Source organism: Delphinus delphis, chromosome 5 (assembly GCF_949987515.2).
Source record: "Delphinus delphis chromosome 5, mDelDel1.2, whole genome shotgun sequence".
NCBI classification, from domain to species: Eukaryota; Metazoa; Chordata; class Mammalia; order Artiodactyla; family Delphinidae; genus Delphinus; species Delphinus delphis.
The window spans coordinates 87,801,110-87,873,198 of record NC_082687.1 but is presented as its reverse complement, the minus strand read 5'-3'; the positions used below and the strand labels follow the sequence as shown (position 1 = coordinate 87,873,198).

Here is a 72,089-nt window from a genome sequence, read left to right as displayed (position 1 = left end):
GTATCCATATTGTTGTCTATGTTAGTATTTCCTTCCTTTTTATTGCTGAGTAGTTTTCCATGGTATGGATACACCACACTTTGTTTATCCATTCAAAGGCAATGGACATTTGAGTTATTTTCAGTTTGGGGCTATTACAAATAATGCTGCTACAACCATTCATATACATGTTTTGTCTGGACATATATTTTCATTTCTCCGGGGTGAATACCCAGAAGTAGAATTTCTGCTTGTATGGTATGGTTGTATGGTAATGAATCTTTAACTTTTTAAGATAATGCCATACTCTTTGCCAAAGTGACTATATTCCCACCAGTAATGTCTGAGAGTTCCAGGTGCACCACATCCTTGCCAACACTTGGTAGTGTCAGTCTTTTTCACTTCCTCCATTCTAGTGTATAGTGGTATCTCACTGTGATTTTTGGTTTTCTTTATTTTTATTTTTTTCTTTTTTGCGGTACACGGGCCTCTCACTGTTGTGGTCTCTCCCATTGCGGAGCACAGGCTCCGGACGCGCAGGCTCAGCAGCCATGGCTCACGGGCCCAGCCACTCCGCGGCATGTGGGATCTTCCCGGACCGGGGCACAAACCCGTGTCCCCTGCATCGGCAGGCGGACTCTAAACCACTGCGCCACCAGGGAAGCCCTCACTGTGATTTTTAATTGCTATTTCTCTGATGACCAATAAAGTTGGACACTTTTCGTGTGCTTATGAAAATGTTTAATCAAAATATCCATCAAATGAAATGCCAAAATGCAGTTATTGGAAGCAATAACTTCACGAGCACAGGAGCTACTGAGCAAATTAAACGATGAGCCCCGAAATGGTATACAATATTGATATTGAAATTCTGTAATTGCATTTTGGGATATCTCAACTTGCAGAATGAATCATTTGCTGAAGTACCTTTTTTTTTTTTTTTTTTTGGCGCTACACGGGCCTCTCACTGTTGTGGCCTCTCCTGTTGCGGAGCACAGGCTCCGGACACGCAGGCTCAGTGGCCATACCTCATGGGCCCATCATGTGGGATCTTCCCGGACCAGGGCACGAACCCGTGTCCCCTGCATCTGCAGGCGGATGCTCAACCACTGCGCCACCAGGGAAGCCCTGAAGTACCTATTTTTAATTGGGTAAATTTATGTTCTATACTGGAATGAAATGAAATTTAGGAGGCCTATAATTATGCAGAATCATAAGTAGAGACAACTTATTTGATGAGGTTTTTCTTATGAAATATTTGTTGAAGAAAGTCACTCTGAATGAAGGCAAAAAAAGTCAGCATCTGTGAAAATATTTGGGCTGAAATATTTACACATTTCAACATGCAAAAACTTAAAATTGTGAATATGCTTGTTTTAGTTTGCTAATGCTGCCATAATAAAATACCACAGACAGGGTGGCTTAACAGAAATTTATTTTCTCTCAGTTCTGGGAGCTGGAAGTCTAAGAGGAAGGTGTCGACAGGTTTATTTTCTTCTGAGGCTTCACTCCTTGGCTTACAGATGGCTGACTTCTGGCTGTGTTCTCACGTCTTTTTTGTATGTGTGCTTGTACCTCCCTGGTGTCTTTCTGTGTCTAATTTCCTTTTCTTATAAGGACACCAATAAGATTGGATTAGGGGCCATTCTAATGACCTCACCTTAACTATTTTTTAAGACCCTATGTCCAAAAATTGTCTCGGGTGTATTTGGCGCTAGGGGTCAAGGCTTCAAGATAGGAATTTTAGGGGGATATAATTCAGCCCACCACACTCTTCCATTTAGCAGACCAGTTCTGACATCCCTTTTACTTCCACATAACACAGGAAGAAACATGACCGCTGGCATCTAGTGAAGGGTATAAATGGGCCAGAGGGTAAATGCCCTCTGCCCTGTAATCTGCAGTCACCCTCGTGCTCTGTGCTTTCCACGTGTCAGCATGGACCTGCCAGGTTCCAAAGTCCACCTGTTTAGGCCAGTAATATCTACCTGACCTTCTCACACTGGCACATTTAAAAAAAATAGTTCTGTTTCTTCTGTTTGTAAAAGTAATATATGCTCATTGGGGAAAAAAAAAAGACCAAACACTGGTGAAGTATATAGAAGATAATAAGATCACCTCCAAAAATATACACCCAGAGATAGCCACTGTTAACTACATTTGTTGTATATCCATCAGAATGTTTTGTCTATGCAAGGACTTGTGTGCTTTTTAACATAAAAAGTAGAAATCATAACATATATAATTTTTCAGCTTTGTTTTTTCTACTTAATATATTCTGGACATATTTCCCTTTCTATAAACAGCTATCTTAAGACTTGTCAAAATTCAGCCTGGCCAGCTGTGCCACCACCCAGGCCTCGGTTTTACTTAGACTCTTTGGAATGAGGTAGAAGTTTCAGGGCCAAGAGAGTCAAAGACCATTCAAGGTTAAGCAAAGTGCAGCCTTTAGTCCCGTACTGTTCCAACCTTCTTCCTGAAGGTGGGATGCACAGATTACCAAGTGATGCTGGGCCCAAGTCAGGAAGGCTCGGGGAGTGATTTGGGAACTGATGACAAGGAGCCTCTGATGTCCTGCAGGCTTGAAGAGAACTGCCTTTCTAAGGTGGAAGCTGCCCTTACCTCTTTTATTAACCTTCCTCCAGGCTGAAATTGTGACCCTTAGTCACTCCCAATCACACTTCTATTCTCTCATTTGGGACACTGAGGGGCATCTTTCTTCCTCCAGTTCCCAAACAGACAACCTAGAAAGCAATTCAGCACAACCTCCAACAAACAGAAACTATCGAAAAGAAATTTACAAGTATCACACATTCTCCTCCTTTGCTTCAAATACACAGTCCATCTTCTGGGAATTGGGCCCGGAGGTGGATAAGGAATATAGATGTTTGTCCTCGTCTGTTCATTCAATCTCCACAAGAAAGAAAAAAATTACAGTGTAAGAGAGTCATCAGCCCAGCCACATACTATCCTTTTAAACAAGTGCTAGGAATTCCACTGCCTAAAAGAAACCATATCAGAACTTATTTCCTATTGATAGATATCATAGGTTATTTCCAAACTTACTAAACAATACTTCAATGAACATCTTAGATATATATTTTGTACTCTTGCCTTAATATGTTTCCTTAGAATATATTCTGAGGGGTGGAATGTATGGGTTGAAGGGTATGTATTTTTCAAGTTGTGATAACTATTTCTAATTTGCTCTCTAGAAATGTTATTGCAGTTTATATAATTTCAATTACCTTGGTTATATACCTAGGAGTGAAATTGAGTCTCATTTTGTAAACCTATGTTTAACTTTTAGAGTAACTGTCAGATGGTTTTCCAGAGCAACTGCACATTTTTATATCCCATCAACAATGTATGTGGGTCCCAGTGTCACCATATCCTCATCAACACTTGTTATTATCTGTCTTTTACTATAGCTGTACTAGTAGGTGTGATGTGGTATCTCAGTGTGGTTTTGATATGCATTTCTTTGGTGACTAATGCTGTGACTATCTTCTCATATGTTTACTGGCCATTTGTCTATCTTCTTTTAAGAAATGTCTATTCAAATCCTGTGCCCATTTTTTAAATAGGTAATTTTTCCTTTTAATGTTGAGCTATAAGTGTTCCTTACATATTCTGGATAGTACTAATTCCTTATCAGATATATGAGTTGAAAAATTTTCTCCCATTCTATGGGTTTCTTTTCACTTTCTTAATAGCGTCCTTTGAAGCCCAAAAGTTGTAAATTTTGATGAAATCCAATTAATGTATTTTTTCATTGGTTGCTGAGCTTTAGGTTTCACGTCTAAGAAACCATTGCTTAATGCAAGGTCAGGAAGATTTACCCCTATGAGTCTTAGAGTTTAAACTCTTACATTTAGGGCTTTGGTTCATTATTAGTTCTTTTTTGTATATGGTATGAGGCAGCGGTCCAACTTCATTCTTTTGCATGTGGATATCCAGTTGGCCCAGCACTATTAGAAAAGACTAATCTTGGGACTTCCCTGGTGGTCCAGTGGTTAGGACTCCACACTTTCACTGCAGGGGGCATGGGTTCGATCTCTGGCCAGGGAACTAAGCTCCCTCATGCTGGAGGGTGCGGCCAAAAAAAAAAAAGAAAACAAGATGAATCTTTCCCCCACTGAATTGTTCTTGGCACCCTTGTCAAAAATTAATTGACCATAAATTGGTTTATTCTTAATTCTGTTCTATTGATCTGTATTCTATCCTCATGCCAGTACCACATAGTCTTGATTAAAATAGTTTTGTAATAACTTCTGAAATCAGAAAGGGTAAGTTCTCCAAATTAGTTTTTTTTTTTTTTTCATGAGTGTTTTGGATATTCTGGGTCCCTTGCATTTCCAAACGTATTTTTCTACTATTAATTCAAAAAGTACTTTCTATGTTAAGGATAGTAACCCTTTATTTATTAAACATATTACTATTTTCCCTTGTAAATTGTTTATTTTTTCTATTTAGTAGTTTTAATGTTTAATTAGTTTATTAATCTATGACTCTTTCATTCAGTTTGGGGATTTGGCTATAGCTAACTTTTTGGAACCTCAATCTTTATTCTGCCTAAACCTACGACAGTCATTTAATCCTGCCATCACTGATCACTATGAAACTGAGACTCTACTCTCCCTGAGTCACAGTATTTGTTAGTCTCTTCTTATGTAAATCGCGTGAAAGACTGAAAATGGCCAAGAACTCTTTGACACTCCTCCCATCAAGCGATAGGGTTTGTGTCCCCTCCCCTTCAACTTAGGTGGGCTCTGTAACTGTTTTCATCAACAGAATATGGCAAAAGCTCACTCTGTGCCTGGGCTTAGGCATTAAGAGTCTGGAAGCATTCACCTCCTGTCCTTGGAACATTCTCTGGGAGCCCTAAGCTGCCATGTAAGTCTGACCGCCCTGAGACCACCATGCTGGAGAAGCCCTGTGTGGGAGCATCCCACAGCCGAGGGTCCCAGCTAAGCCCAGCCTTTCAGTCATCCCTTCCAAGAAACTGTACAAGCCAGTGAAGCCTTTCAGAGCAGTCATCCACAAGCTAAACACCATCAGATGACCCCAGTTTATACTCACGATGGAGAATTATCACCCAACTAAGCCTGCCTGAATTCATGACCCAAAAAATCATGAGATAGAATTCAATGGTTGTTGTTTTAATTGTGGCAGTAATTTGTTACAAAGCAATAGATAATCAGAAATTAAACTGGGCTAATAGCCACCCATGTACTGGTAAGACAGGTGGAGTAAAAAGAAGCATATAATCCTTAAAAGAAAAAAAATTTTTCCTTTTAGAAAAGAGGAGAAAAAGTAATGGTTGAAAATCAAATGTGGAAACTTTTCAAGCTCTGTCCTCTTTGCAGATTCTGGATGAGACATTAAGACTATATAGGAGCTGAGTGGTATAAAAAGATGAAGCTTTGAGGAAGTCAAATAAGGGTATGGCTTACTCCCTTATCGTGGTTGATCTCTCTGAATAGTCCTCCCCCTATATACTCGAGCAAGAAGATTCTTCTCAGTTCCCACATTTCTATGATGGAAGAGATAATAGGAAGAATAGACCATGGCTAAATTCTAAAGTGCCCCTTGTGAGCTTTCAATGCAGAATCTATTTTAAAACTGCTCCAGCTGTTGGTGAGAATATGAAATGATGCAGCTGCTATGGAAAACAGTATCGTGGTTCCTCACAAAATTAAACATGGAATTACTATATGATCCAGCAATTCTACTCCTGGATACATATCCAAAAGAATCGAAAGCAGGGTCTTAAAGAGGTGTTCGTATACCCATGTTCATAGCGGTATTCTACACAGTAGTCTAAAGGTGGAAGCAATCCAGGTGTCCATTGATAGATAAATGAATAAACAACATGTTAGGTGATTACGTAGAGAATCATTGTGACACATGCTACGACATGGATGAGCCTTAGGACATTATGCTAAGTCACATTAAGCCAGTCACAAAAAGACAAATACTATGTGATTCCACTTGTATGAGGTATCTACAGTAGTCAAATTCATAGAAACAGTAGAATGGTGGCTGAGAACCAGATAAGCTCATTAGAAGACCACCTGAGGCCAGATTAAAGGAGTGCAGGCCCTGCACACACACTGATCCTTATCAGCAACTCCACCCTTCAACCATTGCTATAAAACTCCTCACCAAATCCTCCCAGGTGGGAACACACAGTTTTCTAGGGCACAAGCTTGCTGTGTCCCCCTTAGCCTGGCAAAGCAATAAAGCTATTCTTTTCTACTTCACCCAAAACTCTGTCTCTGAGATTCAATTCAGCACCGGTACACAGAGGCCAAGTTTTCAGTATCAATACCCAGAGGTAACCAAACTAGAAAATTTGAGGGTACAGCCCCCAAGACTGTCCTCACTTCTGACATCAACTGCAAGTTCAAGGGTTCCCCAAACTACCCTCAGGTTCAATAATTCACCGAAGGACTCAGAACTCACTGAAAGCTATTGTGCTCAGAGTTACTCCTTATTACAGGAAAGGGTACAGATCAAAATCAGCTAAAGGGAGAGACACATAGGGCAGACTCTGGGAAGGTTCCAAACACAAAGCTATGCTGTCCTCAGGATGCAGTCCTCTGCCGGCGTCAGTATGTAACCATACACACGGAATATTGCTGACCAAGGCAGCTCACCTGAGCTTCTGTGTCCAGACTTTTTATGGGGTTACAGAGGCATGATTGAGGGAATGGTTATCCACACGGTTGAACTCAGTCTCCTGAGTTGAGATAACACATGACTCAAAGACACCCCCCTGAACCCCATGTGTGGTCTTTCTGGTGTGGCTAGCCCCTTCACTAAGCAAAGACACTCCTACCCAGTATGACATTGATTACCTCCTAGTAGCTGATAGCAAAGTCAGTTTTTTTCTCTATGCAAGGCCAAATTCCTTACTACATAGCATATGTCAAAACACACATTGGCTTTTAAAGCTTCTACTCAGAAGTAACACGTGGCATTTACTCTCACATCTTTGGATAAATCAAGTCCCAAGGCCAAGCTTGACTTCAAAGCGGGTGGTGAGGTACATTCTTCCCATAGCTGATTAGGTATAGGTGATTAGAAATCCTGTCTACCACGTGAGTGTTTTTATGTGTATTAATTCATTTAATTCTCTCGACAACCCCCTATTACTACCTTCATTTTCCAGATAAAGAAACTGAGCCACAGAGAGGTTCAGTGACATACCCAAAGTGGCACAGGTAGTAAGGGAAGAGCTGGGATGCCAGGTTTCAAGCCCAGGAACTCTACCTCCATAGCTCATGCTTTTTAAGACAACTAAGGGAGAAAAAATCCTATAGCTTCTTCAAGTTTCTTTTTTTCTACATTCAAATAATACTTGATGAATACTTCTGAAGTACTCCAGGCACTGGACTGTGATGTGCTGGAAATTAATGGTGAATTAGACGTTAGGCACTTGCCCTAGTGAAGCTGAAGTTTTTCTACTTTCTTCTTGGACAAAGGGATTTGTGGTGGAAAACAGGAGCTGGAATAACCAGGCAAAATGTTGGCAGCTATCTTGTCAGCACTAGAGATCAGCCTGTCTGAGAATGGAGCCACTATAGAGGAAAGCAGGCAAGCCCCAAGACATGTGAATCAAGCCTTTGACAGCATTTGAGCTCCTGGATCCAGCCATGCCTGAGGTCAAATGGCCTAGACTTTTCAGTTATGTGAGCCAATTAATTCCCTTTTTATGGCAAAGAAGTTGAGTTTCTGCTATTGAAGTCAAAGAGTCTTAATACACCTATATATTTATCCTCTTTTTAAAGTTCCAATGCCAAAGAAGCCATCATGTGCCCTTCACAGGAAGGGGAAAAGTTCGTCTTTAAGAAATGAGAATAAACCTAAGGAAGGCTGGTGCGGAAAGCTTGGCCTCTCTGCACAGGTGCCAAATTGAACCTTGGAGACAGAGTTTTAGGTGAAGTAGAAAAGAATAGCTTTATTGCTTTGCCAGGCAAAGGGGGACACAGCGGGCTCCTGCCCTCAAAAACTGTGTCCCAACGCTTGAGGATTTGATGAAGAGTTTTATAGCAATAGTTCAAGGGTGGGATTACTGACAAGGTTAGGGTGTGTGCAAGGCCTGCACTTGCTTCATGTTGGCTTAATGTCGTCTCAGCTTCTCTGGTCTCTTTAATCTTTTTTTTAAATTAATTATTTATTTATTTTGGCTGCGCCGGGTCTTAGTTGTGGCACGCGGGATCTTCATTACTGCATGTGAACTCTTAGTTGCAGCATTCATGTGGGATCTAGTTCCCTGACCGGGGATCGAACCTGGGAGCTCTGCTGGGAGCTCTGCTGGGAGAGTCTTAGCCACTAGACCGCCAGGGAAATCCCTGGTCCCTTTAACCTTGCCTCAGGTGGGAGCTTGGCTGCTCCTCCCTTGATTAGCAGCTGTTCGAATCTGCCCTTTGGAACTCAGGGAAGGTCATGAAGACTGGAGTCTTGCCTACAAGAAACGGGGGACAAAAAGGCTTCTGTGCCCAGGAGCCCCACAGGGTCCTTCTTGGTTTCAAGTTAAATGAAGCTCATGGGGGATGATACCAATTTCCTAGGTACCAACTGCTGAGACTGTCCCCCTTCTACCAATACTTATAGCCCGCAATTTCTAGGAAAGCATGAATAGCAACAGAAGGAGGAACTGGCTACCAGGATGCATGGAGAGACACCAGCAAACTGCATATCGTATCTCCACTAAAAAGATTTAGTATTAGAAAGCTACAGTGAAGTCTCATATCTCTAAAATTCATCGCAGCCATAAAAAGCACCACCATATTTTCACAAGCTATTAAAACAGTTAAAATGAAATTCCATTTGGGGTTTCCCTGGTGGCGCAGTGGTTGAGAGTCCGCCTGCCGATGCAGGAGACACGGGTTCGTGCCCCGGTCCGGGAAGATCCCACATGATGGGCCCGTGAGCCATGGCCACTGAGCCTGTGAGTCCGGAGCCTGTGCTCCGCAACAGGAGAGGCCACAACAGTGAGAGGCCCGCGTACCACAAAACAAAACCAAAAACAAAACAAAACACAATGTCTGTCTCTGAAAAGTATGATTTGGCAAGGTGGTTGTAGGAGTTGGGGTGGGGGACGGTTAGGGAGAGGACAGGAACTTTCATTTTTTACTTTATAAACTCTGTATTTGATTTTTTTTTTTTTACAGTGAAGATGCATTTTATGACAATTTTAATTCGTTAAAAACAACTGGAAGGAAATTTGTAAAATATTAACAATGGTTGTCTTTAGGTAATGGGGTTTGGGAGATTTTTTTAATGTCATCTTTCACCTTTCTAAACTTTTTTAAGATTCCTATGATGAGCATATGTTTCTTTATGCCTGAAAAAAAAAAACTTATTTCAATGAGATGATGCATTTGAAAGCACTCTGTAATCTGTGGAGCAATTCAATTATAAAAGTGATTTCATTACTACTGTAAAACGTATTAAATGCTGGCAATGCCATTTGTAAAGTCAGAGGACAGATCCACTAACCAACTACCCGAGCACTCAAGTTTTGCGCAGCTGCCGCCTTCCGGAAGGTGGGAGGGAGGCCGGACAGACCACCACCGCCCACCCAGAACAACTATAATGCTTAAGAGTTGGGGCTTCCCTTGTGGCGCAGTGGTTGAGAATCTGCAGGCTAATGCAGGGGACAATGGTTCGAGCCCTGGTCTGGGAGGATCCCACATGCCACGGAGCAACTAGACCCGTGAGCCACAACTACTGAGCCTGCGCGTCTGGAGCCTGTGCTCGGCAACAAGAGAGGCCGCGATAGTGAGAGGCCCGAGCACCGCGATGGAGTGGCCCCTGCTCGCCGCAACTAGAGAAAGCCCTCGCACAGAAACGAAGACCCAACACAGCAAAAGTAAATAAATAAATTAATAAACTCCTACCCCCAACATCTTCTTTTAAAAAAAAGAGTTTATCTGGCAAAACCGAAGGTGTTAGATTAGAAAAGCATTTCTTAGGACTGTGCTTCTCAGCCCAGGAGGCATATTAGAATGACCTGAGAGAATTTTTTAGCGCTCCACCCCCAGAGATAAGAAATCTATTGTTTAGGGTGAGGCCCGGGTGTGAGTATTTTTAATGTTTCCCAGTTAATGCTAATAAGCAGAACGGAGAGTGATAGCTTTGGGAAAACTCCCATGTAATGTGGATAAATTCTCCATGTAAAGTGCTGGGAAGAGTTCTAAAACCCCTCTGGGAACATTTAACTCTCTAACCAAAAAACTAGAAAAATATTGCTTTCTTCAAACCAACCTGAGGTTTTTGTCTTTTTTGTTTTTTTTTAAAGTAAGAATTTTAATTGCTACTTCTGTCCCTACAATTTACAAAGGTCATCATGGAGATAATCTTATTTGATAATCTCATTGAATCATGATAATGTATGTAAAGTGCTAATAGGTGTAACTCTCTAGACAATTCTGGGAGGTAAGGGAGGCAAAAACCATTATTTACATTTCGCCCAGGAGGGAACTGAGAGGAGGGCGTTCAGAAGTTTCCCAAGATCCAGCAGACTTGAACCCAAGTAACTTCCCCAATTACAACATGCTTGTTTCAAAAATTGGCTTGTATCTTTAAGTTGCCAATAACATTACACTAGAACAAAAGATTCAAAAAAAGGCTTGTCTTCCTCCTTTCCCACTGCATCCTCGGGATCTAGAGAGCAAAGTGAAAGTACAGTTGTCCCTTGGTATCCATGGGAGATTGGTTCCAGGACTCACACAGATACCAAAATCCAAGGGTGCTCAAGTCCTTTCTATAAAGTGGTGCTGTATTTGCATTTAGCCTAAGCACATCCTCCCGAATACTTTAAATCATTTCTAGATTACTTATAATACCTAATACAGTGTTAGTGCTATGTAGATAGTTGCCAGTGAGCAGCAAATTCAAGTGTTTTGGGGAACTTTCTGGATTTTCCCCCCAAATATTTTCACTCCACGGTTGGTTGATTCTGAGGATTCAGAGGCCACAGATTTGAAGGGTCGCCTGTGTTATGTGAACATATTTTACGTGAAACTGTGCCACCAATAGTACTCCTGGGAGCAGGGTCCGGACACATGAGTAAGTGTGTATTGAATGAAAGAATGAATGACTGTATCCTGGTAGATAACATTACCCCCATTTGTCTTAGTCCTTTCAGACTGCTATAACAAAATACCATAGACTGGGTGGCTTATAAACAACAAACATTTATTTCTCACAGTTCTAGAGTCTGGGAAGCTAAGATCAAGGCGCTGGTATATTCAGTGTCTGGTGAAGGCTCACTTCCTGGTTCGTAGACGGCGGTCTTCTTGATGTAACCCCACGTGGCAGACAAGATGAGGGGGATCTCGGGTATCATTTATAAGGGCACTATTCCCATTTGTGAGGGCTCTACCCTCATGACCTAATCACCTCCCAAAGGCCCCACCTCCTAATACTGTCATATTGGTGGTTAAGATTTAACAGAAGTATCTGAGGGGAAAGCCATAAACATTCAGATATATAGATAGAACCATTTTACAGGGGAGGTATCTGAAACTCCAAGAGAGAAGGTGAAACTCCAAGAGGGAAGTTGACACTCCCGAGGTAACAGAACTTATGCCAGACAGAACTGGAAAGAAAGAGAACTCGGGACAGCCAAGTCTGTATTTTTACCCACCATACTAAACTGCCAACTTTTGCTGTATTTAGAGACCAGGCCCCAAGGACAAGCCCTTAGAGGTAATTTATGTGGCAACTCTTCTCTAGATATTATACAAAGATGCTATAATAGGAGGAATATTGAATAGGAGTTGGCAGCAGTGATTTGCTATTATAGTGTTTTATTGAAAACAATTCATTTTACTGAAGACTTACTTCCAGAATCCTTAGTCTGATTAATGACAACCTTCTGGAATGATTTTTTTTAAATAAAAAAGATTTTACTTCCTTAAAAATTCACATAATATAGTATGTGACAGATCACCATAGTCATATATTTAGATCCACAATTACTAGACACAAATAAAAGAGAGCTGGAGAGAAGACATCATACATGCTTTTAATCAGGAAAGAAAAAGACCTCTCTAATCAATGTCTTGCAAAATCGTTAACCAAAGTCGTAAACTGAAGCTCAAATAATTGAAAAATGAAAATGATCCATCTACTCGTGACAGGGAGATTGCGGTCTAATAAAAAAGTTGAATGCATATATGGTTGAAAAGGATTGACACTGCCATTTGGTAATTGGCCAACAGTCATAAACAAATGGAAGAAATAACCAAGTTGAGAGCAGATGTCAGAATTTTCCCCATCATCTTTAAGAGGTCACAACACATTGATCTAGAATTTTGATGCTCAAATCATTAGTTATGTGGAATAGAACTGACAATGGTAAAAGGCATTACAATTCATCCATCCATCGTCATTCATCCATCCATCGTCCGTCTGTCCATTCATTCATCCACTCATCTACCCATCCACTAGGTTTAACAACATGAAATTGCCATTATTTGATCATTTTTGACTTACAAGAAATGCAAATTCATGTGGTTCAATATAAAATATTCAATTAATACTTATTGAACATACTGCCATGTTCAATGCACTATGTAAGGCTTGGGGAGTAAAGGTTGAATAAGAAATACTCCCCATTTCTGAAAATCTCTACTGGGAGAAACATACACCAACTACTGTTTATAAGAGAGTTACAAAGTGCTATGGGTTTATGTTGATTACTGTACATGCATAGAAAGAACATATAGCAAATTGTCAGTAGAGATGTGGTTGGTGGGAGTTTGTGAAATTCTTTTTCCTTTTGCTTATTTCTACCTTAAAACTTTTTATTCAGTGAACATGCATTATTTTCATAATCAAAAGTTTTTTGAAAATGTACCATGAAGGCTGAAAAATTGATGGATATTAATAGATATGTATAAGATAAAGGATGTAAAACTTAAAATAGATGAAGCGACCTAGGTAAATAATAAGTGAGAAACTGAATATACAAAAAGACAATGGTCAGACCATATACAAAAATAGAGCTCTGACCCACAACCTGTAGCAACCAGCCTGGGAAACCAATCTATTATTTATAGTAACCAGACTGGAAAGCCAGTCTTCTATCTATAAGTCAGACTGCTATCTCTATCAACCAGCCCAGGAAGCTAAATAATAATCGCTGTAACAGTTGGCCCCAAATCAAGCCAGGACTTGATTAATAACTGAACTTTCCTAATATTTGTCCCCACTTTGAACTTAGGACCAATCAGACACAGCCCAATATGCACCCCTAACCAATCACATAGGATGCCCCACTTCTAGTTAGCCCACCTCCAGGTTCTCCAAGCCAACAGGCTCCAATCAGGGCATACCCGAAGCCTTCGCTTTGTTTCACTATAAAACTTTCCCACTCCTCTGCCTGCCTTTCAGTCTCTGCCAAAAGTCAAGTAATGGTGGCTGACTCCCTTGCTATAGCAAACTCTAAACAAAGACAACTTGCCCCTTCTCATTTGGTTGGTCTTCATTTATTTCCACAGAAGAGAAAGAGAAATGAACTCGGGAGTGAGCTTAGCACACAGAATGCAAATGACAAAGGCATATACATTTATGAGAAATGAACATTAGAGCAACTGTCCATACCCCACTGATCACAGGGACTAGCTGGGTTCTGGTTAAGCTCCAGGAAGATGAAGTTGTTTTACTTCTTGGTATTTCCTTTTCCACACCCTCTTTCAGCATGCTTTACCCCCCACTCCTTAACCTGAAAAGGAAAATCTAGAGCTACCATATGCCTCTGATTTGGTTTGACCTTTGAAGGCTGGCTCTGAATCAGGAAGACCTTAGGAACCAGATTCTATCACTTAGAATATCAACTCCATGAGGGAAGGGAGCAAGCATATCTGTTCAGCCCACCTCCATGTGCCCAGCTGAATGATTGAAATAAACATGTGGATGCATTCAGGGTATAAGCACTATGTGGTACATGCAGGAAGACAACTCAAATGAATAGCTTGTGTCAAAAACCTATTTTGCTTCCCTGAAGTTATTGAGCCAAAGCACATTCAGAGAACACCTATGGTCCAACACACCAAATGTGGTCTAAATAGACTAGCCACACAGGAGCTGAAGATTGGGGTCATCACTGCATAGTGATTTGTCCTATGATGTTCAGTGCTTAGTTGGATACAGCTGCATTTCTAACTCTTTCTTTCGTGTTCACTGGATAGTAAACATGAATCACTATTAATAATAATTTTCCACGGCACGTCCAGAACAATCCATGCAGAGAAAATTGGAACTTCTTCTTTGCTGAGGTCCAGTCCCATCAATTTGATGCTCATTTTATAGAAAGGCCATTGAGCAAAATTAATGTACCCAAACAAATAGAGTTTGTCCTTGTAACTGATTCCGAGTATGACAGGAAACAAAAGGGCTGCCTTAATGACCTCCTCTGAGAAATTTATTTTCAGAACATTGAGTTATTTCCTTCTACTTGACCAGATTGGATTAAAATTTTTATTAAAAAAAAAGAAAAGAAAGGAAGAAAAATAAAACTTAGTTGTCTGTTTTCATAGAAATCACTTTGAGATCTAGCTTCATTTAAATTCACTTGTTATTGTCCAAATCAAATAATGTTATAATCTTCGGGTTATTTTACTTCTTTACATTTGACACTTCTTTTCCCATTTTCTTCACACTGCCCCCAGCATGTTTTACTCCCAGCCTCTTAACCTGAAAAAGAAAATCTAGAGCCACCATATGCCAGAAATGAGGGAGACTGAGCCTCTTTAAGATACTACTATACCTTGCCAGGAGATGACACTTTAGACTATTATCCAAAAACTCTGGCGATCCTTTTTCTGCAGTATTGGACAGATCAGTGAGGGTACCTGCCTCACTCTCAGTCCCTGGGGGGGAAAAAAAAAGTCCTCCCCCACAGCCTCTGGAATGTTCTTTTCCATGTGATCTGCCTGTCTCCTGACCTCCTCCATCACAACCAGTTGGACCAATTGGGAAGCTCTATCCAAACAGGAAGGGTAGGAAGAAAAGATGCCAACCAGAGTGCCTTGGTCAGAAATTAGATCTAGAAAGTATGAAGAGAGAATCAGCTGGGTTCAAGATTCTGAAAACTTGCAAAGAGAAGGCATGAGTGAGCCCATGTTACTCATAAACAGCTGCTACAAGGTCAGGAAGGTGTGGACAGATGGGAAGTTGTTTGTGGGTAGTAGTAGGAGAAGAGCCGAAGAGATGGGGCAGAGCTGAATCAGCAGAATGGCAGGGAATTGGTGACTCCTTGCTGCTGAGGTGCAAGGAGAGAAGCTAGTTCCTTATCAGGTTTCCCTCCAGTTCAGCTGGACCACAGCTTGTAAACCCAAATAACATTTCAGATTGTATTATAAGTATCATGGGAAGCCACGGAATATATAAGCAGAGGGGGAACACAACTGGAAATGCAAGTTAGGAACATCACTCTGGCTGCTCTACAGAAAAGAGATTTGGGTGGAATGCCTGGCTGATACCTTGGGTTGCTTGTCAAATACCTTTTCCTCCCTTACCTCTTGCAGACAGAATTATAATTTGGTCTGGTGTACGTCTATTCAGGGTGATTCAGGATAATGGGATCATATTCCCAACTCCAAGGGTAACTTCTGATTGGTCCAAGTCAATATGATGGTCCCATTCTCCTTGTCAGTGATTGATTCCATAGTAGACATGTGAACCAGTTCTGACTAATGAGCTTTCAGGGGAGACCTATCGTGGGAGACTTCTGGGAATGGCATCTTCATTTGTAGGAATGCACCAGGAGACAGTACCTTTCTGCTTCTGGATGTGGCTGTGTCTGGCTATGAAGCTGCTGACAACACCTGCAGTCATCATTCACCCATGAGAGTGGCAGCCTGAGAGTGAAGCCAACAAACTAAGCGTGGATGAGCTAAAGGATGGAAAGAACCTGGGTCTCTGGTGACAGTGACGAGGCCCTGAGTGAACCAGCTCCCAAACGTGCCCTCTTGTTGGCCTTTCTCCTAAGTCAGATAATGAATTTCTTTTAAACCAATTTGAGTTGGGATTTCTGTTTCTGCTGCTTATGACTTCTTAACTATTTAGGGGGCTAAAGTACAAGTGAGAGTCAAATTAGAAGATTGTTGGAGTGGTCAAGACAGAGATGATGGTGAACAAGGATGGCAGTGGTGAAGAGAGAGAGAAGCTGATGATTCAAGAGATATTTCAGAAGTAGAATCAAGAGGGTGAGGGGTGGATGAATGGAAGGATGGTTAGATTAAATCATTAGGAAAGTTCCATGCCATATCCCATGTTGCCAATGTCTGTCTTAGTCTATTTGGGATGCTATAACAGGAATACCATACGCTGGTGGCTTATAAACCATAGAAATTGATTGGAGGCTGGGAAGCCCAAGATTGTGGTGCCAGCAGATTTGGTGTCTGGTAAAAGCCTGCTTCCTGATTAATAGGTGCCCATCTTTTCACTGGGTCCTCACATGGTAGAAGAGGGCAAGAAAGCTCTCTAGGGTCTTTTTAAAGAGTATTAAATCCATTCATGAGGGTCCCACGCCCACAACCTGATCACCTCCCAAAGGCCCCACTTCCAAACACCATTGTATTAGGAATTAGATTTTAATATATGAATTTTGGGGGAAACACAATCTGTGGCAATTACTTAATAGTTTAATATGCCCTTTGAAAATTTCTCGTGGACCAGAAATGATTGCAGTTGTACTTCTGAGGTTCTTTTGCATCTCATTCATTGGCCAACAGTACCAACTCTGTGACAGAAGTTAAAAATAGTATCAGCCTATAAGTTTGTTTGTTCGTTTGTTTTTTTAACCTGTGCCAGAGTCCAGAAGTATAATTCTGGGAGTAGAAACGACTTTGCAGCCACTCTCCAGTGTTTTCTCAGAACCAAGAGTGACAAATTCCAATTGCCAGAGCTTCCTTAAACAAATAAAGATTTCCTTTATTCTGAGGTCAGCTTGACGGGAAAGCCTAGCAGAGAATCAGTCTCCAGAAACGAGTGGCCAGAGGTCATTTTGGTGTAACTGGGGCGTCTTTGTGGGTGGCTTGGACAGTTCTGGATACGGTTACATGCATGTGCCTCCTGTCATCTGACTGCATCTGGATCCTTGCAGGTGGGCCTGTCACACACCCAGTGAGGAAGGGACTGTGTGAGGAAGCTCAGAGCACATTCAAGACACCCCGAAGAGTTAATGGAACCACATTCAGCATATGGTGCTTCATAGGCAGATTTCCATCAACAAAGAGCTTTCATTGTGAGGTTTGGAATCATGGTCTTTTCATTCATGGAAAAGCATTAAATCTGGTCATGTATAGGAAGAAGTTTTCCTTATCCTTTCTTTGACCACTTCTTAGGTTTGCTCAGTGGTCTCCTTTTTTTGATAGTCATAGATTCCAGGAAAGCTATGCTAATAGACACGTTGAGGTTTTGGCTGGGGACCTTCCGTCTAATAATGACAGATGCAAGTTACTGCGATGGGGTTTTACAGTGAGTTGAATAGTGTCCCCTGTTTAAAAAAAAAAAGAAAATATCATGTCCATTCAAAACCTCAAAATGTGACCGTATTTGGAGATAGGGTCTTCGCAGATGTAATGAGTTAAGATGAGGTCATCCTAGATTAATGGAGGCCCTAAATCTAATGACTGGTGTCCTTATAAAAAGAAGAGAGGACAAGCAGAGATAAACAGAGAGGAGCAGGATATGTGATATTGGAGCAGAGATTAGAATGATGTGTCCACAAAGCCAGGGATTTCTGGGAGGTACCAGAAGCTGGAAGAAACAAGGATGGATTTTCCCCAAGAGCCTTTGGAGGGAGCATGGCTCTGCTGACACCTTGATTTCAAACTTCTTACATTCAGAACTGTGAGAGAATAAATTTCTGTTGTTTCCAGGCACCCAGTTTGTGATGGTTTGTTAGGGCAGTTCCAGGAAACTAATACAGGCTTCAAAGGCTGAGCCCCAGATCTCTTTGCAGGCCCACGCCTGCTGACCCCATTTCTTCCTCTTCACCAGGGGCTTAAGGATGACCTATTTTCCTTTTCTTTCAGCAACTGTCACCACCCGCTCGCCTCCCCTCACCCAAGCCCAGCAGCAGAGTGGTACCCAATTTTCCCAGGTCCTCCTTTTCCTGCTGACAAGCTCATAATCCTCTCTTTGCTTTCATTACTTTTTTTTTTTTTTTTACTAATTACTACAGACAGACAGGCAATCACACAAGTAAGAATGCAGGGGAAATTGCAAGGTTTATAAAACGTGTTAAACCACTGCTCTTCTGGTCTATCTTGTTCCTGGATTTATCTAGCGTCTGCAATTAAATTGGCACTTGGGTATTTTTCCTTTCTGTCTGTTAAAACAAAAAACAAACAAAAATTGAATTGTATACTTCTCTACAGTTACAACAATTTTAAAATATTTCCTAAAATTGATATAAACTGCACAAATCAGAAGTACCAATGCATTTTCATCAAGTACTTATATTTTTAACCACCACCACAGCCTTGTATGCCATGAACCCATCCCCATCTCCAACCAGGATTTTGGAAAAGAAAATCTGGCAACTTTTTGCTTAACTCTCTTCTGAGATGGCCTCTGAGGAACCAGGCTTCTGTCCTTCGTGTTCATTCTGGAGTGTGGGGCTGGCCAACCCTTTCCCTCTTTTCTTGTTGAGATATACCCTTTCCTTTGGGAGCTCTTCTCATTTGGCAGATGTGATCATCACTGAAGAAGTCGTCATGGCCCCTGACTGACATCTGGGAACTTCAGTTCCCACCATTCCTAATAAGAGTGGCTCACTATGCCTAAAATGTTTGTGCAAACAATATGGTTTATGCTGAACACGTGCTTTGTTTCTAGGGATGTGGAATTTTGGTAGATGCTAGGCAGGGGGTGCCTGCATGACTAGCCCCAATAAAAACCTCGGACACTGAGCCTCTAATGAGCTTCTCTGGTAGACAACATTTGACACGTGTTGTCCCAACTTGTAGTCTAGGGAGGTAAGAGTGTCATGTGGTGCCTCCAATGGGAGAGAGCTCTTGGAAGTAAGGACCTGGTTTTTCCCAACTTGGTCTCAGGTGCTTTTTCCCTTTGCTGATTCTGCTTTGCGTCCTTTTGCTATAATAAGTCATAGATGTAAATATGACTATATTGTGAGTCCTCTTAGTGAATCATCAAACCTGGGGATGCTCTTGGGGACCTCCCAACACAGGCTTTCTTTGTGATATTTGGGGAGCAAGTATCAATACTATCAAAGAGAAGTGGCGGGTTTATGGCTTTCACTACAAAGTTTATTTACATAACTCCTTTAAATCTAATTTTACTTATTCATTCATTTGTTCACGAATTTATGTGCTTTGTCAAGCACACATTATGTTCTAGTCACTCTCCTAGGAACTGGAGGGAGCGAGAGAGAAATACAAAGAGAACATCACATCCTTCCCTGCAAGGAGCTCACAGTTTCACAGCACCTTTGAATAGAGAAATAATTAAACTTCAGTGGGAGAGGTGCCACTAGAGGAAGTCAGAGCAAGGATTTGGGGAGAATACAGGACAGAGACATGGTGATCTCTGCTTAGGAAAGTGGGGACAGTGTTCCAAAGGAGTTGGCATTAAACTGGGATTTAGAGGTCAGGTAGAGGTTGGCCAAGTGGAGAAGAGGGTAGGGATTTCCTGTCACCAAGAATAAAGCCACAGAGGCATGAAATAACTGGTTCTAGGAATAGGGAGATGTTCAGGATGGCTGCAGCTGGGATGAGGTCAATCGTGGGGGTGATGTGAGCAGTTAAGAGCCCAGTCTGGGAGGAATTACATGCAGTGATAATTTTTTCTTTTAATAAATTTATTTATTTATTTATTTATTTTTGGCTACATTGGGTCTTTGTTGCTGCGCACAGGCTTTTCTCTAGTTGCAGCAAGCGGGGGCTACTCTTCATTGCGGTGCACGTGCGGGCTTCTCATTGCGGTGGCTTCTCTTATTGCGGAGAGTGGGCTCTAGGCGCACAGGCTTCAGCAGTTGTGGCTCATGGGCTGAGTTGCTCCGTGGCATGTGGGATCTTCCCAGAGCAGGGCTTGAACCCGTGTCCCCTGCGTTGGCAGGTGGATTGTTAACCTCTGCGCCACCAGGGAAGTCCCTGCAATGGTAAATTTTTAGGTTTGTTTTTGTTTTTGTTTTTTGGTGAGCAATGGGATAACATTAGAAGTTAGTGACTGTCCATCAACAGATGAATGGATAAAGAAGATGTGGTGTGCATATATATATAGATATAGATATAGAGATATATATCAATACAATGGAATATTACTCATCCATAAAAAAGAATGAAATAATGCCATTTGCAGCAACATGGTTGGACCTAGAATTTATCATCTTAAGTGAAGTCAGACAGAGAAAGACAAATATCACATGATATCACTTATATGTGGAATATAAAAAAAAATGATACAAATGAACTTATTTACAAAACAGAAATAGATTCAAAGACATAGAAAACAAACAAACTTATGGTTACCAAAGGGGGAAAGGAGGGGAGGGATAAATTAAGAGTTTGGAATTAACAGATACACACTACTGTATATAAAATAGGTAACCGGGCTTCCCTGGTGGCGCAGTGGGTGAGAGTCCGCCTGCCCATGCAGGGGACGCAGGTTCGTGCCCCGGTCCGGGAAGATCCCACATGCCGCGGAGCGGCTGGGCCCGTGAGCCATGGCCGCTGAGCCTGCGCGTCCGGAGCCTGTGCTCTGCAACGGGAGAGGCCACAACAGTGAGAGGCCCGCGTACTGCAAAAAAAAAAAAAAAAAAAAGGTAACCAACAAGGACCTATTGTATAGCACAGGGAATTATATTCAGTACCTTGTAATAGCCTATAATGAAAGAGAATCTGAAAAAGAATATATATATACATATATATAACTGAATCACTTTGCTGTACACCTGAAATTAACACATTTTAAATGAACTATACTTCAATAATAAAAAAAAAAACTATCTCCTAAAAACAAAGTTGTTGACAATGATCAGAACTGTGATTTAGAAAGAACCTTCCACTGGTTTCCTAAGTGAAGAGAGGCTGTATAATAGAATGGCTAAAAGGGCGCAGCCAGACCACTGGCGTTCCAACATTAACTCTGCCACTTACAGCTGGGTGATCTGGGACAAATCACTTCACCTGTATATACCTTAGTTTCCCCATGTGTAAAGAGGGGATAATAAGAACACCTGCCACAGTGAGCTGTTGTGAGGGTATATAAGCTAATAAACTCAAAGCATGTGGAACAGCATCTGGTTCTCAATAAACTGTAGCTTTCATTATCACTGCATAAAAGCAGCATTTGTTTCACAAGCATTTTATCTGCATGTAAGTTTTTGGGAACAGATTCTGCTTAAAGCAAGATCCAGTATTAGTATAAGATAAATTTGGGAAATGACAGAAAACTGAGAATCAGGATTTTCTTTAATATATCTGTATTCAAATCACAACATATACATGTAGATATTGAAGTGGAGCAGAATACAAAGATTGGAGGGTTCTTCTGAAGGATCTTTGTGTTTCTTCAAGACAATAATAATTCCCCGTGAAGTAAAAGTCCACTGGAGCTAGCTAAACAAAGCCAATATAGATTATCAACCAAGTGGCTATTATCAGATTTATAATATTATGGTATTTATAATATATCAGAAAGGCTAGTGTTCTTTCTGTTTTCCATGGTTACACATGGCATATCAGTTGAATCATAACCTTAAAAATCAACCTCATCTAATTAAGACATTCACCTAAGTCAAGTAGTCTTTGTTTCTTTTTTCTCCATTGCTATAAAAACCTTGTAATGCACTAAAATCATTTTAATGTAACTTTTCAGTAAAAAAAAAAAAAAAAAACCAAACAAACACAAAAATTAAAACAGTGCCAAAAACAGAAGTAGAAGCTCCAGAATTTTCATATAGAAGGGATTTAGAAGTAACCAGGTATTTGGAACATTCTTTTTGTTTGTTTGTTTTTTGTTTTTTTTAATTCTTTATTGGAGTATAATTGCTTTACAATGGTGTGTTAGTTTCTGCTTTATAAAAAAGTGAATCAGTTTGCAGATGACATGATACTATACATAGAGAATCCTAACGATGCTACCAGAAAACTACTAGAGCTAATCAATGAATTTGGTAAAGTAGCAGGATACAAAATTAATGCACAGAAATCTCTGGCATTCCTATACACTAATGATGAAAAATCTGAAAGTGAAATCAAGAAAACACTCCCATTTACCATTGCAACAAAAAGAATAAAATATCTAGGAATAAACCTACCTAAGGAGACAAAAGACCTGTATGCAGAAAATTATGACACGGATGAAAGAAATTAAAGATGATACAAATAGATGGAGAGATATACCATGTTCTTGGATAGGTATTTGGAACATTCTTATTCCATAGCCTAATAGCTATCACTTTCACCCTCAATTCTGTCCTTGAGCGTTTGACTATTGTATCAGTTTCTTGCCTTTGTTGGCGTTCCTTGGATTCCATGGCTTGTGGCCACATCAGTCCAATCTGTGCCTCATCTTCACATCCGCCTTTATGTGTGTCTTCTCCTCTTCTGTCTCAAACTTCCCTGTGCCTTTCTTTTATAAGGACACTTGTCATTGGATTTAGTGCCATCTGGGATGATATCATCCCCAAATCCTTAACTTAATTACATCTGCAAAACCTTTTTTTCCAAATAAGATAATATTCACAGGTTCCAGGGATTTGACAGGGACATTATCTTTAGGGGGAAATCACCATTCAACCCACTACCACCACCTTGTATGAAATAGCACCCACCCATTGTACTACCATCATTCTGTACTCCTCACCCTGCGTTATTCTTTTTCATAACGTTTGTCATAATTTCACATTCTAATATTCTCTTGGCTACTTTTTATCGTTTATCTCCCCCAGGAGAATGGAAGCCTCATGAGAGCAGAGGTGTGTTCACTCCTCTCTTCCCAGCACTACAATAGCACTTGGCACAATTTATTTGTTGAATGTATGGAGGAACTAGGAAACTTTCTTGAGTCCATGTTTCCTCAGTAAGGATCGTTTTCTACTTAGGGGTGAAAATAAAGATCACTTGGGGTACCTTGGAGGGATGAGAGTTGTTGATGGAGCCCAACCAGTACCACTAGCAAAAAGCAGCAGCTAGATTGCTGAAAAAAAATGATCAGAAATTTCAGGTGGGATTTTACTCCAGCCAAGTCTCTTCCCTGCCCCTGAATTCTCTTTCTTAACCCTTTTTCCTGATCTTGGCCCCTCTTATATGCTCTCATAGCAGCCTGTACTTCCTCCACATAGCTACAGCATACTGTATTGTAACTGCCTGTTTATTTGTTTGTAATTTCCATCTCATCATACTCTCCCTTATGGCAAAAACCTTGAGATCTTTGCTGAGTTCTGTGAGTTGTTCTGGCAAATTACAGAACCTGAGGAGGTCATGGGCCCCCCAAATTTATAGCCAGTTGGTCATAAAAGGGGGTGTCCTGGGGACCCCTGAATTGTAGCTGGCATCTGTAGTAAGGACAGTCTCATGGAGAACTGACCCCTTAATTTGTGGGACCTGTGCTAACTCTGGGTGGTTAGTGGCAGAATTGAATTGTAGTATGCCAGGTGGTGCTGGAATGCCTATCCTGAATCTTCCAAGGGCTCCTTGCTCCGGGGTGTTAAAAAGCCTGAGGCTCACAACAAGACTGGATTTGAAATACAGATGTTGACACAGCCTCCATTAACAAAAGCCCCAGCAACTAGCGGCAGCGCTCTGTGTCTTTGCTTATTAAAGGAGCATTATTTTACAGGTGACGGTGACATTGGACATGGTGCATTTAGGCCTGTGTTAGGATGTTCTAGGATGTAGTGTTAGGATGTAGAGTGATGTTGTAAGAGCGATGCCACGTTTCATTTAAAGATCTTGCATCTTCTAAACCCTGACTCTTATTGAAGAATGGACTCCTAAGGGAATATTCCATGGGAACAAAATTAAGAAATATCTGTGAGAAATACTGGAGGCAGCAGAGCCTTAGAATTCAAAACTGAGATGCTGACACAGGGATATATTTTACCACGTTTACGAGAATTGAAAACAAGTCTGCTTTGGCTGATTGATTTGGTAATAAACATTGGCTTTACAGATCAACTTTTTTTTTTTTTTTTTTTTTTGTGGTACGCGGGCCTCTCACTGTTGTGGCCTCTCCCGTTGCAGAGCACAGGCTCCGGACGCGCAGGCTCAGCGGCCATGGCTCACGGGCCCAGCCGCTCCACAGCATGTGGGATCTTCCTGGACCGGGGCACGAACCCGTGTCCCCTGCATGGGCAGGCGGACTCTCAACCACTGCGCCACCACGGAAGCCCCCGATCAACTTTTAAGTTAGATTTTTTTACATACACTGAATGAGCCAAATCTCCAAATCTGCAAAACTTTCTAAAGTTTTGGCAAAAATATACTTAAAACTCATGATAAGATAAAAGCATTTGAACAAATAATATTGTATGGCCAAAGGTCTATAGAAATGTTAATGTTCTTATTTTCTCAATTCTGAGTTAAAAAATAAAGTGCCTTGAAATGAAAGAGTTACAGTACAATTATTAATTACTGATAAGTCTTTTAAAAGACTTTTTGGTATACTTCCCAGAGATTGACAAAGTGAATAACTCAAACAAAGGAGGACCTAAATGAATTGCCTTATAATAGATCATAAAAAATAATTTTTGATGATAGAGTGCTATATGACTTTTAGCATTTGGAAGATCAAAGATCTGAGTGACATTGCTATTTCAAAGTATTCACCATAAGCATCTATTTATTTGAACATACTTTCTCAGTGTTTATATCTATAAAAACTAAAACTACGAATAGAACTGATGATGAATCCTGTCTTATCTAGCAATAAGTAATATTCCTCTACTAACATGTGAAGTATGGACAAAAAATAGCACCATTCATCTCACTAAAAGATACATTTCCATAAAAATATGTTATAGGAGATTATATCAGACTAAGCCTTTTATAGATAAAAGTTATAAACTTTGGATAAAATATAAAAACAATTGTTTGAAGACGCTGGAAAGTAACCAAAAGCTAGCAGGCAGGATTTTAAGGGATGGCTACTCTTCAAAGAATTGAAATATAATGAGTGATTTATGCTCATACATCTTTTTATCTGAGGGCACTACTCGGTCTGCACTGTGAAAAGCAGCGGGAACTCAGAAAGCCACAATCTTAATGGCTTAAGGAATTAGAGAATGGACCCTGGGGCTCCCAGAGCATCTGGAAGTTGAGGATGAAACTCCTGAAAAGGAAGGAGTAATAGAGGGAGAGAGCTCCGAAATCTACACATACACTCTGCAAGTCCTTGGTTGACTCCTGAACTCTGTGTGCATAGGATAAAAGTTAACTACCGTAAGTCCCCTACATACGAATCTTCAAGTTGCAAACTTTCAAAGATGTGAACGTGTATTCGTGTCCAATCATGTAAGTTAGTTCACGTGTCTGCTGTACATTGTCACGTGCATGCATCCTCTACAAGTGGTTGTGCTTTTGTGTATTTTACTGTACAGTACTGTATAGAGTACAGTAGTACAGTATCTTTATTTCAAGCCCAGGATGTCCGGAAGCAAGCGTAAAAGCAGTGGTGATGTAGCTGGTACTGCTAAGAAGCGCCAGGAATTGGAGGCCCAGAGAAAGGATGAAGAGAGACAAGAGGAAGAAGAAGTAACTGCAGAACCGAAGAGATTCACAATGTAGGAAATGGCAAGGGGATTTTCTTTATGTGAGGAGGCACTGTTACTTTTGGAGGCACAGGACCCGATCGTAGAACAGTACATGAAGGTTGCAGCAGCCGTTCAGAATGCAATCCAGTGCTACCGTGTCATCTACAATGAGAAAAAAATAGCTACCCAGACATCACTGGATTGTTTTTTCAAGAGGGTAGATAGAACTGAATCCAGCAAGGAACCAGAACCTGTGCCGTCAACGTCAGGCGTGAGTGAAATTGCAGCTTGCCCCCTGTCTCCTATCGCTGACGATCCTTCAGCTCTACCATCTCCCACCTCCTCTCCCTCCAGTCAGTAACTCTTCTTGCCTGTTCACTCGATGCCAGCCCTGTTGTACTGTACTACTGTACTTTTCAAGGTACTGTACTGTAAGATTAAAAATGTTTTCTTTATTTTTTGTGTTTGTTCTTCATGTATTATTTGTGTGAGAAGTATTATAAACCTATTACAGTACAGTACTATGTAGCCGATTGTGTTAGTTGGGTACCTAGGCTAACTCCGTTGGACTTACAAACAAATTGGACTTACGAATGTGCTCTCGGAACAGAACTCATTCGTATGTAGGGGACTTACTGTACCTGCAAGAATACATCAACATGTATCAGAGGAAGATAACAGAATCTAGAGGCTCTACAATGTATCACCTACAATTTCCAGTACACAATAAAAAACTAACAAGAATATAAAGGAATAGGAAAGTTTTGGGGTTTTTTTACTTAATTTTTTTGGAGTATAGTTGCTTTACAATGTTGTGTTAGTTTCTGCTGTACAGCAAAGTGAATCAGCTATACATGTACATATATCCCCTCATTTTTGGATTTCCTTCCCATTTAGGTCACCACAGATCACTGAGTAGAGTTCCCTGTGCTATACAGTAGGTTCTCACTAGTTATCTATTTTATTATTTATTTATTATTTTTATTTATTTTTTTTGCGGTACGCGTGGGCCTCTCACTGTTGTGGCCTCTCCCGTTGCGGAGCACAGGCTCCGGACGCGCAGGCTCAGCGGCCATGGCTCACGGGCCCAGGCCGCTCCGCAGCATGTGGGATCTTCCCGGACCGGGGCACGATTCCCGAACCGGGGCACGAACCCGTGTGCCCTGCATCAGCAGGCGGACTCTCAACCACTGCGCCACCAGGGAAGCTCACTAGTTATCTATTTTATACATTGTAGTGTATATATGTCAATCCCAATCTCCCAATTCATCCCATCCCTCCTTTCCCCCCTTGGTGTCCATACGCTGTTCTCTAGTTGTGTCTTTATTTCTGCTTTGCAAATACGTTCATCTGTATCATTTTTTAGATTCCACATATAAGCAATATTATACGATATTTCTTTTTCTCTTTCTGACTTTCACTCTGTATGACAGTCTCTAGGTCCACGTCTCTGTAAATGGCACAATTTCTTTCCCTTTTATGGCTGAGTAATAGTCCATTATATATATGCACCACACCTTCTTTATCCATTCCTCTGTTGATGGGCACTTAGGTTGCTTCCATGTCCTGGCAATTGTAACTAGTGCTGCAATGAACATTGGGGTGCATATATCTTTTTGAATTATGGTTTTCTCCAGGTATATGCCCAGGAATGGGATTGCCTGGTCATATGGTAGTTCTATTTTTAATTTTTTAAGGAACCTCCATACTGTTCTCCAGAGTGGCTGTATCAATTTACATTCCCACCAACAGTGCAAGAGGGTACCCTTTTCTCCACACCCTCTCCAGCATTTATTGTTTGCAGATTTTTTGATGATGGCCATTCTGACCGGTGTGAGGTGATACCTCATTGTAGTTTTGATTTGCATTTCTCTGATAATTAGTGATACTGAGCATCTTTTCATGTGTTTGTTGGCCATCTGTATGTCTTCTTTGGAGAAATATCTATTTCGGTCTTCCGCCCATTTTTTGATTGGGTTGTTTGTTTTTTTGATATTGAGCTGCATGAGCTGTTTGTATATCTTGAAGATTAACCCCTTGTCAGTTGCCTCGTTTGCAATGTTTTATCCCGTTCTGAGGGTTGTCTTTTGGTGTTGTTTATGGTTTCCTTTGCTGTGCAAAAGCTTTTAAGTTTCATTAGGTCCCATTTGTTTATTTTCATTACTCTGGGAGGTTGGTCAAAAAAGATCTTGCTGTGATTTATGTCAGAGTGTTCTGCCTATGTTTTCCTCTAAGAGTTTTATAGTGTCCAGCCTTACTTTAGGTTTTTAATCCATTTTGAGTTTATTTTTGTGTATGGTGTTAGGGAGGTTCTAATTTCATTCTTTTACATGTAGCTGTCCAGTATTGAAGAGACAGTCTTTTCTTTTGTCTGTTCTTGTCTCCTTTGTCATAGATTAGGTGACCATAGATTAGGTGCCTGGGTTTATCTCTGGGCTTTCTATCCTGCTCCATTGTTCTATATTTCTGTTTTTGTGCCAGTCCATACTGTCTTGATGACTGTTGCTTTGTCGTGTAGTCTGAAGTCAAGGAGACTGATTCCTCCAGCTCCATTTTTCTTTCTCAAGATTGCTTTGGCTATTTGGGGTCTTTTGTGTTTCCATACAAATTGTATTCTAATTCTGTGAAAAATGCCATTGGTAATTTGATAGGGATTGCACTGGATCTGTAGATTGCTTTGGGTAGTATAGTCATTTTCACAATACTGATTCTTCCAATCCAAGAACATGGTATATCTCTCCATTTCCATTTGTGTCATCTTTGATTTCTTTCATCAGTATTTATAGTTTTCTGAGTACAGGTCTTTTGCCTCCTTAGGTAGGTTTATTCCTAGGTAATTTATTCTTTTTATTGCAATGGTAAGTGGGATTGTTTCCCTAATTTCTCTTTCTGATCTTTTGTTGCTAGTGTATAGGAATGCAAGAGATTTCTGTGCATTAATTCTGTATCCTGCAACTTTACCAAATTCATTGATTAGCTCTAGTAGTTTTCTGGTGGCATCTTTAGGATTTTCTATGTATAGTATCATGTCATCTGCAAACAGTGACAGTTTTACTTCTTCTTTTCCAATTTGGAGTCCAAGGAACAGGAAAGTTTGACTCATGGTTCAGAGAAAAGGTAGTCAGTAGAAACTGACTCCAAGATGACTCAGATGTAACAATTAGCAAAGACTTTTTTTCTTAATTGAAGTACTGTTGATTTACAATGTTGTGTTATTCAGGTGTACAGTAAAGTGATATATATTCTTTTTCAGATTCTTTTCTATTATAGATTATTATAAGATATTGAATATAACTCCCTGAGCTATACTGTAAGTCCTTGTTGTTTATCTATTTTATATATAGTAGTGTGTATATGTTAATCCCAAACTCCCAGTTTATCCCACCCCCTTTCTTTCCCCTTTGGTAACCATAAGTTTGTTTTCTATGTCTGTGAGTCTATTTCTGTTTTGTAAATAAGTTCTTTGTATCATTTTTTTAAGATTCCACATATAAGTGATATCATATTATATTTGTCTTTCTCTGACTTACTCCACTTAGGATGATAAATTCTAGGTCCATCCATGTTTCTGCAAATGGCATTATTTCATTCTTTTTTATGGCTGAGTAATACTCCATCATATATATATATATATATATATATATATATATATATATATATATATACACACACACACACACATACCACATCTTCTTTATTCATTCATCTGTTGATGGACATTTAGGTTGCTTCCATGTCTTGGCTATTGTAAATAGAGCTGCTATGAACATTGGGGTGCATGTATCTTTCCAATTATGATTTTCTCTGGATATATGCTCAGGAGTTGGATCACTGAATCATATGCTAACTCTATTTTTACTTCTTTAAGAAACTTCCATACCATTCTCCATTGTGGCTAGAAAAGAGTTTTAAACAGTTATTATACATATATGCAAGGACATGAAAAAGTATATGGTCAAAATAATGAATTAACAGAAAAAGTCAGCGGAGATATAGAAATTCTAAAAAGAGAGAGAGACAAATGGAAATTCTAGAACTGAAAAGTACAAAATTTGAAATAAAAAATTCACTGGGTAGTCCTAACAGCTATTTAGAAATGGCTGAAGGGTTGGTAAACTTAAAAACAGGTTAAAAGAAATTATCCAATCTGAAAAACAGAGATAAAAACTATTAAAAAAATGGACAGAGCCCTACTAGCCTTCAAGACAATATTAAAGAGCCTAACATACATGTAATAGGAATCACAGAAAGAAAGGGAAGAGAGAATGGGGCAGAAAATTTTTTGAAAAAATAATGACAGATTTCCCCAAATTTGGTAGAATACATAACTTTAAAAATGAATAAACCCAGCAAAACCCAAGCAGGATATATAAAAAAAGAAATTCATACCACAAACATCATGGTCAAACTATTGAAAACCAGATAAAGAGAAAATCTTAAAGGCAACTAGGGAAAAATGACATAGTAGAAATTGAGTGGGTGGGTAGAGGGACAGGATTCAGAAACAACAAAAGCTAGAGGACAATGGAATCATATTTTTAAGAGTTAAACTGGGAGCAGGGGTAGGGGGCAACATCAATCCAGAATTCTATATGCAGAGAAAATATTCTTTGAAAATGATAGTGAAAGATGACTTCAGAGAAACAAAAACTTAGAAGTTATGCATTACAAGAAATGCTTTTAAAAAATTATTCAGAGGGAAGGGAAATGATATTAGATGAAAATTCAGATCTATGGGAAGAAATAAAGGGCACTGGAAATGGTAAATATGTAGGTAAATAGAAAAGAATATACATTTAAAAAATTTCTTTAAAAGACATAATTGTTTAAGGCAAAAATAGTTCACTGCATTTAAACATAGGTGGGCCTAATGTATATGAAAGCAATCATGTAAAGAATGGAGGATAAATAGAACTACACTTCTGCAAGGTTCTTACATTTTACATCAGTTACTACAATATGAGGTCAACATGCATTGAGACACTTCAAGCATGAATATGCTAGAGTAAGCACTAAAAATTAATGTAAAGAAGTTTAGTGGAAGGTCAATAAAGGAATAAAGATGAAATATAAACAAATATTGATTAACCCAAATGAAAGCAGAAAAGGAGAAACCAAAGAACAAAAAAGGGATGAAACAAATAGAATACAAATTGCAAATAATAATAGACTTAAAATCCAATGATATTAATCTTATGTTAAATGTAAATAGACTAAAAACTCCAATTAAAAGGCAGAAATTATCAGACTGGATTTTTTTTTTTAATCAAGAACCAACTACAGGACTTCCCTGGTGGCACAGTGGTTAGGCATCTGCCTGCCAATGCAGGGGACCCAGGTTTGAGCCCTGGTGCGGGAAGATCCCACATTCTGCTGAGCACCTAAGCCCGTGTGCCACAACTACAGAGCCTGTGCTCTAGAGCCCACAAGCCACAACTACTGAGCCCATGTGCTGAGACTACTGAAGCCCACATGTCTAGAGCCCGTGCTCCGCAACAAAAGAAGCCACCATGATGAGAAGCCTGCACACCACAACAGAGTAGCCCCTGCTCGCTGCAACTAGAGAAAGCCTGCTCACAGCAAGGAAGACCCAACATAGCCAAAAAAAAAAAAATAGATTGAAAAGGAAAAAGATTTACCAGGCAAACAGTAAACATAAGAAAGGTGGAGAGGTTGTATTATTATCAGACAATATAGAATTCAAGCCAGGAGTATTAAGAGAGATAAGGAGGGACAGTTCATGAAAGAAGGAAAGAGAAAGAAAGAAAGAAAGAGAGAAAGAAAGAAAGAAAGAAAGGAAGGAAGAAAGAAAGAAAGAAAGAAAGAAAGGGTTAAATCATCAGGAAGACTTGAAAGCCTAACAGAAGACATAAAAATCATATGTATATATGCACCTAATAACACTTCAAAATGCATAAAGGCAAAACTCATCAAACTAAAAGAAGAAATAGACAAATCCACATTCACAGATTGTAATAGTCTCCTTTCAGTGAGTGATAGAACAACTCAATTTAAAAATCCATAAGGATATAGTTGATCAGAATAACTCTATCGACACCAAACTGAATTAATATTTATAGAAAAAAATTGACAGTTATATAACTACTCAACTGCAGAATACACATTCTTTTTTAAAGCACACATGGGATGTTCACCAAGGGAGATAATATGGTGGGTTATGAAATGAGTCTCAATAAACTCCAGAAGGTTGAAATTTTAATGACTCTTCTCTGTCCACAACAGAATTAAATTAAAAATCAGTAATAATAACCAGGAATCATTTTGCAATATATACAAATATTGAATCATTATGTTGTATACCTGAAAGTAATATAATGTCATATGTCAACTATACTGTAATTAAAAAATAATATCTAGGGCTTCCCTGGTGGTGTAGTGATTAAGAATCTGCCTCCCAGTGCAGGGGATGCAGGTTCGAGCCCTGGTCCGGGAACATCCCACATGCTGTGGAGCAACTAGTGCACCACAACTACTGAGCCCACGTGCCACAACTACTGAAGCCTGCGCGCCTAAAGCCCATGCTCCGCAACAGGACAAGCTACCACAATGAGAAGCCCATGCACTGCAACGAAGAGTAGCCCCTGCTCACCACAACTAGAGAAAGTCCATGCGCAGCAACGAAGACCCCACGCAGCCAAAAATAAATAAATTAAAAATAGTGTATATGTGTCAATCGCAGTCTCCCTAAAAATATATCTATATAATAATTTAAAAATAGTATCTAGAAAAGCCCCTGAATATTTGGAAATTAAACAACACACTTCAAAAAAAGTGAGTCAAAGAAGAAACAATAAGGGAAATTTAAAACTACTCTGTACTGAATGAAAATGAAAGCACAACATATTAAAACTTGTGAAATGCAGATAATGCAGTGCTTAGAGGGAAATGCATAGCTTTAAATGCTTATATGAAAAAAATAGAAAAGTCCAGAATCAGTAATGTAATCTTCTACTCTAATCAGCTAGAAGAGTAAATCAAATTCCGGTTAAGTAGGAAGAAGGAAATAATAAAGAACAAAAGTCAATAAACCAGAGAATAAATAATCAATGGAACCATAGATGGCTTTTTGAAAAAATTTAAAATTTTTATAAACTTCTGTCCATATTAGTCAGTAGAAAATAAAAGAGAAAATGCAAAATACCAAAATCAGGGATGTTTGAAAAAGTGACAAGGTCCTGGCTCTCGTGGACTTCTAGTGGGGGAAACATGTTACATGGTCATACAAAGAAATATACAGGTATAGATTGTGGTAAACTCTATGAGAATTCTGCAGGGGAGGGAGAGGCCGATTGGGGCTGGAGAGGGGCACCTCTGCAGAAGTAAGTTAACTTCGACCCCTTCGCTCAATGAGGAGTAAAGTCAGCCCCTCCCGGCGTCTTCCCGGCCCCTAGTAGGCAAGTGGCGGCCCCGCCCCGCGCCCCGCGCTCCCCCCGCCCCGCCATCTCAGCCGCCCCGGCCCTTCCGCGCAGGCGCGGGACGGGCGCGAGGTGGAGCTCGGCCGGCGGCCGGGCGGGGCAACTGCCGGGCGGGCGCCGAGCGGGACCACACGCTAGAGAGGTGCTTTCGGTCAGACCCAGCGGCGCCGGTTCCCCGCGATGCCGAGGCCAGATCCGGACGCCTCGCCTCTCTGAGTCGGTCTCAGCGCGGAAGGCACAGAGGGAGGCCATGGCGGAGCCCTCCGAGCCCGGGCGGCAGGCGTCCGCGGGCGGCGGGAGCCTGGAGGAGGAGGATGAGGAGGACGAGGAGCGGGAGCCGCTGCTGCCGCGGATCGCCTGGGCCCAGCCGCAGAAGGGCGCTCCGGGGGGCGCCGTGCGGCTGGAGAAAGCTGTCGGGGAGGAGGGCGCGGCCTCCCCTAACCAGGCCAGTGACCGGGAACTGCTGCTGCTGCCCAGGGATGCGTCTTTCTTCTCTTCCCTGAGTTTGGGGTGCCTGCGGAGCTCGCCCACCAACCTGGACCGGAACCACCCCGTGGGTTCAGGTGCGATCTGGCTTTTCCCTTCCCCGGCGCCCTGCCAGTGCGCCTGTCGCCGCCGCCGCTCAACCCCCATTCAAGCCCCTCCTTGGGTCCCTACCCCCGGCTTCTTTCGCTGTCTCCCGCTAGCCCTTGCCTAGTAGGAAAGGCTCTTCGCCGGGCATGAGGTCCGGCGCACAGGCCGAGGGGTCAGCCGCTGGGCACACCTTGGACACCTCGCCTTTGTTTCCTGCTCCCCCGTTTACTCGCACCTTTTCCAGGGGCTATAGGCTGCTTCACCTGAGGCCCGGGGTTGTCATTAAACACTGATCCTTGAGGCCTCCCCTAAGAGTGAGCCTAAACTTTTGGAAAAGTTAACACTGTAAAATGACGTAAGTTGTTTGGTCAAGTTTGGACTTGAGTTTGGGGTTAAGAACCCTGAGCTACCAGGAAAGTTGGTGACCTTGCAAGGTGGATGACAGCCGAGAGATAGAGAGCAAGAATATCCGGTTGCCACTAGGACACGTTTCAAAAACTTTTGAAGTTAAATATTGTTACTGTAACATTAGCCAGAGGGCGCAGAAGCAGTTGAATTTCTGTACCTGCTCTCTCTCTTGCAAAGTTTCCTTTCTTGAGTCATTTCTATTTTTATACTTTAAAAAAAAAAGAAAAAAATTTTTCACTGTTAAGCAGACTGACAGCCTCAGGTGAAAGAGAGGATAATTGAAATAATGTTGAAAGGTATGTGACTGCAGGCATTGATATTTATTGATAAATCGAATTTTTTGCCATGATCGAGTCGAATAAGGCTAATTTGATAGTAAAATAGAATAGGCTTGTAAGAGTCCTAGGTAGAGCTGAGACAGGCTAGTTTGTAAAATGGCCATGATAACACCTACTTGCTGGTGGTAAGGATGGTTTAAATGATGAGATGTGTGCATTGTGCCTGGAGTTTCATTCCACCTGTGAGCTTAAAGAAAAGGCACAGAAAATGTAGTTTTCATTAATGCTGCTTAAGTTTTTCTGGAGTGGTTAGATTTTACATGTCCTGCTATTAGTGCAGTAATGGGGCTTCTACGATTTAAAGAATTCAGGATAGAGTAGGTTATTCTAGTTGTAGTTGAATTTATGGTCAAATATTCTAGAGTAAATAAATCAGAGCAGCCCAAGGGAAGCAGACTTTAATGAATAAAGCTTTAACACACCTGTCTAATATACAGATCGGCTAGCTACCCTTATGTTAGCTTTGGGATGCATTGACAGTACAACATTTAACAGAACAAACAAATATGCATTTGCAATCAAATCACAAATGGATCCACATTCACCCAGCTACATTGATAATATGGGTATATATTACCTAGAAACTGGTCTGTGAAGTAACTAAGATTTGTTCGGCTAGCTTGCCTTTTTCTACCCAAAGTTACCTGTGTAGCTAGATTTTAAAAGAGCCTAAAACCTTAAAAATGCATTTATTCTATGAAGGTGAGGTTTTGTAAACAAATGATATTAAGGCTAGAGAAAGTCAAAGTGGAGATAGAGTATAATATTTGAATACAAATGGATTATTAAAGAGAATTCCAACCTTTTGAATGGCAGTAACTTACTTATATCACAGTTTACAGTTTGCTAAGATCTTTTTTTTTGTATATTTCATTAATTCTCACAATATCACAGCAAGTTAGTTATTTACCCCCATCCTGAGTGTGAAGACTGAAAATGAATGAAAACTGTAATAACTAGTAGTTGATAGAACTTCAGAGGTAAGCCAAGGTCAAGGTCCAGGAAGTGGAAAAGCCAGACTGAACCTAGTTTTTTCATGTCCTACAGTTTTTCCATTTTGCTGTAGATCCCCAAGTGTTATAAAATAATTGTTAACTTTTGTTTACTTATTATGGAGGTCTTATTTTTAATGGATTTAAAAACAGTTTTGAACTGTAAAAACTATTTTTAAAATTTCAAACCATTCTTCTAGAAAGTTCATGATTAATTTAACTAGATGATTAAGTTTAGTTATTTTTTGAGTCCATTAACTTGCTTTGTCCTTTACCATCCAATTTCCATGAAGCCACCTCTCTAGTTCCAAGATATTCTTGCCTTTAGATTAGTATTAACATTTATGATGCTTAACTATTTTATGTAAGCAGGAGCTTTATGTACTTTACCCAGTGGAAGAATGTCATATGTCTGTTATCTTTACTTGAACAAGACATGTGACAAAGTCTAGAACCTGCATAAACATAGTGTGGTTGGATCAATGTCAAAAGGATTAGTGGCATTCCTTGTTCCAGTTGTCATTTTAATCAGTGAGTTGAAGAGTAGTAAAGATGATAATAGTTAATACCCACAAAACAGTTAGTACGTGCAGAGGGCATAGTTCTATGTGCTTTACATATATTAATTTATAACGAACCCTATGGATGTGAGCACTATTTTTTATTTATTTTCATTTTAAGGAAGCACAGAGAGGTGAAGTGAAGGTCCCGGTTAATATAAACCAGAGGCACTTATCAATTTTGTTGGAGAGCCTGGCAATTAGAGAATGGTGTTAGAATTCGCAAACAGCTTCTAAAGTAAAAGAAAGTGTGTGTTTAGAAGCCATTTAATGATTCATGGTGGCTTATAAATGTACGAACAAAATAAAATCATTTAAAAGTAAGGAAGAAATATGAGAATGGGAAATAAGAGCAATGAAATAAATAAGATGGGGGCCGGAATAAGAGTACACAAAATTAACATCACACACTCGATACAGGCAGCCCACAAATTTGATATTTAAGATTACCGAGCAGCCAACTTGAGAGAAACACAATCACTCTGTCCATAAAGTTAAAACAGACTAGTTATTTGAACCAAAACAAAACTGGCCAAGGATAAACTGTCATGTATTCTCTTGGAGAAGAGATTATATGCTGAGTAATATCTTGGTAATAAAAGTGATGACTTTCACAGGAGTGTTGCTTACAACTTCCCTGAAGTTCATTTCAGTAGAAGTAATTCTAGTGGGTGGTGTTATCAGTATTGCTGGGTCTAGATTCGAGATCCTGATAGTCTGGCTTAATTTAGAGGAAGGTATTAGAAGAGTGGATATCCCGTGGATCTTGACAATCCTCCAAAGCTGAACTTTTGAAAGGGAGTGAGCAGCAGTGTGTTGGAGATTATTCCTCAACCAATAATTAGAATACACTTATTCTCGTTTTCCATTTATTGCAGAGATCCATCATTCAGCAAATGTTTCAGTGTCTGTGGGGTGCCAGTGGAAATTGAGGCCTTGGGGAAACAGTGGTGGCCAGATATCAAATGGATGTCCAGTCATGAGCCTTGTCCCCATGCAACCTTATAACCTCATGAAGGAAAGAGTCAATTAAAACAAACAGTTCTAACAGAGGATATATGTGCTTGGATGGGGAAAGCCAAGGCTTCCATAGAGCCATACCCTGGATTTAGGGGCCAGGGAAGATTTAGCAGAGGAAATAGCATCCAATTTGAGACTTGAGGATGAATAGCACTGGAACCCCTGAGGGTTCCAGTTTGGGTCAGATTGCCAAACTTGTGAGCCAGCTACTTTTCTTTTTAGAAAATATTCTGGCCAATGGGTAAGATATATTCCCAACCCTTAGGTGAGGAAGAGTTCATTTTGATTTATTTATTTAAAATGAGAGCTTGATAAGTTACCATGCACACTTATATAAAACTAAATATAAGCGGTTATATAAGGGGTTCTCTTAATCCATTTTCAATTTCTGCTTATCAGAGGATCAGCTGTAACCCTTAAGTGTGGTTAAGGGTTTGTTAATAAATAATTCGCAAATTTATTGAGGGTTTACCATGTGCCAGGTACAGTTTTAAGCACTTGGCATATATCACAGGACAAAACAAAGCTCTCTGCCCTCCTGGAACATAGATCATTTTGTTATAGCATTGCAAGGTGATCAGATGAAGTTGAAGGATGGATAAGAATTAGCCATAGAAAGGAAACTTGGCATATACATCAGAACAGCATGGACAAAGGTTCGGAGGGTGGGCTGGATCCCTTGTGAAAAGTGTGGAGTTTGAATAGGACTGGAACTTGACTAGAAGGCCACTGCTTCTTGGAGGAGTGCCAAAGAGAGTATACAGAGATAGAACTCACATGCTCCTCAGAAAATTGGAATATTTTTTGATACAGGGACAAATAAATAAAAATCTCATAGTTTATTTCTTAAAAGGGAGAAAGTAATTTTAACTGAACAAAATTTAAAGAAGATATAGCTAATTAAGCCCTCAGCTATTAAAAATCAAACCAAACAATGACAACAAACCTTCAAACCAAATCTCCATGGCACATTTATCTTGAAGTGTAACTTTAGGGTGTGTTCTCCAAGTTAAACTCATTGCTAAATACACATTTAGGTAAATAAAATGAAGAAAGTTGTAGAATGTAATTGTGAGTTATGAATCAGAAAAATTACTAAAAAATAATTACTTTGATTTTTAGAATAGTTGATATATAGTCTTTTTTTTTTTTTTTTTTTTTTTTTTCTGGCAGTAGTTAGGTAGGACCAGTTGTCTTTTAAGTGCCTTTCTGGATTGTGATGGTAAATCCAGACCATTTTCAAAGAATGCCAGTTTTCATGTAGGGAGATAATCTCATTTATCCGAAAGAGTGGCTCATTAAAGGGACAAGTTAAAGAAAAAGAGATTGAGAACATCCAGGCTGATTTTTTAGGAATCGTTCTGATCTGATTTTGGTTGAAGCTGAATTATTAAGTATTCAGAGTATGATCCTGGGCTCCATGAGAGTAACAAAGGCAGGTTCTATGATGAACTCATAAAGCTTAACCCATAAAGCAATTTGATAACATCTAATAGTAATGTCAAAGTCTGCACATAGTTTCCAAAAGAATTGCTCAAGTACAGGATGGGAGAGACCAAAAGGGGTCCAAGAGTTTAGCCATTTCAACATGAATTAGTATGACAGGACTCCTAAACAACGATTGTAATACTTGAGTGCTTCTTATTTTGGTATAGTGTCAAGACTGAGAGATATCTCTATTCTCTGCAATGGGTTGCTTGATTCTGGAGACCATATTTTAAAGTGGCACATTGAAAACTGAAGCATGAAACAGGAGGGCAACTCGGATGCTGAAAAGCCTGAAAATACTTCCATATGGAAGGAGGCGGAGAATAGAGGAGACTTAGGGGAGCATGAAATGATCTTCAGCTATTTGAAGGGCTATCCCTGGGAAGAGAGGAGTAAGTAGAATTTTGTTTTGCTTCAGATGGCAGGTCTGGGACATTGGGTGAAACTACAGGAAACCTATTTCTGAAAAAGAAAGAAGTTTATATTTGTTTTCAAACAAACACAAAAAGTATGGAAAAAGGAGTGATCTGTCTTTGAAAGTGTTTAAACATTGGTCCAGAGACCACCTGCTGGTGATATATTATGGAAAGTACATCAGTACTGTGAGCAAAGTTGAAATAAATAGCTTTTCAAGTTCTTTCTTGTTAAGAGCCCTGATCTAGAAGAAATATCATTTGACTAATGATAATTATTATTGGCATATTCTGCCACACAAATAATACTTCATTTAAATGCTTATGAAGAACCCACTAAATGCCAATCCCTCTTCCAGGTGCTAGGGATGCACAGTGAACAAGAAAGACAAAGTTTCTCCCTTCATTCTTAAGAATTTTCATGGAATAGATCTGGAAATAGTATATCAATTGTATAGACATGACCAAGGTACTTGGATTATTTATTCTTTTAAGTAGGTTAAATATGCCCAAGGGCCCTTTTTGTAGTATTTTTCTCAGCATAAACTTTTAAAAATTAGTAAATAATTGTTTTATTTATGTCTGAATTAAGGAAAATTTTAAATTAAGGAAAGTTTATAGTTTGAATTTTCATAAGATTGATGTGTAATAGCACTTAAATGCCTTTCAGAGTAAAATGTGAACAATTTTTGGCTTGTCTACCACTTTAAATGATTAATTACCATTTAAATGATTAACTCTGCAAGTGTTTATTGAATGCCTTTTATGTTCCAGGAACTATAAAAGTTCTGGGTATATAGCAGTGAGAGAATCCTTGTCTTCTTGGAGCTCACAAAATAAATAAGTTATATAATATGTTAGGTGATAAGTGCTAACCAGAAAAATAAAGTGGAGGTTAGGGGAGATTGGGTAGGGTCTTGGGGGCCAATATAAGAACTTAGAGTTTTTCTTCAAGTGAGATGGAGAACCACTGGGCGGCCCTGTGAGTGAAAGTGCTGAGTCCTAACCACTGGACCACCAGGGAATTCCCTGACTTACGTTTGAAAAGGATTACCATACCTTCACTGTTGAGTGTAGAGAGATCAGTTAGGAGACTCTTGTAACAATCTAGGCTAGAGTTGATAGTGACTTGAATCACATGGAAGGAATGGAGGTGGTAAGAGGTGGTTAGGTTCTGGATATTCATTTAAGGTAGAGCTACACAGCTTGCTGCTGGCTGTGGGGGGGTGAGGGTGTGAGATCATGGATGATTCCAAGGTTTTTTGCAAGAGCACCTAGAAGATTTGGAGTTGCCAGTAACTAACACAGGGAATACTGGGAGTGAAGCAGTTGAGAGGAAATGAAGAATTGAGTTTGAGGCAGTAAAGTTTGAACTGTCTACTAAACATCCAAATGGAGAAGCTGAGTATAATAGTCTGGGGTTCAGGGCAGAAGTCCAGGCTTGAGATATAAATCAGGGAGCCATCAGTGCTGATGAGGGAGAGAAGAGGGCCATGAACTGAACCTGGGCATTCCAAAGTTAAGTGATCAGGGAGATGAAAATGAGCCCACAGAAGACTGAAAAAGAGGAACTAATGAAATGGAAGGACAACTTGGAGAAGTGGCGTCTTGGAAGCCAAGTGAAGAAAGTATTTTCAGGAGGAGGGAGTGACCGACAGGGTGAAATGATGGTGTTGGTCAAGGAAGATCAGTTCTGAGGTTGGGTTTAGCAATGTGGATGTTACTACGGACCCTGACAAAAATTATATCAATGGAGTGGTCAGGTCAGAAGCGTGATTGAAATGGGTTCAAAAGAGAGTGGGAGAAGAACAATTGGAGATGGTAACTATAATTATAGAAGTCTTCTGCTATAAAAGGGAGCAAAGAAATGAGGGGGTATCTAGGGGGACTTTGGAGGCTAAGAGAGATTTAAGATGAGAAAAATTACACCATGCTTTGTATGGTGGTAGAAATGATCCAATAGAGAGGGAAATATTGATACAGGAAAGAATTGCAGAAGAAATGTCCTGGAGTAGTCAGGAAGAGATAGGTCTAGTATACAAAGTGGAGGAGTTGATCTTAGAGCTTGGATCATCCATCTATAGTACTAGGCGGCAGGCAGAGGTTGTGGATGGGTAGATACGGTGCTGAGGGCTGATGATAGTTTTTTCTGCTTGCTTCTCTTTTCTCCTTGAAATAGGAAGATCATCTGCTGAGAGGAAAGAGGTGTTGGGAATTTGAGGAGAGGGGAGGGTATGAGATAGTTGTCCAGAAGAGTGGGAGAGTCTGTGTATTAGGGGAGTCATCCTAGTTTAGGCCGTTATAATGACATACATACCCTAGCTGGAGTGGCTTAAACAACAGATATTTATTTCTCATCGTTCTGGAGGCTGGGAAATCCAAGATCAGGGTGCCAGCATGATCAGGTTCTTGCTAAGGGCTCTCTTCTTGGCTTGCAGATGGCAACCTTCTCACTGTGTCCTCACATGGCCTAATCCCATCATGGGGTCCCCACCCTCATCTAAACCTAATTACCTACCAAAGACCCCACTCCCTGTATGATCACATTAGGGGTTAAGGCTTTGAGTGTTTTGAGGGACACAAGCATTGAGTCTTTAACAGGAATGTAGTATGCTCCCATGGCAACATGAAGGGTCCACCTGAGGACTGTGGTGATGAATTTAAGGGGAGACACCAGGCATTGTGTTTATCTAGTCAAGTTTAGCTGTCCAGGCATAGGCATAGTCATAGGCAGACAGTTGGGTTTATCCAGGATTGGGATTTTTCCAGGTAACCATGATGAGGGGTGGGAGGAGGAGAGTGATTTTTTGATGATTAACCATAATTTATGCTGGCCAAGGAGGGAAGTAGGGACACAAAGTGGGTGAAGACCCTTGAACAGTATATGGTAGATCGGTGCTTTGAACGTCCTAGTGGGATGGAAGAATTTTTGGACTCAGGGTGCCAGAGGGAGTGAACTAGGAAAAATAAAAGATGCCTAAAGTGAAAAGTAGGGAGAGATTGCAGGTATTAGTGATGACAGATCTGAGGTATGACTGCAGTCGGAGGCTGAGGTGGGATGAAGAACAAAAACACTGGGAGGGAGGAGTTCAAGTTAACACAAGGCATTAGTGTGATTATTTCAGTATAGGAGATCTTGTTTTTCACGTGTCATAGCTTGAAGTGGGGTTACAGGAAAAAAAAAAAAAGCATCAAACCAGCCCAAACAATACTTAATTGCATTTTTCTGTACCTAAATGTTTTAGTGCTAATAATCTAATCCAGTATTACAGGTCCATATTGTGAGCATTCTCAGAGCTGGTCTTTCTTCTTCTTAGCATTCTATTTAACATTGATTTTTCTTAATGCAATAATTGTTGGTTCTTCAGAGTTGAATACATTCTTGGATGATCCAGAATTTGCTGATGTTATATTGAAAGCAGAGCAAGCAATAGAATTTGGAGTTTATCCAGAAAGAATCTCTCAAGGTTCAAGTGGAAGTTACTTCGTGAAGGATCCTAAGAGGGTGAGAATTTCACAGACCTACTATATATAACAGACATTTTGGAAAACACTAATTTAAATGTGAAGTCATTGTGAGTTTCTGAAGATATTTTCCTAATAAATCTGATTACACCTTCTTTTCAGAAATAAAGGTCAGTTTACTATTAACTAAAGCACTCTACTGCTTAAAAATTGAGCTATTCATTTTAAGCCATAGTTTTCTGTATTATTATTATTATTTTATTTATTTATTTTTTTGTGGTACGCGGGCCTCTCACTGTTGTGGCCTCTCCTGTTGCGGAGCACAGGCTCCGGACGCGCAGGCTCAGCGGCCATGGCTCACGGGCCTAGCCGCTCCGCGGCATGTGGGATCTTCCCGGACTGGGGCACGAACCCGTGTCCCCTGCATCGGCAGGCGGACTCTCAACCACTGTGCCACCAGGGAAGCCCCTGTTTTATTATTTTAATATTTGGTTTCAAGTATTTATTGAATATTCACATTTAGCTGTAGATTCGTTGGGTTTATATTCACAAGTCCTTACCGTACAGTAACCAAGCAGAGTTTTATTTTACCCTCAGAATATTTTTTCCAGCATTGTACCAGAGAAGGAGCCTGGGCAGTCTGAAGTTTGAAGGCGTTGGAATGTGACAAAGTGAAATGAACCAAAGTATAATTCTAAGGCAGAAAAGAGAAGTTGATATGGGACTTTGTTCCACTTAGTCTAGAATTTTTCAAAAATCTGTATTATTTCTAAAAGCTTTCTGAGTGATGCATAGCCAGCAGTTCTCTTTTTCAGGAGGAAAAAAGATGATAATTCCACCCAAATATTTTTTGCAAAGACTGAAGTTATATTTTAAAACATAGGCTTTTTTGAGATCTAAATATATATATGTAGGTAATGTCAATCTCTCTATCTTTATTCCAAGCTTGATTTCTTAATTTGTTCTTGACTTTTTTATTAGTGACTCAGACTTTATTGCACTATAAGACAGTTATATACATATAGTAAGATTTTTATTTCTTGTTTAAGGATAATTCAGCTTCTAAATTTAATATTAATGTATTTTATCAGACCAGTAATAATGATTATAGACTTTTAGACATACATGAGCAATTTTTTTTAAGAGGAGAGAATTTATTTAAAAATTGGTTCATAAAGAAATAACTGAAAAAAAATTAAAGGTAGGAGAATCTGACAGCATAGATGTCACTATATCCTATCATTTCCTTTGTATCTTAGAGATGACTTTTTGTCATTGGATTTATTCATTTAACAGATGCTTGAATGTCTACTGTGTACCAGGTACACAGTACTTAGGATATAGCCCTAACAGAGAAAGTGCCTGCCCTTTTAGAATACACATCTACTGGGAAAGTAGACAATAAATAAACATAGAATTGGGGTATTTAATAGATATTGAATAATAACACTGTTTGACCTAGGTCAGTGGTTTTCAAACATTTTAAAATCAGTGGAACCCCTTCTTAACTAGGAAGTCCAGTACATAAAATGGGTGAAATCAGTGGATGGGGTCTTAGAGCCCTGCCCTCCCCTCTTCTCTCACCTTCCCTAGAATTTCTCAGAGCACGGTTTGAAAACCATTAGCCCAAAGGATTATTGATTTTAGATTGTTGAATGAGAATGCGTATAAAACTGTTATTGGTATTAAACCTCTTAATAGTTAAGAGTGATGCCCAAATTTGTGGTGGGAAGAAGTAGAAAATGATCAGAATGCGTTTTATGGATTATGATCTCTCTGTCTTAAAAGTCTAATAAAATTTCTCCTTTTTTTTTCCCCTATAGAACATTATTGGTGTGTTTAAACCCAAATCGGAAGAGCCTTATGGTCACCTGAATCCAAAATGGACCAAATACGTCCATAAGGTCTGCTGCCCTTGCTGCTTTGGCAGAGGCTGCCTGCTTCCTAATCAGGGATACCTTTCCGAAGCTGGTGCCTCCCTTGTGGATGAAAAGCTCCATCTGGGCATTGTACCAAAAACAAGGGTAAAGCAGAAATTGTTTTTAATCATGTACTTCTCATTTACAGCCCACTTCTCTGTGAACACTTTAGTATTATTCGTAATGCCAGAGCCTAAAGTTGAGCCCCTTTTTTTGTAATCCAGAGTCACAAATGACTAGTAAATTGATTCTAGTGTAGATCCACAAAGTATCCAAGGGCGTATCTCTTGCTCAGGTGAGCTGAGATGATGCTGACGTAAAGAGGAGAAAGAACGAGCATTTAGAAAGCAGAAAAAAATCTAGAAATTCTTTTGAAGGTAGAGATAACTGATATGCTCAGAAAACTGCTATCTTTCTGACCTTTATACATTTTTACTTGAAGTTCTACCGGAAATGTTCATTCCTAATTCTACATTTCAAGACTATTACTTCTTTCTTCCACTGGCCAATTTTAGCTGCCTCTCTCAGAAAGAAATACATGTGTGCCATTTAACCAACTTTGCCAAATCCCTTAGCCTTTCTATTTTAGATTCTCAGGAGCATTTAGTATAGTGTTAAACTTTGCTAATTTACAGCATTAGAGTGAGTTCCATGGTGTATGTGAATAGAAATACTATAATGCAAATTCTAATAGCCATTTTTTTTAACTGTACGTCTCTAGGTGGTTTGGCTCGTCAGTGAGACATTTAACTACAGTGCAATTGACCGTGCAAAATCTAGAGGCAAAAAGTATGCTTTAGAGAAAGTGCCAAAAGTAGGTAGAAAATTTCATCGGATAGGACTTCCTCCTAAGGTAAGTTACTGCGATGCGCTTTTTTTGGGGCGAAGTTCATCACATATTACCTGAGCTCTGTGCGCTAGGCACTGTGCTGTGGACTGTGGATATATATTAGTAAAACCGGTTTTCTCATCTTCAACAGCTTATAGTAACAAGCAGTCTCAACGCAATATGATAAAGCTGTTGAGGATGGTTAAGTGCAGGGAGCTCAGAGAGGGTAGAGGAGGGATATTTAACCCACTTTGGAGGGCTAGGGAATTGCCAAGAGGAGGCTGCACCTAAGGCTTTATAAAGTAATGGCTGAAAGTGCAGGCTGAGAATTAGACCTACGTTTTATTCCAACCCTCTCCACCAGTTAGCTCTGAGACCTTGGGCAAGTCCCTTACTCTCCAAGCCCCAGTTTCTGTAAAACGAGGCTAATAAAAAACTACCTCTTCGGGTTGTGAGAATAAAATGGAAAAATATATGTCAAGTACTTGATACAGTACCTGGCACATAGTAAACGATAGTAGCCGAGTTTACTCAATACATACTAGATTTTGTTTTTTCTTATCACTTTTAAATAAACCTAAGGGATGATTAGCAACTAGCTAAGCAAGGGTAGGGAGGGTTAATGGGAAAAACATTCTAGAAAAAAGCAGTAGACTTTATTATTATTATTTTTAAATTATATTTAACCTGCAATTTTGTTGTTTTGTTGTTGCTGTGCATTTATCTATATAAAAGAATTTGAATAGAAATGCATGGTTATCCTAACTTGTCTTTAGTATTGTACTCCAAGTAAGCAGGAAGTTTTGAAAAAATTTACAAGGCCTGTTACTCCTTGCATATGCTGAAATAGGTGTGACTAAAGAAGGATATTATTTCTGTATTTATGACTACTAGGACTTCATTATGAGTGCTTTAGAGAAAACATTTAGGAAATCATTAAAATTTCATGCCAACAAGAACATAAAGTGTTAAGATAAGTGATAGATTTCTTTTTTTTGGCTGCACTGCCCAGCATGTGGGATCTTAGTTCCTGGACCAGGGAGCCAGCCTGGGCCCTCGGCAGTGAAAGCGTGGAGTCCTAAATAGGTTTTCTTTGTAGTGATTTGTTTGTAAATATTTATGAGGCCAGCTACGTTACCCATTACCTACGTGTCCTGTGCTATTTAAATTTGTATTTCCGTCTTTAAAAACTTGTTTAACATTAACAACTAGTAATTTTAGCGATAGAAAACTTTATAAAATAGACATTATAAAATAGACATATCTTCAAGGAAAGGACTTTTTAAAAAAACCACTATAGAGGTTGTGATTCATTGGTTACTTCTTTAAAATTTATGACAGGATCTTTAAGCTACATAGTCAAAGAATTCATTCTTCTATAAAAATAAAGTCATTTTCTGTATCTTATGTTGTAAAAAGAATCCTGAAGTATTTTTTCAGTAAGATAAAATTATACTATTATTAAATAAATAACCAGGATAGGTGTAAAATTTGGTCTTCAAAATTAACTTCATGTTAATGAATATTTTTAGAAAACAGCATTCTTGTTGAGAATATCACCTTAACGGCACATGTGTATTTTGTTTTTTAGTTATCCTAAAATAGCTGCTATGCTCCTTGAAAGTCTAGGATTGAGCATTTTTTATTTGCTATGTATTCTTTATGTGATTATTTTAAATCAGTGTATAAAAATAGTTTTCTTGATAAATGTGGCTTATCTAAATTAGTGTTAACTTCGATTTTTCTTATTGTGTTCATGTAAAGTATTTTATGACAATACTGCTGAGAACTTTAAAAAGTAGTCTCTTTGTTCTTATATTTTCTTTTCTAACTATAATTCTTAAAATTATAGATTGGTTCCTTTCAGTTATTTGTTGAAGGTTACAAGGAGGCTGAATATTGGCTTAGGAAATTTGAAGCTGACCCTTTGACTGAGAATATTAGAAAACAATTTCAGTCACAGTTTGAAAGATTAGTTATTTTGGATTACCTCATCAGAAATACAGGTACTGAAGTTCTCTCATTTGTTCACTCAAATCTTGTTAACTTTCAAATTGTATTCAACTCTTGTTTATCCAAATCAAAGACATAAAATTTTGCTGCAGTAGTCTTGAGGCCACTTTTTTTTTTTTTTTTTGGCGGTACGCGGGCCTCACACTGTTGTGGCCTCTCCCGTCGCCGAGCACAGGCTCCAGACGCGCAGGCTCAGCGGCCATGGCTCAGGGGCCCAGCCGCTCCGCGGCATGTGGGATCTTCCTGGACTGGAGCACGAACCCGTGACCCCTGCATCGGCAGGCGGACTCTCAACCACTGCGCCACCAGGGAAGCCCTGAGGCCACTTTTTCTTTACGTTCCTTAGAAAACAGAGGGGTAGTACCAACTCTCCCAGGCAGAATTAATCTCGTACTGGATATTCTGACTCAGAGCAGGCTCCTGCCCAGGTGATAGCAATCAGTTCCTATCCCTCGGGAGAGGGGAGTTTCTTGGCAACAGGACAAAGCCTGTTGGAAATTGGAAATGTTGTAACATCTTATGGAAAAACCCGAACAAACTTTTTGGCCAACATAATAGATAATCTGCGACAGTGGTTCCCTGGACTGTCAGGGTCAGTATTATATGGACATTTGTTACAAATGCAGTTCTGGGAGCCCAGCCCAGACCTGCTGAATATGAGGCCAGCAGTTTGTGTTTTTAATAAATCCTCCAGGTAATTCTCATGCACCCTGAAGCTTAAGAACCACTGGTTCAAAATCTTTGCTCATTTATATTAGTTTCTGGAGAAGCATTATGTACCTTTTTATATTTACCTTTATTAAATCATATGGTCTTAAGTTAATGTTAAAATTAGTGTAGAATCCAATGGAATATTACTCAGCCATGAAAAAGAATGAGATATTGCCATTTGCAGCAGTATGGATGGACCCAGAGAATATTATACTTAGTGAAGTAAATCATGCAGAGAAAGACAAAAATAATATTATATCACTTATATGTGGAATCCAAAAAAATAGTACAAATGAAGCTACATACGAAACAGAAACAGACTCACAGACATAGAAAACAAATTTACGGTTACCTAAGGGGAGAGGGAAGGAAGGAGGGATAAATTAGGAGTATGGGATTAACAGGTACAAACTACCACACATAAAACAGATAAGCAACAAGGATTTACTGTATAGCATAGGGAATTATATTCAATATCTTGTAATAACCCATAATGGAAAATAATGTGAAAAAAATATGTATATGTAACTGAATCAGTGCTGTACACCTCAAACTAACACAATATTGCGAATCGACTATAGTTCAATTTTTTTAAAAATTAGTGTAGAATCTAGAATACTCCTATAGAGACATTAGGTAAGAGCCTATCCAGGAATTTGCCTGGAAATGGGGGTAGATGCTTTTTTTCCCAAGGTGAAGAGAAATTATCCTTTTTAATAACCTTGGTTTAAGAGTTCTTGACAGTAATTGTACCTACCACAGAGTGGTTTTAAGAATTCAGTGAACTAATACATGTTAAGCACTTACAACAATGTCTGGCACAGAGTAAATCTCAATGAATGTTAGCTAACATTTATGCGTATTTTTAGTCTGTATGTGTTAAATTGGAGCCTTTAATATGTCCATATGCTACAGATAACAAATAAAGGTCTCAAAAAGTGATGACTAAATTTTTCCCCTTGGTATTAAACTATGATATCCATAAAAAAATGAAGTAACAGATTTTTTGTTTGTTTGTTTTGAAAGACAGGGGAAATGATAATTGGTTAATCAGATATGAAAACCAGAAACAAGAAGATGAAATTACGGTAAGGAGATTTTAATATATATATGTATATACACATACACACGCTATCAATTTCTGTAAAATATTCCTTGATGTTATTTTTCATCACATCCTCTCCTTCACCTAGATCCTTGGTTTTTATCTCCTTTTTCTGTTTTTATCCTCTTTTTTCTTTCCTTCACCTGTTTACATTGTATTTTTTATTCTATTTTCAAAACCTCTGTGCAGTTTTATTTTTTATGTTGTATTAGTATAGAAGAATGATATCAGCTTAGTACTTTTTTTTTTTTCTTTTTGCGACACGCGGGCCTCTCACTGTTGTGGCCTCTCCCATTGCGGAGCACAGGCTCCGGACGCGCAGGCTCAGCGGCCATGGCTCACGGGCCCAGCCGCTCCGCGGCATGTGGGATCTTCCCGGACCGGGGCACGAACCCGTGTCCCCCTGCATCGGCAGGCGGACTCTCAACCGCTGTGCCACCAGGGAAGCCCAGCTCAGTACTTTTTTTAGGGCTTTGGAAATTTGTTGTATAACCACCATATTTATTTTGCTTTTATGTAATAAAGAAAGGCTTCTAGTATTTTTTATATTTTACTAATTCACTTCTTTCTGAGCCTTATGACTCAGGATTAGGTAATACAGAATTACCCAATTAAAATGGAACCTATGTGCTTTACCTGTCAATTATAGCCATTGAACTTAAAAAAATATACTTCTAATGCTTATAAGAAGCTGGTTTTCATGTACATAATAGACTGTGAAGACCCTTAACACTATCAGAATGATAGATTTTAGATCCATTCCTATCAACTTTGACTACCCAAGTTCAAATTTTAGATATTTACGTGAGAGATATTTTCAGAATAATTTTACTAGTTTAAATCAGTTTATACATTTAAGAAAGTTTTAACCGATTAAAAATAAATTTCTCTAATGTTTACAGTCTGTGTATTCTCATCACTTAAAGCTGTTGCATAACTTTAAAAGTTTGTAGTTTTCCGTGTTCATCAAAGAAATTTAAAATTACATATTCATAGTACTCAGCAATAAAAAAAGAATGAGCTTGATATACGCAATAATGTGAATGAATTTCAAAATCCTGCCAAGTGAAAGAAGCTACACAAAATGGAAGATACTGTCTGATTCCTTTTATATAAAAATCTAGAATGTTCAAACTAATCCCTAGGGACAGAAAGCAGGCCATGGTTGCCTGGGGTGGGGTAGAGGGAGGGAGGGGACTGCTAAGGGACACAAGGAAACTTCTGGGTGGTTTCACATCTGTCAGTGCTTGTCAAATTGTACACTTTAATATGTAAAGTTTATTGTGTGTAAATTATACCTCATAAAGTTGTAAATAGAAAAAAATGATAGAAATAAAAATAAATGGCAGTTATAGCAGAAATGGGTTTTAAAATACACATATAAAAATATTCATATTTATAACAGTTCCTAAATATATTTTATTGGTATATCTTAAGCAATTGGATTTTACTGAAAACCTTATTCTTTTGCTCTTAAGTATTTTGTGCATTTTCATCGAGATATTTGATATAAACTGACAGGAACAAACCTGGCATATATCACTTGGACCTTCACTCTAATACTTTCAATTTAAAATTTATCTTTTTCACGTCTTGTTATTTTATCTAGGCCACTTAATAATGGCAACCCTCTATTTTTTGATAATAGGAAGTACTGTTTAACATGAAAAGTCTCTTGTCCCTGAGGTCTTCGTTTCCCTTACAGAAGAATGGAGAAGTTAGGAATGGCCTACATTCTGTAATCAAGAGTATCTTGAAGTTCCTTCTACTGGACCTTATTATATTTAGCTATGGTCATTGAGGAGTTTTATTTAGAAGCATTTTGTATTTGAACTAATTATTTCTATGAGACCGTAGGAAAGACTTGATTTTAATAAGGTAACTTTAAGTTGTTATCTTAAAAATATCAATATTTTGCAAATACCATACATTTAAGCAATGTATCTAACAATAAATTATCCCGAAGTACACTTTTTAAAGTCTTGATAATTCCAAGCCCTCTTCCCCAAAGAGGAAAAAAATGAAACTATTAATGCATGAATTTGTAATACCAAATTTAAAAAAAAATAGTGATTATGAAGTTTTTACTGATTCTTAAGACAGTCTCTTCCCTTAAAGGGTAAATTGGTACCTTCTGGCAACTTTATTTTTATAAGCTCTTCAGATAAAATGTCTTTAAACCTCAATAATTGTTATAAATTATCTTTTGGAAATATGCATATAAATTTTTTTATCAACAGACTATTTTTCTGCCCTTCAGGAAACAAAATGGACTGATGATAAAGAAACGCTTATTAAAATAGCTGCAATTGATAATGGTCTAGCATTTCCTTTTAAACATCCTGATGAGTGGAGAGCATGTGAGTATTTAGAACTTTCCATAGATTCTATAGTTACCCCTTTTCCAGAATAAGAAGGGAATGAAATTTATGGATATCACAATAGCAGAGGAAAAACTGGGTGAAATACAGTCATTCATCAGGGCTCAGTTCTAGGCACTAGGGATGCAAAGATGTGTACTACGCTCTGTGGGTCTTGCCATGTATTGTTTGCTTATTTTTGGATAACTGTCTGATTTTGATTTTTTGGCTTGTATTAGCCTTGTAAAATAAGTTTGATAGCTTTCCAGTTTTTAAATGTATGTAATATGGGAATTAATCTATTTTAATATTTTGGTAGAATTTTATTTTCATATTTGGGTAGTATTCACTTCTAAAACAATTTAGGCCTACCTCCCCGTTTTCTAGTGAGTAGTGGCTTAACTGCCTTACCAGTCTCTTCTACAGTTAATGGTCAGGTTTTCTACGTCTTCTTGAGCCAGTTTTAGACGTTGTTATTTTGCTTTAAATTATCCATGTTATCTTGAGTTGTAATTTATGCGTATAAGTGTTTTAAAGAATTCTCTTATAATTTAAGAAATCCCCTCTGTGCATATTAAATATTTAGGGGTGAAATTAAATGGAATTTGCTTTAAAATACTTAGGGGGAGGAAAAACAAGGATAGATGAAACAAATTTTATAAGAAATTTGGGAATAATTGAATTAGGTTATTCAGAATATGGGAATTCATTGTACTAGTTTTTAAAATTTTTGTGTATGTTTGAAATATATGTAATAAATTTAAAAAATAATCTCTGTATTTATGACTATGCCTCTTTTAAATTCCTACTGCTTATTGGATTTTTTTTCACTAGACTTGCCCAAGATTGTCTATTGTAAAGCATTGACCCATATATATAATATATATGATTATATATAAATATAATATACAAAAAATATATACATAATTATATAAATATATTTTATATATATATTTTTTTCGCTTTTATCAGGTAATTGACCTTCTGTTGATCAGGTTTCCAGTTTGTTTATTTGCTTTTTCTTTTTCATAATTTATGTTTTCCATTATTATTTTCTTCTGTTGTGTTCGTGCTATTTTATTTTCCTATATTTTTTTTTTCTAGGTATCATTTGGCTAAAGCACAGATTGGCTAGGTGTTGCATTGTTGTTCTGCTTTTACATATTCATACTTTCCGATTTTATTTTTGACAGGAATAATTTAGAAGTATTTTGTTTGGTTTTAAATTTCTAGGGCAGTTGATTAAAAAAACTGTCCATTGTTATTTTCAAGTTTTATTGCTTTGTGATCTGTGAATGTTAACTGTGTGAATTCTGCTCTTTGAAATTTTTTAGTAATTCTTTTGTAACTTGATATATGGCCAGTTTGAAGGACTGTATTTGAGAAGAATGCGGTTAGGCACAAAGTTCTGTGTCTGTCTACTAATGAAAGCTTGTTAGTCAAATCATATTCTTGATATATTTTTTGACCACTTGATCTGTTAATTTTTGAGAGACAAAGTTCACTGTGATTGTAATTTTGTCAGTTTCTTTTTGCATTTTTTTGCGTTTCTTGCTTTGTATTTCACGCACAAAGGCCTGGCGTTTTATCTTGCTGTTGGCTTGTTCTTTTTATTAGTGTAAAATATATCCCACTTTATCCCTCGCAGTGTTTTTGGCATTTCTTATTTCATCTGTTGTAACATTGCTGTACCTCGTTTCTTTTTATTAGTATTTACCTGTATTATTCTATACTTTTATTTTCAACTTTCATTATTTTGATATGACATATGAACAGCTCTTAGCTGAATTTTTTTTTTTACCCAATCTGAGATCCTTTCAACCAGTACACTTAACTCTGTAGTTTGTCTCAATAAACCACTGATGTGTTTGAACTTTTCCTGCCATCTTTTTTTTTTTTTTCTATTTACCATGAATTTCAATTTTTTCTTTTTTTCCTTCCTATCTTTGGTTGAACTGACTTGAGATGTCTTTGTTCTATTTTTTTTTTTCCTCTAATCGTTTGGAATCTATATGCAAATTGTATTTTAAAAGTGTCAAGTTTAAGATGCCTACAGTACACCTGGAAAATTTTACCAAACACACAGTTGGGGATTAAGGGTCTAGAACTTGAAAGATTAATTGGTATTGAGGATGTCATTTTTAAACTGTCACCTTGGTAAGTGGAAGCCGTGGTGGTATTGCTATCACCTGGGAAAATCATGGTGAACAAATGCCACCACTAGGACAATGTGAGGTACGTAGGTACTCAATAAATGTTTCATGAATATTTAGTAGATGAAGGAGAGGAAGGACTAAGTATAGAATCTGGGAATGGTGACATTGAAAATGAGAGGAAAAGCCAGCAAACAAGAGAAATGGCTTAAAAGACAGAAGGTAAAGTTTGAGAGTGTGGTATCTCCAAAACCACATAGAAGAGAATTTCAGAGGGAGATGATAGAGAACAGTGCTGCTTGCTGCAAAGACACATGAAGTAGAATGAGGGCTGAAGACGGGCTTTTGGAGAAACCCTTATGAGATGACTGGTGATCTTAGGGGAGAGTTTGAATGGTGATAGTAGAAGTTGAGGGATAGGGATTGGAAGTAGAGGCAGGCATAGAATCAGGGCTTTTCTTTTATATAATTGGTCAGGGAAAGGTCAAAGGGAAATTGGACATAGCTTCAGAGATGTAGGCCACAGGAAAGGCTTTCTTTGGAATGGACTACTTCCCACAGTGTTCAAAGAGATAGATAAAAGAGAATTCAGAAGGAATGACTCTAAAGGCAGAGTGTTTTCCTCAGGGCTTTCTACATGGTAGGAGCTGGAGGTTCACATTGGATGTACCCACTGGAGTTCTGTGGGTGATCATATTCTCATAAGCCTTACATTTTCTTGCATGAATCTGAGTATGTACCCTATCTAGACAATCTCACTACGTTACAAATCTTTCTAGTCCTGGCCACTGTGTATATTTAATGGTCTTCTTGGGAGAGAACTAGAGTTAGCCCAGAATCATGGATCTTTTATCCCTCAAAGCCAATTACCTGTTTACCTATTAATGATTTAAAATTTTGGAACATCATACACACACATATACAAATATGAGTGGTCAGTTCCTGATAATTTATGGCTGAAAAGGCAGGGAGACCTCGGCCATGGTATCTGGGGCTGTGAACAAATTATAGATACCCCTCAGTTTCCAAACACAGGAACCAGAGATTCATATATATATATATATATATATATATATATATATATATATGTTTTTTGCGGTACGCGGGCCTCTCACTGTTACGGCCTCTCCCGTTGCAGAGCACAGGCTCCGGACGCGCAGGCTCAGCGGCCATGGCTCACGGGCCCAGCCGCTCCGCAGCATATGGGATCTTCCCAGACCGGGGCACGAACCTGTGTCCCCTGCATCGGCAGGCGGACTCTCAACCACTGCACCACCAGGGAAGCCCCAGATATATTTTTTGATATAGGGCTGTTTGAGATAGATTCATTATCAAAACTCTTACTGTTTCCAATTTAAAACTCAGAAACCTAACCAGTTCAGGTAATACCTTACCGTGCTTTACCATCTGAATTAACCATCCAAACTTAGAAATCTGAATAATTTAGATGGCAAAAACTAATTGTTCTCTCTGATACCTCCTTTCTCCTTTTTTTTTTTAACATCTTTATTGGAGTATAATTGCTTTACAGTGGTGTGTTTGTTTCTGCTTTATAACAAAGTGAATCAGCTATACATATACATATATCCCTATATCTCCTCCCTCTTGTGTCTCCCTCCCACCCTCCCTATCCCACCCCTCTAGGTCTCCTGTCTTTTTTTTTAACCTAGGAACTGTAGGGGAAAAACAGGGTAAATTTAGGTCTAAATAAACCACTTCCCCTCACTGATAAGAATACTTTTTTTTTTTTTTAGATCCATTTCACTGGGCTTGGCTTCCTCAAGCAAAAGTTCCTTTTTCTGAAGAAATAAGAAATTTAGTTCTGCCACATATTTCTGACATGAACTTTGTGCAAGATTTATGTGAAGATCTTTATGAACTTTTTAAGGTAAATAAGTTTTTAGTTTTAATTATTGCAGAAAATGAAATAAATCTTAAAAGAGATTTTCTTAATAGAGTTGATTTGCAGTTTACTGCTTCTGGTATCACTGCTTGCAGTAGAACCTGACATAACAGAAAGGAATTAGCAGTTTTACTTTATAGGAGCATAAGTTTGTGAAGTTACACTATGAGTATTCTTTGAAGTGAAATTACATTATAATTTGAGAAGTTGTTTGCTTCAAAAGTTGAATTTTTACAAAATTTCTCTGAATTATAATAAATGTTTGGTGATCTGCTATGATTCGATTTTCTTTTTAAAAAAGCCTAAACCCATTGGCTGGAAAGTCATTTTAAATCCTTTCCGGAACAAGTTGGAGTATAACTACACTGTTTATACGAAATACATACGAAAATGTATTTCGTATAAACGAGGAATATGAAAATACATCAATCAAAAATAATCTTTTCATGCTATTTTTTTCTATTAGGAATGCTTTCTAATGACCTTATGTGCTGAGTTGAAGAGTTCATTGTTTTTCAATTTTTTTTTTTCAAAGATCCTGATTTTTAGAATTGTAGTAATGTTTTCTTTCCTTTTTGTGATAGACTGACAGAAGATTTGACAAAGCCACTTTTGAAAGGCAGATGTCTGTGATGAGGGGTCAGGTAGGTCACCTTTTTAAGATCTTGTTCATTAAGGAAAAACTCTCTCTTTGAAACAGTAGTCAACTTTTTTTTTCCATTGTGACCCAAAGATGCAGCTCTCAACACTGTCCTTTATTCTGAACCAAAGTAGCTCAGATGATTAGAAATGAAGTTGATTTCAATACTCTTTTTTTCTCTTTTGTCTTCTGTATTAGATTTTTTTTTACCTTGTTGTGTATTGTTTAGTTAGCCAGTTTCCTCCTACTGCTAATTCTTGTCCTCATTTTGATAACTGGTTTCCTGAGTGTTGGTATCGTCTTCCTCCTCAAATCCACTTGCTTGAATGTTTCAATACCAAGTTCTGTTTCCTGTTGATTATTTTCCTCATAAAATATGTTTGGCCTTTGCTAGGGCAGTCAGTAAATAACCATGTCACCATGGTTGAGCACGAATTAGGACATAAAAGTACTAGCTGTAACTCAGTCCTCTCACTCCTTTTCACTTCCTTTCATTAGCAATACAGGGTATCAATTACATCTGCTGGTGTGAACCTGCAGGCTGGGCTGACCTACAGGTGATGTCTGGTTCTTCTAGTCTACTAATAGTATTTAGATTCCAAAAGGAAGACTTGAAATGAAAATAAACTATAGGGTAAACATTGTCTTTTAGTGACTTACTAATTAACTTTTTCTTCCTAAAATATGCATTTCATTTAAGGTAGCTGTTTGCTGCATACCTGTGACAAAGAAGACAAGTCTAAGTTTTGCACTATTTATTATATAACATTAACAAATAGATATAGTTAAATTAGATAACTGTGTATTCATTATATATTTATTGACAGAACCAGAGCCAGAAACTGTCCTAATGATTGAGATAAAGCAGTGAGTAAAAACCAAGTTCCTACTCTGATGGAGCTCTTGCTTCTGATGAGGCTGGGGGTCAGGAAAAGGGACAAATTATTAGCATATACATCTCTCTGTGTTCTCTTGCGCTTATACAGTGCTTTGCTGGAGTCATACGTTTTAAATAGTAAGTGAAATGGCCGGAGAAGCAGGCTAGAGCCAGATTCTGAAGGGCCTTAAGTGCCGGGTATAGACTCCACATGGAAGGGATTGGAGCAGTTGTGATAACCCAAGTGCCCATAAACAGATGATTGGCTTAGAATACAGTGGAATATTACTCAGCCATAAAAAAGAATGAAATATTGCCATTTGCAGCAACATGGATAGACCTAAAGAATATTATACTTAATGAAATAAGTCAGCAAAAGACAAAACTTTGATTATCACTTATATGTGAAATCTAAAAAATAATACAAATGAATTTATATACAAAACAGGAACAGATTCACAGACATAGAAAACAAATTTATGATTACCAAAGGGGAGAGGGAGAGGGGAGAGACAAATTAGGAGTATGGGATTAACAAACTACTGTACATAAAATAGATAATCAACAAGGATGTACTGTATAGCACAGGGAATTATACCCAATATCTTGTAATAACGTTTAATGGAGTATAATCTGCAAAAAAAAAAAAAAAAGAATCCCTAAGCTATACACCTGAAACTAATGCAATATATTTTAAATCAACTATACTTCAATTTTTAAACAGGGCTGTGGTAATGACTAAGTTGTCCATTTACTAGTATGGAGAGATCTCCAGAATATGTTATAAAATGTAGTGCATAATGGTATGTATAAGCTGCTAACATATTGTATATAATAAAAAAGGAATCAGAATATTTTTTTAAAAGGGAGAGTTATGATGAGACTTACATTTCCCGAGAGGAGACCTTACCCTGGGGTTTCTCCTATGAACTCCCTCAGATTACGTGCTAAATTCTGTTTATATGTGTGTCTTGGGCATGGACTGGGCAATAGAATTTATATCCCAGCAAAAGGTGTCCATAACCCAACAAAGAATCCCTGCAGATTGGACAGTGGGGTGCACATTGACTCAGCAGATGAGTCTAGAACCAGGGAGCCTTGTGGGGAGGTGTTTTCGGTAATTCAGGTATGAATGATGGGCTTAGATGATTGATGATTGTAATTATGTTGCTGAGTGTTACCACCCTAAACTATATTTGAACTAAATTTTCAGGCATACGTAATTATGCCCTTATTTGGCATTTTTGCTTGAAACATATCTATTTGACTTAACAATATGCTCCATCTTCTGGAATTCTCTTATCCCTAAAGATGTATCTTTATTTCAGAAATGTTTGTGTGTTTTTTTTAAATAAAAGCTGTAAATAATCTTGTAAGCTTTAATTGTAGATTAAAGTTAGTATGTGAGAAATTTTAATTTTAATTTTAAAATGCTTGTCTGAACAGATATGGGGACATTCTAGTTCTGAGGTCTGTTACAAAGATATACCAGTGGCTATCTGCTGTTTTAGGTTTATTTATTCATATCCTGGAGTAAAGTATTATACAAAGGAGTAAAGTATTATACAAATGGGTGTAATAGAATATAAAAGTGACAGGATCTGGGAAAGAAAAAATAAAATAGAACATTATGTTTTAATTTTATTTTGTTTTGATTTTTTATTTTAATTTGGTTTTGACCTTTCTGATAGCCAAAAAGAGTAAGGTACTCTGACCATGTACATGATTGTGTAGCTCTCTGATTTTAACCCTTCTTTAAAAAAAGCTAGTCTGAAAAAAATCAGGTATTATTTTATATTCTAAAGTAAAGCAGTGCTTTGAAACCAAGGCTTAACAAACAAAAACTAATACCTGTGTTTCAAGCAACAGAATTCATTATTCAGCCAGTCCCTTAATTGAGTCAAAATACTGTGTTATTGAAACCGAAAGTGGGATCCGGGCTGCTCGCTGCTCAAAAACCAATAAAGAGGCAAGGTTGGTGGAAAGGAAAGTTTGCTTTATTTTAGATGCCGGCAACTGGTGGGGGAGGGCAGACGCCTGTCCAATGACCAACTCCCCTCCCCCCCTCCTACAACCAGTGGGCAAGAGCTTTTATAGATGGAGGGAGGGGGCTACATGCAGAAACAGCACAGTTAGCTCTGACAGTCATCTTGAAATTGGTCATGCGGTGGTCTGACCAGCATCATCTTGGTTGTTGTAAGTACAGTTAATCTTCAGTTCCAGGGTCCGTTTGTTCCCATTTCCTTGAGGCCAATTCTTGGAATTGTGTCAGCTTAGGTCATGGCTACAGTCTGGTCATCATGTAGTTAACTTCTTCCACTTGATGGGGGTTTCAGTATCTATAAGACAGCTCACAGGATATGGCCCAGATTATTATCTATAGCCCTTGAGGAGGAACTAAGGTCTTTGACTGTGCTTAGTGACTAACCTGTTATTATTTGGTCTCCTTTGGCTGTTTTCCTTTGTTTCCGTATTTTCTCATTTCTCTGATTAAACTTATTCTCTGGCTAAGGTTTTTCCACAGCCAAAAGGCAGGCAGAGGACATAGGGTCCTGCTCCGTTTCATTATTTCAGTCATTTATAATTATCCCTTGAATCCCTCTCCCTTCTAATTTTGCCAATTAACATCATGATTTGTGCTTCGTACAACCTAGTCTTCTGTCCTAGTTTATAGTAAGTTTTTAGTTTTGCACACATAATCAGTGACAATTCTCATTCTACATATAAAGATGTGGACTGGAATTAGGAGCTAGTATGAAGGCATTTCTTTTAAAATTTGACTAGAAATGTTTATTCAGTTAAAATTTTTGAATTTTACTTTAACTAGCAGTAGGGTCATGATCAAGCTTGAATCATGATCAAGCTCAATAAGAGCGTCATTTTATGTTCTTTCTACCTGTGCCTGTTTGGAGCACTGGACCTCAGAAATACTTATTTATTTGAAATACATTTTATACACGACCTGAAAAAAGTGACAGAAATGATTAATAAAACAGTTTCATTAATACAGAGTGAAATTCTATTCAGTGATATATAAACCAGAAGCTCATTTGCAGATTCAGTAAAAATTGATGTTAAAGAAAATGAAAGTGACGCTTTCGTACCTCCTGAGTACTTGACTCTTTACTAGATATTTTTATGTTTGTTATTATTTTTCCTCATAACAGCTCTACATAGTTGCCTGCATTTTGTAACTTGGCTCAAAGGGGTTAACACGTTGCATCTGTTTAATAAGGGAGTCTAAAGTCTGGCGAATCTGCAACATTTCGGCATTGCCTCTGCCTGGGGTCCTTATCATCTCTTCTCTGGATTTAATGATCTTCTAAGTGGTGTCCTTACCTCTTTTCCCATCCTTCTTCCACATTAGACCAGAACAATCTTTCTCAAAGCAGATATGATCATCTCTTTTGTGATTTAAAACTCCCCTGATTTGTCAGTCCGTACAGGCTTAAGCCCTGACTTTGAGCAACTTCTCCAACACCTTTGCAGTCTGCCTCCAGCAACATAGCTACCTTTATCTCTTGTCACTGTCAGCTTCCCCTAAGCCTAGCCGCTCAGAACTGTTCTTCAGTCCCAGTTCACATCTCCCAGTGGTGCCCTTTGCGTGCTGTCGTCTCTCCTGGGATGCCTTTTCCTCTCCTTCTGGAGAACAGTTTTTCCTTCAAGCTCCAGCTCTGTCTTCCTAGGCTCCTCCTGCCGCTCAAGGAGTTCTGGTTTCCCTAGCACTCCATGGGAGTATTGGGGTCACATTTCACTCAGAAATTGGATGTTAAGACAGCATGTTGGGGGAGTTTCCTGGTGGCCTAGTGGTTAGGATTCCGGGCTTTCACTGCTGCAGCGCAGGTTCAATCCTTAGTCAGGAAACAGATCCCACAAGCCGTACGGTGCAGGCCCAAAAAAAAAAGGACAGCAAATTGGGCATAGTACAGTTGAAAAATAGCTTAAAACCAACCAGGAAGTAGAATATACATAGTTTTATGTAGATAGTACAGTAATTCTCATGCCCACTAAAATTTGAGGACCAGTGAACTAGTCCAAAGGAAAGCAAAGTCTATATGCAGAAGTCTGTGAGTTCACACCATCTGCCCTTGACCTATCACACCCCTACCATGGTATCAAATGTGGCATAGATGGAGCATTCTAAAGTGTTTTTCCTGGGCTTCGCTGGTGGCGCAGTGGTTGAGAGTCCGCCTGCCGATGCAGGGGACACGGGTTTGTGCCCTGGTCTGGGAGGATCCCACGTGCCGCGGAGCGGCTGGGCCCGTGAGCCACGGCCGCTGGGCCTGCGCATCCGGAGGCTGTGCACCGCAGCGGGAGAGGCCACAACAGTGAGACGCCCGTGTACCGCAAAATAAATAAATAAAGTGTTTTTCCTTGCCTGCAATGTTTAGTCTATTTCTAAAAATAATCTTCTCTGATGTAAAGATATAGTAATAGATGTGTTTATTCTTTGGGAAATGAAAAAATGAGTGGTATGTAAAGGAGGGGATCAGATTGTAAAGTCAGGGCATAGATCCACTGTTGCTGAAGTGTTTGTCACACTACATTCCAGTTATTTGTTTGTGTGGCTGTTTGTTTCTACAATGTGTGCACTTTAAGGGCTCAGATGGGTTTTTTCCCTCGTATTTAGTCTTCTCCCCAACACAGCGCGTGCTCTGTAAATATTTCTTTAGCAAATAAATGCAAGATCATCAAGTGTCTTCTCAACTCCCAAAGAAATACTAATATTTTGGATAGTTTTAAGACTGAATAATTTTTGCTATTATATATTTGAAATTTTTTAGTCTTGTAGAATGACTTTCATTTTCTTTGTACCATTCCGCTTCTAGATTCTCTACAACAATCATGTATTGTTTTTAGAGTCAGGAAAATATTAGATGTTACTTAAATTAGTGTGTTTAGATTAACATGTTTAGAATAGGATTTTTAAAATCAAAAGAGGAAACTAACTGAATATTTCATTCCTTAGCCATGCTGGTACCCACATTTATTTTCATGGTAAGGGCAATGCTTATAAACATAAATTTTGTAAATTCTTTTTGTCTTTTTATCCAAACATAACTAGCCTAGAAGATTTTAAGGGAAGAGCTTAAAAGGAATCCTAAACCATAAATACAATGAGTAGCTACTATTACTAGTAAAGGTTTATTTCTCTGATGTATTAAATACTTCAGATCTTCCAGGATCTAAACCATCTAGTTTATACTGTTCAAGTATTATGACATTTATTTATTAGTATGGCTTTATGTTGAAACCTTTATGCTTATCTCACTATTAAACAGTCTTTACAACAACTAGTAAAATGCACACCATCTGTATATTAAATATTTTCAAATACCTGAAGGAGACATCCTTATTTCTAACGTACACAACAAAGGGAATTTTTTTTTTTTCTGTACGCGGGCCTCTCACTGTTGTGGCCTCTCCCGTTGCGGAGCACAGGCTCCGGATGCACAGGCTCCGGATGCACAGGCTCAACGGCCATGGCTCACGGGCCCAGCCGCTCCGTGGCATGTGGGATCCTCCCGGACCGGGGCACGAACCCGTGTCCTCTGCATTGGCATGCGGACTCTCAACCACTGCGCCACCAGGGAGGCCCCCAAAGGGAATTTTTTACCTGATATACAGGGAAAAAAAGAAAATTAATTATTAAATTTTTATTTGAACAGAGTAGAATAGGCTGTAAGCTATGCATTGTTTCATAACCTTATTTATATGCTCAAGTAGCAATTCCAAGAGTATGTTTAAACATGGAATGTAATATAGTTCACGTTTCCTAGTTTTACTTTTCCTATTTAAGAATAGACTCTTAGAGTCCGCCTGCCGATGCAGGGGACACGGGTTCGTGCCCCGGTCCGGGAAGATCCCACATGCCGCGGAGCGGCTGGACCCGTGAGCCACGGCCACTTGAGCCTGCACGTCCGGAGCCTGTGCTCCACAATGGAGGAGGCCACAGCAGTGAGAGGCCCGCGTACCGCAAAAAAAAAAAAAAAAAAAGAATAGACTCTTAAATAAAACTTTACTTTAAATGCTACCTTCCCCAGTTCGCTAATTCACTTGCCCTGCGTCATGCTTCCCCATAGCACTTTTTCCTTCTAATACTTGGTGTAATTGACTTGTTTGAGATGTTTATTGACTCCTCCCCTGCTGAAATGTGAGCTCTGTGAAGGCAGAGATTTTGTTTGTTTTCTTACTGTTGCATCCCCAGCACTTAGAACAGAGCCTAGCACAGAATAAGCATGCAGTAAATTTATTTGTTGAATGAGTGGGTAAGGCAAGTATTTAGTAAAAACCAGACTATTTAGAGCAGTATTTTTTTAGGTCCAGTGTCAACTGGGGTATGTATGTGGAACCATTCACTTCATTCAGTCTCTGACTCCATTGCTCCTGGACATAGATGCATTCTAGAATATTTCAAAGTTACCAATTGGCAAAAATTATTTAATTTTAATCCTGTGCATTTGTCTGTGTATATGTATGTGTGTGTATAAGCATCCATACATCCACATATATATATTGATAGCAGTTACTCATCACAGTCTCTGCTGGGCATAAATGGATGAAATAAAAATTGTAGTTATGAATAGATGGTTAAAATAATGTCAATGAACGGAAGGTTTTTATCTTTTTTGAACTGATGAAAACCTCTCTTCTTTCCACAGATCTTAAATCTTACTCAGGCATTGAGAGACAGGAGGAGTCCTGTCCAGCTAGTACAGATGCCTTGTGTGATTGTGGAGCGCAGTCAAGGTGGAGGTCAGGGTCGGATCGTCCACCTCAGCAATTCATTCACCCAGACTGTCCACTGCAGGAAGCCTTTTTTTTCCTCCTGGTAGCAGATGTGAGAGAAAGAAACCGTTTGGCATTATTGTGTTGTTACAACATTACCGCCCTGTAAACCTGCTGGTAAGAGCTCCAGTTGCCAAAACCTCAAATAATATAAGTTTCTAAAAGGTTTTCTTTGAATGTAATTGAAGTTTACAGTTTTCTGTCCAAATACTAAATTTCTATTTCAGGGAAGAAGTGATATATCTCCTATGTCGTATTTTTGTAGAAAAATTGTATTTTATGTTGTTGATGTTAGTTTCAGAGGTCATTTCATAGTTTACACATTCTGGAATGACTATAATTACTCTAGAATTCCAAACAGAAAAATAAGGTGTTTGTTGACTTTGAATACAATAACTTTTTATATACTTTTTTAATATTGAGAAGAATGGTCATGTTAACTCTTCTTACATTATAAAAGGCCTTTGAGGATGAAACTGCTCTTATGAGCTTTAATAGAGTAGTTAATAGAAAATAGTTAAGAATAAAACAATGTTGCCTTAATTTAAAAAGCTGCTACTTTAGAACTTGAATAAATGCTCCTAAAGTGACCATTATTAGGGACCAGAAAATTATATTTCAAGTTACCAATGACCATTTTCTTTTTTGTACTTCAGAATATTTTGGGTCAATTATTTTGTTATAGTGAGGGAAAAAAAATCTAACGCTATCTCCCCCTTTAAAAAAATGGAAACACTCAACTGAGACTTGAGGGGAATAATATGAAATTAAGATAGATCCCCAGTATTTTGAAATTCCAGAATAGCATTAAAAATTCCCATCTGTTTCTTGCATGGGATCAATACTTAATCATTTAGTACCTCAGAGTACTGATCTCATTCAATTTAGTACTTCAATTAGTATTAAACTTCACTGAAAGGTAAACCATAACTCAAACCGTATATTGGGTTGCATTTTCAGGTCCTAGGACATAACCTCTTAAAAATAATAGTAGTGTTGTAGGGTACTTGAAATTACTGATGTTATTATAATTACAGTCAACTTTAGAATACTAGTCCCAGTTAAAGGGGACCGTAACAGAGATAACCATTAAGTCATTTTTATTTGATTTTGAATATCAGTATTTCTGACATCCTGGGAATTTGTAGTACTTTTAACTTACCAAGTGATTGAAATTGAGATGAGCCCGATATGAAGATTTGATCCCAAAGAAGCAGGAGCTTCATTCTCTTCTTAGGCTCCAAACAAATAACATCACCACTCAGACTAAACTGGGCAGTTTGTGGTCTTGGCCTTTTGTCGTTAAGCTTTCTGTCCTGTAATTTTTCAAATTATTTTTATATAAAAAGTATTTCCTGAAGATTGAATTAGGATGGAAGTCAGATCTGCCGTTCTCCCTTTCTTCACACCTTTCTCTTGGTCTTCGTGGATGTGATGAGTGAGGATTACTGCTGTCCTAGTGGAAGTCCATTGGAAACCTGTGTTCTCCTACCTCCCCTGACCCTCCATGATCTCAATGTTGAGATAATGGAAAATTGACTGGAAATTCAAAGCTCAAGCTAATATCTTTAGATAAATACCAGTCATTAAAATGTGCCTTTTGAAGATGTGTTCTTAATGAAATAAGTTGTTATGATGTGGTTACTGCTTTCATAAAACAGGGTTTTCAGTATTTTGAGAATTTCTGTATTAATTTAAAAGATGAAAACTTAGTAAGTTGCTACTGTTTTGTACCCTAAAATTAAAATAGTGTGGAAATATTTTTAAATGGTCTGACCAGGCCAGAAAAATAGAGTTGAAATATTTAAGATATGCTTAGAAGTCAGAGTACATTGGTTTTATTTTATAAATTTTCATGAACTTCATTTTTATTTAAATATTGTGTTAATATTTTCAGTGAGTATATTTATAGTGTCAAACATGGTAGACGAAAGGTAATAAAAAATCACTGTCTTAAGACTAGATTTCTCCTGAAGTATGTATATTGAATATTTAGAATGTTTGTAAATACATTTATGTTTATAAATGATGACAAACCACCATTTTCTTACTGCATATATTAGTAGTACAGTTTAATACTTCATCATTCCAAAAGATATATTTAACTGGAATCTTTATAATTAGAGACATTTTCATTTTTATTTGAATATAAGCTGCCTTACTCTCCCCCAAATTTGTCAGCAGTTAGTTGAAGACTATGGAAACATGTTTTTTGCAATCTTGAAAACGATTTGATTCACAAATTTTTTTTTAATTAAAGTTTTGTACTAATGGAATTAAAACCTTATTAAAAACAGTGGTGACCAGTCCTTTGATCAGATTACATCTTAAATCCTTTTACAGATATATGAAGAGACAGGCAGCATCTTATGTTTTATAGTCTGCCTTCTTTCCCAAAGTTGCTTGGGCAGCTGTACAGATAGTGGCAGAGATCTTCAGTGTGGCTCTGTTTCCAGGCCTCTCTTATGGTGAGTTTGGAGCCATGTAACCGAGTTCTGGCCAGTAAGATGTGGGGATGAGGGATATATGTGGCTTCCAGACCTGGCAGTAAAACTCACTGCGGCACAACCAGTGATCACCGTTGACCACTCTCTTGTCTTCCCATTTGGCTGTAAACAAAGAATTTGCAAAGTGGAAGCAGCCAGGGCATGTGAGTCACTGCTTGGAAACCTACCAGGAGAGCGTGCTGACTGCATTGGACTGTGACATGAGCAAGAAATAGTGCTTGTGTTTAGTCACTAAAATTTTGCATTTATATGTTAAAACTTACCATAGTCTGTCCTATCCTGGGCATTAACGGTGTAAATAGAAAAAAAAATCATTTTAAAATAAAAAACCAATTATAGAAGGCTGAATGGCAGCAGCAGTGAGTATTTAATCTCAAATCCCCATAGAACAACTAGGATAGCAAAAGGAAAATCACAGTGACACCATCTTCACTAAAATTAGATGATAGAATATCCCTATGGATCCCAGAAATGAGCAGTTTGGGCTACATCCATCAATAGCAAAAGGATCACATGGGAACAACAGCTTTGGAGGAGTGAACGGAGGGAAAGTGAGGGGGGCCTGTGATGGTACAAAGAGCCCAGAATCTGCTGACATGTCATCAGCCCCAAAAGGAGGCGCCCCCAGTCATCGTGGCAGTCTCAACTGGTGCATCCAAAACAACAATCAAAATTGGGAGAGGGCTGTCCAGCATTCAGCCGGAAGCTGTAAAGGGAGCCTGCAGGAAGGTATGAGGGTGCCAGGGCAACCTGGTCTTCAGGGTTCCCGGAAGTAGCTGGTGAGAGCACATAGACCTGCCCTGAGAGAAGCTACTGGATATAGGATAGACATTGATGAGGGAAGGACCCTGGGGATAAAGGAGACAAGGTTCTGATACAGATAGAAGAGGGGACCAGATGAGACAATTCAGAAAGTACTAAGAAGGTTCATAAAAAACCATGTCATCTGGGAATTCCCTGGCGGTCCAGTGGTTAGGACTCAGCACCTGCACTGCTGGGCCCAGGTTCCATCCCTGGTCCAGGAACTAAGATACTGCAGGCCAAGCGGCACGGTCGAATAAATAAGTAAGACTAAAATATCAGCTATTACAAAAAGAATAATAAAAATAAAAGTTATCTTAAAAAAAAATGTTATCTAATACTCTGTAATAACTACAGAAGAGAGAACCCTAGAACTACAAAACCAGGAAACTCCAGGCCTACCTCACCACCTACCCAGGAATCTTCTGAAAATATAGGAGGAAAGTATGAAAAAGTCCATCTCACTTAAACATGACCACATCATACAATATGCTTTAAGAAAACAGGATAACAGCATGTATCACATACCCACAGGAAATGAAGATATCCTAGAAACTTTTACAAAGCAGAAGAAAACAGTAATATTTGTTAAAATGCTGAAGAAATTCAAGAAATGATAGAACCTGAGAAAGAACAATATAACATCAAAATCAGGAAAGCTCAAAAATTAGATGGACAAGCAACAGGAGGAAATAAAATGAGAGCTGACAGAGCTCAGAGGAAATATTGGAGTTAACAGTATGTTTCAGAAATAAACTAGAAGGCACCCAAGGGCAAATAGACAACATCCACAGGAACTCTACAGCAAACATCATACTTAGTGCTGGAAAATCTAAAGCTTTCTATATTTGTTTTCTGTTGCTGCTGTAATAAATTACCACAAACGTTAGTGTTTTAAACAACACAAATTCATTATCTGACAGTTCTGCAGGTTAGAAGCCTGATACAGGTGTCACTGGACTAAAATCAGGGTGTCAGCAGGGCTGTGTTTCTTTCTGGAGGCTCTAGGGGGGAATCTGTTCCCTTGTCCTTTCTAGTATCGAGGAGCCTCACACATCCCTTGGCTTGTAGCCCTCTCCCTCCATCTCCAAAGCCAGCAACAGCGGGCTGAATACTTTTCTCATCACATCATTCTGACATTGACCCTTCTGCCTCCTTCTTGCACTTTTAAGGACACTTGTTATTACACTGGGCCCACCTGGGTAATCTAGAATAATCTCCCTATGTTAAGGCCTGCTTATATGTAACCTTAATTCCATCTTCAACTTTAATTCCCCTTTGCCATTTAATATATTCAAAAATTCTGGAGATTAGGACATGGACATCTTTGGGGGCCAGTATTCTGCCTCTGCACTTTCTCTCTGAGATCAGTAATGTGACAAGGGGGCCTGCTTTCACAATTCATATTCAGTATCGTACTGGAGAGCATAACCAGTGCAGTAAAGGCAGGGAAGAGGTGAAAGGAATGAGGTTCAGAAAGAAAGAAAGAAAATTGTCATTATTTATAGATGACATAATTATGCATGTAGAAAATTAACAAGAATCTACCAATAGCTATTAGAATTGATAAGTGAATTTTGCAAGGTTTATATACCAGCAACATTAGTTAGAAAAAGAAAATTTTAAAAGATACCATTTATAGCAGCAGCGAAACACATCAGATTTCTAGGGATAAGTCCAACCAAAGATGTGTAAGCTCTCTATACCAACTATAAAAAGAGTATTGAGAATAATTCAAGATTTAAATAAATGGAGGGCATTACCATGCTTATGTATCAATAATGTTAGGATGTTGATGCTCCCAAGTTTGTCTATAGTTTCAACACGATCAAATCCCATCAGGATTTTTTAAAAAATTGACAAGAGGGTCCATCTGCCGATGCAGGGGACACGGGTTCGTGCCCCGGTCTGGAAAGATCCCACATGCCACGGAGTGGCTGGGCCTGTGAGCCATGGCCGCTGAGCCTGTGCGTCCGGAGCCTGTGGCCCGCAACGGGAGAAGCCACAACAGTGAGAGGCCCGCGTACTGCAAAAAAAAAAAAAAAAAATTGACAAGCTAATTCTAAAATGTATATGGAAATGTTCTGGCCAACCTATGAGACAAGAGCAAAAGTTGGAGGACTTATACGCTACCTGGTCTCAGAACTTATAAAGCTACAGCAATCAAAACAGTGGTAATTGGGGTAAAGATAGACATAAGATCAAGGACACAGAAAAGAGAATCCAGAAATAAACCCTACATACATGGTAAACTGATTTTCAACAAAGGTGCCAAGGCATTTCAATAGAAAGGGAAGTCTTTTCAACAAGTGATACTGTAATACACACACACACACACAGAGTGAACTTTTACTTTCACCCCATACAGAGACCTAAGTATGAGAGCTAAAACTTATAGAAGAAAACAGGAGAAAATCTTAGTGACCTTGTTTTTACAGAGATTTCTTAGAGCACAAATGGCACAAACCATTAAAGGAAAAAATTGATAAATTGGTCTTCATCAAAACTAAAAACTTTTGCTCTTCAAAAGACACTTCAGAAAATAAAATTTCTAGTCACAAACTGGGAGAAAATATTTGACAAATATATCTGATAAAGAATTCCAGAATATATAAAGAGATTGCACAACTCAAGAATAAGAAGTAAAATAACCCATTTAAGAAATGAACATAGGAGCAGGACAGGAATAAAGATGCAGACGTAGAGAATGGACTTGAAGACATGGGGAGGGGAAAAGGTAAGCTTGGACGAAGTGAGAGAGAGAGAGAGAGAGAGAGAGAGACATGGACATATATACACTAACAAATGTAAAATAGATAGCTCGTGGGAAGCAGCCGCATAGCACAGGGAGGTCAGCTCAGTGCTTTGTGTCCACCTAGAGGGGTGGGATAGGGAGGGTGGGAGGGAGACACAAAAGGGAGGAGATATGGGGATGTATGTATAGCCGATTCACTTTGTTATAAAGCAGCAACTAACACAACACTCTAATTATACTCCAATAAAGATGTTAAAAAAAAAAAGAAATGAACAAAATATTTTACGGACACTTCACAAAATAAGATAAATGAATGGCCAATAAGCACATCAAAGGATGCTCAACATTACCACTAGGGAAATGCAAATAAAACCCACAATGAGTAGAGTTAAACTTACACCTATCGCACACCCAGCCATTCCTTTTTCTTTTACCCACCCAAGAGAAATGAAAGCAAACGGCTACATAGAAATATTCACAGCAACCTTTTTTGTAATACCCTAAATTGGGCACAACCCAAGTTCACCAACAAGTGCATGGATAAGCAAAAAATACATCCATACAATGAAAAGGAAAAGACTATGTGCTAGGCTTCCCTGGTGGTGCAAGTGGTTGAGAGTCCACCTGCCGATGCAGAGGATACGGGTTCGTGCCCCGGTCTGGGAAGATCCCACATGCCGCGGAGCGGCTGGGCTCGTGAGCCATGGCCGCTGAGCCTGTGCGTCCGGAGCCTGTGCTCCGCAACGGGAGAGGCCACAACAGTGAGAGGCCCGCGTACTGCAAAAAAAAAAAAAAAAAAGTCTGTGTGCTGATAAACCCAACAACATGGATGAATCTCAAAACGATTATGCTGACTGAAAGAAGCCAAACACAAAGAGAATGTACCATGTGGCTCCTTTTATATAAAATTTTCTAAAATAAAAACTAATCCATTGTTAAAACAGTCCAGTGATTGCTTGGGGACTGAGGTGGATTATTGGGGGGGGGGGTGGTTAACTAGGGTGGCATTGTAAACACTGCTTTGCATGGGGGTCTGAGGAAATTTCAAGGGATGATGGAAATACTTTGTGTTTTGAGTGTGGTTCTGATTGCACAGGTGAGTACATTTATCAAAGATCATCAAATTGCACAGCTCATTGTATGTAAAGTATTCTTCATGAAACAATAAGCAATGAATTACCACTTCAAACCTAGCAGATTCGGGCAAAAGTAAAAGCCTGACAGTTGGTAGAATCATTTTGGAGAGCAGTCTCTAGTAAAATTGAAGATGCAAGTACCTGGTAGTGTGTGCATTCAAGGAAACACATACAAGATTGGCCAATGCTATAGTGTTTATAGTACTGAAAAATTGAAAACAACCTGAATATTAGCAGGAAATGGATAAATTGTGGTATACCCATACAATAGAAGACCACAGAGCACTAAAAATCAACTGTAGCCACATGTATTGAAATGTACACATAAACTTGAAAACGATATTGAAGGAAAACAACACTAAGTTGCAAAAGTATTTACACATTTATGTAAATACAAAACAGTACTACGGTACTTTTTTATAGTTGCTTTTTGACATATGCATACATGTAAGTATATTAAAAAGTGGACAGGAATGTCCTTCTCCAGCTTCAGAATAGGAGGTAAGGAGGTTATAGAAGCAGATTTAAAGGTTACCAAGTACACTTTAAGTATAAAATTTTATCTCTTTAAAAAGTATCTGAAGCACATATGACCAGATGGCCACATTTGTTAAAATCTGGGTGGTAGGTGAGTTGTTATATGTTATTCTCTGTTATTTTCCGTATGCTTCAATTATTTCATTTTTTAAAATAAGCTTTTATACGGGAGCACATTTATGTGAATACTTTGTCACCTTTCTTAATTTGCTATGGCTGTCACGAAAAAATATCACAGAGTGGCTTTAAACAATGGAAATACATTTTGTCACAGTTCTGAAGGCTGGGAGTCCAAGATCAAGATGCCAGCAGGGTTTTCTGGTGAGGACTTTTTCCTGGCTTACAAATCGCTGCCTTATTGTGTCCTCACATGGCCTTTTCTTATTGCACTCACATCCTGAGGACACGGTTCTATTGAATTAGGGCCCACCTCATTTAACTGTAATTACCTCTTTAAAGGCTGTATCTCCAAATATAGTCACATGGGGGCTAGAGCTTCAGCATATGAATTGGGGGGAGGGGACACAATGCAGTCCATAGCACTACCCAAACTAAAAAACTATTAGGCACCTCCATCTGCATTAGGCTCTCTGATTGCGGCCAGGCTCAGCCTCAACCTTGGCCACTGCTGCAGTCCC

At 38.8% G+C, this 72,089-nt stretch overlaps 1 protein-coding gene across 4 annotated transcripts; it reads left to right on the top strand.

The window, feature by feature from the left end:
- Positions 1 to 33,252: 33,252 nt before the first annotated feature.
- PI4K2B (phosphatidylinositol 4-kinase type 2 beta) lies at positions 33,253 to 66,589 on the top strand. 4 transcript variants are annotated; one of them, XR_009519577.1, is made up of 11 exons: positions 33,253 to 33,722; positions 42,320 to 42,456; positions 44,240 to 44,440; positions 45,057 to 45,188; positions 47,017 to 47,170; positions 48,915 to 48,976; positions 51,254 to 51,353; positions 55,261 to 55,394; positions 55,994 to 56,053; positions 63,589 to 63,832; positions 66,059 to 66,589. XR_009519577.1 is itself a non-coding variant. In XM_060012736.1 (11 exons), the coding sequence occupies exons 2-11, from the start codon at positions 38,795 to 38,797 to the stop codon at positions 63,760 to 63,762; spliced, it is 1,290 nt and encodes a 429-aa protein (XP_059868719.1). In that variant the 5' UTR covers positions 33,621 to 33,722; positions 38,706 to 38,794; the 3' UTR covers positions 63,763 to 66,589. The 4 variants fall into 4 exon arrangements, 2 of the variants coding, with proteins under 2 accessions (XP_059868718.1, XP_059868719.1); XR_009519576.1 differs by having other exon boundaries at positions 65,065 to 66,589; XM_060012736.1 differs by adding an exon at positions 38,706 to 38,930 and having other exon boundaries at positions 33,621 to 33,722; positions 63,589 to 66,589.
- Positions 66,590 to 72,089: the final 5,500 nt, after the last annotated feature.

Bases quoted from the DNA above. Each gene is read 5' to 3' on its own strand.
- PI4K2B (XM_060012735.1), top strand. From the start codon at position 33,410: ATGGCGGAGCCCTCCGAGCCCGGGCGGCAGGCGTCCGCGGGCGGCGGG. The intron at 33,723-42,319 runs GTGCGATCTGGC...TTGGTTCTTCAG, and splicing joins GAACCACCCCGTGGGTTCAG to AGTTGAATACATTCTTGGAT. The intron at 56,054-63,588 runs GTAGGTCACCTT...TTCTTTCCACAG, and splicing joins TGTCTGTGATGAGGGGTCAG to ATCTTAAATCTTACTCAGGC.